At 40.6% G+C, this 72,089-nt stretch overlaps 1 protein-coding gene and 1 long non-coding RNA gene across 3 annotated transcripts; one reads left to right on the forward strand and one right to left on the reverse strand.

The window, feature by feature from the left end:
- Positions 1-527: 527 nt before the first annotated feature.
- On the reverse strand, positions 528-3,265 carry LOC137489364 (uncharacterized). The gene is made up of 5 exons (XM_068217542.2): positions 1,877-3,265; positions 1,380-1,549; positions 1,051-1,305; positions 734-970; positions 528-654 (listed from the first exon to the last, which is right to left on the reverse strand). Exons 1-5 carry the CDS (start codon positions 3,090-3,092, stop codon positions 556-558), a joined length of 1,977 nt encoding a protein of 658 aa, XP_068073643.2. The 5' UTR covers positions 3,093-3,265; the 3' UTR covers positions 528-555.
- Positions 3,266-15,679: 12,414 nt separating this feature from the next.
- Positions 15,680-21,026, forward strand: LOC137489401 (uncharacterized). Of its 2 annotated transcripts, none has more exons than XR_011008827.2 (7): positions 15,680-17,180; positions 17,457-17,512; positions 17,907-17,966; positions 18,070-18,180; positions 18,564-18,678; positions 19,333-19,444; positions 20,370-21,026. It is a non-coding gene; the product is annotated as an uncharacterized lncRNA (long non-coding RNA). The 2 variants fall into 2 exon arrangements; XR_012400438.1 differs by having other exon boundaries at positions 18,073-18,180; positions 20,370-20,608.
- The last annotated feature ends 51,063 nt before the right edge of the window (positions 21,027-72,089 follow it).

The following is a 72,089-nucleotide window of genomic DNA, read 5'->3' on the forward strand; positions in this document are numbered from 1 at the left end:
GCAGGTACGCGCATGTCCTCCATAAAGTTAACCTCCACTCCACAGCTGCCCTGTCCTGACCTATTCATGCATCTCTAAGGACCGAGCTGTCCCGGGAGAAGCTTGCTAATATACAGAATTGGACTCCAGGCCTTCTGGGCGTTCAAAGCATTTGCAGACCTGGACAGATTTGTCCAGCCCATCACGTCCTTGTGCTGCAAAAAGGATTCATTCTCCCTATGAGCTATCAACTAAGGCTGAACCTGGACGGGGGCGTCCCGCGAGTCACTTTTAACACACAAGGCAGGGATAGTTTGTCCCAATTGGAACGTAGCCAAGGCAGAACCTGGACGAGGGCATCCCACGTGACACTTTTAACACACAAGTTAGGGCTAATCTGTCCCAATCGGAACGTAACCAAGGCAGAACCTGGACGCAGCAGGCATACAGCGTTGAACTAAGAAGACAGGGCTCATTTTTGTGCCTACTGAATCTACTTTTACCACACAGATAATAAATAAAAGGAATAATGAAGACACTGAACACCATTTGACCGTTAAGTTGTACAATATTTATTCAGGACGATTCAGAGTCTTCTGTTTGTTCGAGCGGGCGAGCGCCCTGGCTTTTCCCCCTGGCAGGGCGCCATGGCAGCGTCCTCCTGCTGGTTCCCTCCTGGAAAAGAGACACATAAAGGGCAGTTAGCCAATGCCACACGTTCTGCTGTCCACGCCAAAGAGAATCTGATTTTTACCAGGGGAGAGACGGGAGTCTCTGTCCTCTTGCGCCCTTTCCGCGGGGGGCTTTCAGTGCCCGCTGCCTCCCCATCCTCCTCCTCCTCCTCCACCAGGACCCTTTCAAAGAGTCTGCGGCGCTCGCGTGCTTGGAGAGGTCCGAGGTGAAGTGCGTAGAACTTATCTGAGGTTGAAGTGTCATGGCACATGAATTGCGCCACCTTGCGGCGATCCTCTGAAGAGTGTGCATTCTTTGCCTGCGTCGGAGAGAGACAGAAGCTTGATTAGGATCGAAGCCGCCGCTGGTAGTTACAGGGGCGTCACAATGCCTACTCACATGGGTCGCGATCGCAGTCTGTACGTCAGTAAAGGTGGGTTTGCCTGGAAGGCCCATACTGACCCAAGCAGACTGAAAGTACTTGTTCAGGGTCCGACAAGGACTGGCTCTGGAAGTGAAAAAGAAATAGGTAGCCTGGCTCCCTCCGGGGAGACCAGCCCGCAGCGCCAAAAACCTGCAGAACCAGCTGTATTCCTCCCTGTTTAGGGACAGCTGCGCCGCCCCAAAGGCTCTGTTTGTTTTGTGAGTGGTAATCTGCCGTCAGAGAACAAGCAGTGAGTGAGAGAGCATGCTACTGGTGACACCCACCTTACTTGCGCCATACTCACGTTAATGACATAAGCAGACTCGTCGGGGCTTCTGGAGGCCTCTTCAACCTCCTGGATTGTGAGATTCTGGAAGACTCCACAGCGGTGCCCAGAGATGGAGGTTAGGTAGCCAGTCAGAAAGCCATAGAAGCGCCACTGTTGCCTAGTGCTTGGGTTGGATTCGAGGCTATCTGGTGAAGGACATTAGACAGATTAGACCACCGACGGTTCTATTTCCTCTCTGGGTCACCAACAGTTCTTGGCTGCTGGTGACCTGTTCTCCGGGGCGCCAGCAGCTCAACCAAGAGCTGCTGGTGGCGCGGAGAGGAAATTAAACCTAGGCCACCAGCAGCCCTTGGTTCACCCAGCCACGTCTGTCTGCTCCCCTTCCCCCCCGAATGAGTCCCATTCGCGGGGGAGAGGGGCAGACAGATGTGGCTGGGTGAACCAAGGGCTGTTGGTGCCCCGGAAGACCGAACAGGGGGGGAATCGCTGGAACGGCGGAAGGGCTTGCTTACCTAGCAGGGCGGGAATTTTCCTCCCAGCGGTCCGGTGACAGCGCACCAGGCTGGCCTTGCGGATCAGTCGGCTTTCCTTCGCCTGCTTGGTCCGTACCTCGTGCACGATGACATGCCGGCGTATGCCGCGAATGAGGGCTCTGACCTCCCGTCGAATCAGAACCAGAGCTGTGCTGGAGAGCCGACAGGCGGCCGGCGGCGTTTCCGATAAGTAGTCGAGGAATTGGGCCATGTTCTTCAGATAGTGCTGCCTGGTGGGCTTGGCCATCCGCGTCTGACCTAGCAGGGCGGCCCACGCTCTGATTCGGGCTGGTTGGTTGAGGAAAAGGAAGTTCCCTGGCTCCGCGGTGCCCCTGGCCATGTAACCAAGGAAGGCTTTGATTCTCCCCAGCTTCGAAGTGACGTTGTTCCGCAGGCGGGGGGTGGGCTCGCTGACTAGTTGGTACCCTTCGAACTCCCCCAAGAGAAGGTCTGTGGAACGAGCACAACCAAGAGTCAACTTCCCCGAAGACACACACCCAGCAGAGTGACAGTGACGTGCCTGAAATATACTCAACTCAGCGCTGGGACGTGATCCGGGAACGGCTAGGCAGTGGTTTCCAAAGCCTCCGGAGGCTCGGGGGGCGTCGGACCTCCGGCCGCCCCTCGCCCGGGAGTCGGTGGTGCAGGAGGCGACCTGGTTCTCCTGGCCCTCTTCCTCCTCCTTCTCCCCCCTTCGCCCTTTCTTAGCTCCCGGTAGAGGCGTGTGATCTGGAGCAGGGTGGACCGCATCTTGGTAACCTGTTTCCCCAGGTCCGTGAGCTGAGCCTGTATGCGCTCGGTGTCGCGCCTGCAGCCGCGGGCGGCGTACGGGCGGCCGGCCTCTGGGCCCTCCGAGTCCCGCTCCCCCTCGGAGGACGATGCTAGCTGGGACACGACGGGGATTGCAGGCTGGGTGGACCGCAGCCACTGCAACTCCCGAGCTACTTTCCGGCGTTTCGTCCTTCCCATAGCCTCTTTCCTTCCCGAGGTCGAGAGCTCTGCGTGCTGCCTCAAGTGCCTGTCTAGGCGGGCTGGCGTCCGGCGACAGCCCGGGACCGGGCACGGTGTCTTCCGCGTGTCCACGCGGCCGGCGGCCAGCGCGAGCAGCAGCCGCTTCTCGTCCGAGTTGGTCACCTTGTGAACGGCCGTCAGGTGAGGTGCAAGCCGGCTGTAGACGTTGAAGCATAGGGCACATTCAGCCATGACCGTGCTAGAGCCAATGCAGAGGGGGAAAGGGGCCCACACGCCATGTGCGGCGGTTGATAAGCGGCCGGAGGCGGCGTCCACTTCCGCGTCATGACGTTGGTGGACCCGTATTTCTTAAAGGGGAAGGACACCCCCACGCACCAGGAGGTGTAAGCCAATGCCCTACGGAGATCCATTCGGTTCAAGCCTTCTTTTGTTACGACTCTCAAGTAGGGGGGAGAGGGGTGTCCACCTCACTCCCTTCCCCCCTTTTCAAAGGAACCAGAGGGGGGGGTGTCCCGTTAAACAATGCACCCCACCGCCCCTTCATCGTTGCCCCGGTCAGCGGTTCGACACCTCTCTCTCTTGTTACGACTCGAGTTGGGGAAGGGGTGTCCCACCTCACTCCCTATCCCCCCTTCATTGCTGTTCTGGCCAGCGGGAGCTGTTCCACAGTCTTTCTCGTTCAATTTTTCCACCCCAAAATGGGGATTGTTTGAGCCCCATCGAACATGCGCCGTTTTTTGGGGGGGGGAACATCTCCACACGCACCAGCCGCGGGAGCTTTTGTGACCTGCTACAACCAACATGGATACGCACTAACCATCGAAAGGGGGCTCCAGACAGCCCGTAATCCCGGCACCACTGACCCTGGCACGTTTCACCTCGCCGGAGTCCACTAGCTCCCCCCCCCCAACCAACCACCCTCACTCCCCCCGGGAGCAGGGTAGGCGGGGTGGGGGTCAGCCGGGAGCCAGCAAGGATAAACCCAGGGGGTGGGCGGCATTGCGGGCGGACGGACGGGATGCAGACGCACACACTCGGGCGGGGGTAGAATCGAAGCCTGGGGGCTCGATTCACCATGCCGGGTGACTCGACCGAACCCACCGAACATCCCCCAGCCCTCGCAGGGCGAGGGGCGGGGGCACGGGCTGAGTATCGGCGCGGGGGAAACAGAGTCCAGGGGGGCGGGCTGGCGGGCGGGCTGAGCAGCAGACAAGCTCTGGGTCATTTAGCCAGACGGGCCATCTGGGTCCTTACCCACAGATCGGGGCGGGAAGGGGGGGTGCTGTGTGCGGAGGGACACCCCCACGCCTCCCTGATAGAGCGCCCAGGACGGGGAGGATCTGCCACACCCATATAGGCCGACCCCATTGGTGCTTTGGGGGGCCTGGGTGGGGGCCTAGCCCCTGGGGCGCCACACTAGCTCCTATCGATCAGTCACCGTGGGGTCTGGCGACTGGACTGTCAGAGACTAAGTCCATAAATCTTCGCCTTCCCCGAAACCCTGATGGCAGGTCAGAGATTGTGGGTGTCGGGCAAAAACCTCCAGGCGCGGGACGTCCCGACAAGTAGGCCGGGAAGGGTGGTCTCCCGTCGGGCATGGTTTGGTGGGCTCGGGTCTGGGTCTAACCAACGCCCCGGTGAGCGCCAGGCATAACGTTTTCCTGTTGGACCTTTGCGCTAGATGCGTAAAGATGTGCCGCTGGTGAACCATTGATGGAGCCGCTGGTGAACCATTGATGGGGCCTCTGACATCCAGCGGTGGGGGGGGCCTGTACACTGCGCGCACTGCCCGAGGTACACACACCCTCCTTGGGGGACGAGCCCAGCTCCTCTCCCTGGCCTGGGGCCTCTGACATCCAGCGGTGGGGGGGGCCTGTGCCCTGCGCGCACTGCCCGAGGTACACACACCCTCCTTGGGGGGCGAGCCCAGCTCCTCTCCCTGGCCTGGGGCCTCTGGCATCCAGCGGTGGGGGGGGCTGTGCCCGGCGCGCAATGCCCGAGGTACACACACTCTCCGGGGGCAAGCGCTGGTTCCAAAGGACCCTCTAGATTTGCACCTAATCACCAGCAGTGCCCGGGCACCCCACTATTAAGCCCGGGGACACTAACTCCTCCAAACCGCACGGATAAGACAGACGTGCTGCTGGTGACCCAACTGGCCAAGACGTACCGCTGGTGGCCCAATCGGTCTTCGGGTTTGTGAATGGGTCACCACCGGCCTTGGGCTCGTGTATGGGGCACCAGCCGCACGTCGTTCTAGCCTCCGTCAGCGATGGGGTCTTATGTTTGCTGCGGGGTGACGGACGCTGGGAGACAGGTTAGCAGCTCAGCCATAGACCCTTGACTCCCGTGGACCCCCTGACTCCCATGGTGTTCAGCCCACTGGCCTTGCCCGTGTTTGAACGCTTGTTTTAGGGCAGCTTTGCTGGCCAATGAGGCCTGAGTCCTTGGTAGGACCAGGGCAGCAGCGCCCACTTGGTTTGCCCGGGTTTGAACGCTTGTTTTGGGGCAGCTTTGCTGGCCAATGAGGCCTGGGTCCTTGGTAGGACCAGGGCAGCAGCGCGCACTTGGTTTGCCCGGGTTTGAACGCTTGTTTTGGGGCAGCTTTGCTGGCCATTGAGGCCTGGGTCCTTGGTAGGACCAGGGCAGCAGCGCGCACTTGGTTTGCCCGGATTTGAACGCTTGTTTTGGGCAGCTTTGCTGGCCATTGAGGCCTGGGTCCTTGGTAGGACCAGGGCAGCAGCGCGCACTTGGTTTGCCCGGGTTTGAACGCTTGTTTTGGGGCAGCTTTGCTGGCCAATGAGGCCTGGGTCCTTGGTAGGACCAGGGCAGCAGCGCCCACTTGGTTTGCCCAGGTTTGAACGCTTGTTTTGGGGCAGTTTTGCTGGCCATTGAGGCCTGGGTCCTTGGTAGGACCAGGGCAGCAGCGCGCACTTGGTTTGCCCGGATTTGAACGCTTGTTTTGGGGCAGCTTTGCTGGCCAATGAGGCCTGGGTTCTTGGTAGGACCAGGGCAGCAGCGCCCACTTGGTTTGCCCGGGTTTGAACGCTTGTTTTGGGGCAGCTTTGCTGGCCAATGAGGCCTGGGTCCTTGGTAGGACCAGGGCAGCAGCGCGCACTTGGTTTGCCCGGATTTGAACGCTTGTTTTGGGGCAGCTTTGCTGGCCAATGAGGCCTGGGTCCTTGGTAGGACCAGGGCAGCAGCGCGCACTTGGTTTGCCCGGATTTGAACGCTTGTTTTGGGGCAGCTTTGCTGGCCAATGAGGCCTGGGTCCTTGGTAGGACCAGGGCAGCAGCGCGCACTTGGTTTGCCCGGATTTGAACGCTTGTTTTGGGGCAGCTTTGCTGGCCAATGAGGCCTGGGTCCTTGGTAGGACCAGGGCAGCAGCGCCCACTTGGTTTGCCCGGGTTTGAACGCTTGTTTTGGGGCAGCTTTGCTGGCCATTGAGGCCTGGGTCCTTGGTAGGACCAGGGCAGCAGTGCCCACTTGGTTTGCCCGGGTTTGAACGCTTGTTTTGGGGCAACGGGCCCCTCTTTAGACCCCTGGTTCGTTCAACCGCTAATTCGAAAATTGCACTAAGTCCTTCATATGTGTCTGTTATCGAAAACTCGACGGCAGGTCAGCGAAACCCAGGGGTGCGCTACCCCCCCTCCAGGCGCGGGTCATGCCGGGGAGAGTGGTCTCTATCCGGGCATGGCTTGGTGGGCTCTCCCCCTGGTCTAACCAACGCCCCCGGTGAGCGCACTTAGGTCTCAGCTGGTGCGTAAATGGTGCCGCTGGTGAACCATTGGCCTCCGAGGCTTCATGTCACGTGTTCTCTGCCCAATACACCCTCACTTATCCCGGGCAAGCACTGATCACCAAAGACCCCCCCCTTGTCTCTCTCTGACCCATCGCTTACCGTTGGTGACCCAAATAGGCCTTTGCGCGCGGTGGCCTGCCATGGACCCCTGACTCCCATGGTGTTCAGCCCACTGGCCTTGCCCGTGTTTGAACGCTTGTTTTGGGGCAGCTTTGCTGGCCAATGAGGCCTGGGTCCTTGGTAGGACCAGGGCAGCAGCGCCCACTTGGTTTGCCCGGGTTTGAACGCTTGTTTTGGGGCAGCTTTGCTGGCCATTGAGGCCTGGGTCCTTGGTAGGACCAGGGCAGCAGCGCGCACTTGGTTTGCCCGGGTTTGAACGCTTGTTTTAGGGCAGCTTTGCTGGCCAATGAGGCCTGGGTCCTTGGTAGGACCAGGGCAGCAGCGCGCACTTGGTTTGCCCGGGTTTGAACGCTTGTTTTGGGGCAGCTTTGCTGGCCATTGAGGCCTGGGTCCTTGGTAGGACCAGGGCAGCAGCGCGCACTTGGTTTGCCCGGATTTGAACGCTTGTTTTGGGGCAGCTTTGCTGGCCATTGAGGCCTGGGTCCTTGGTAGGACCAGGGCAGCAGCGCCCACTTGGTTTGCTGGGATTTGAACGCTTGTTTTGGGGCAGCTTTGCTGGCCAATGAGGCCTGGGTCCTTGGTAGGACCAGGGCAGCAGCGTCCACTTGGTTTGCCCGGGTTTGAACGCTTGTTTTGGGGCAACGGGCCCCTCTTTAGACCCCTGGTTCGTTCAACCACTAAATCGAAAATTGCACTAAGTCCTTCATATGTGTCTGTTATCGAAAACTCGACGGCAGGTCAGCGAAACCCAGCGACGCGCTACCCCCCCTCCAGGCGCGGGTCATGCCGGGGAGAGTGGTCTCTATCCGGGCATGGCTTGGTGGGCTCTCCCCCCTGGTCTAACCAACGCCCCCGGTGAGCTCATCCATAGCGTTTGCCAGCGGTCGTTCCAAAGACCCCCCCTCCTAGAGACCCACCATCCCCCAAATGAGTGTTAGTTATTTCAAACAGCAAAAAAATTAAACCAATGCATTTCGTTTTCAAAATGAATTTTTTTTACTTTCTCTTATTGTGTCAAACATACCTCCATTTGTTTTCGATGCATGCATTGCAAAAGAATTATCTTCTTTTGGCAAATTAGTTTCACCGATCAGGAAAATAGCTCTTGGGTGTAAATCACCCATGCTTAAACATGTGATGTCTTTTAGAAGACAAGTTTATATGATTCTGAAAGACAACAATGACGAATTAAACCTATCGTTTAATGTCAAAGTAGATGGGTTCAATAACACCATTTACGCAACATCCGAGAGCATAATGAAGTGCTTCGGGTGCGGAAAAATTGGGCATTTAATTCGATCATGTACAAGTGGTGGTGAGACAGGTCAGGGAGACGTACAAGGCGAGTCTTCTGCGGCTGCGTCTGTCGCGATGGATGCCGCTGCACCTGCGGCTGATGCTGCGGTCTCTGAGGGGAGAGGCGGGGGAGGTGCGGTGGCTCCTACTATGGCAGAGGTAGTAGCAGGTTCGTCTGCTGTTCAAACCTCAATTAATTCTAAGGATGACACAAGTAGCCAAAAGGCAACTTTTTCCACAGCTGGGACAGCTAAGGAAAGTACAGGTGAAGGGATAGTGGAAATGGAAATTGAACCAGAGCAAATCTTTAAAGTTCCTCATAAAAGAAAAAAAGTCAGTGAAAACAAAATGATCAAACAAGCAAAAAAAGACAAGAGTAAGGCTGATTATATAATATCAGATAACGATGCTGATTCTTCTGATTCCAGTTCTTCAGTTTATTCCTTTTCAAGGAATCAAGGGAATCAAGAAATTTCTGAGGGAAACAAAATTTTTACCAAACGTGGAGGCTGAGGATTATTTTGAAGATATTTCTGCTTTCGTGAAAGATGTAAAGATTCTGACTAGAGAAGGTGCATTCATAGACACAGAGGTTTATCGTCTAAGGAAATTAGTGGGTAAAGTAAAGAAAAAAAAACCTCCTTAATGATGAAAAACCAGAGTTGGTGTAATTTGTTCTTGGTTAAGGTTGCAGTATTTCTGATTGTTTCTTTTATTTTTAAAACATCATTTACAATGAGAGTGTTTAACATTGGAACTCTCAATTTAAATGGTGCTAGAGACAGTCAGAAAAGAATGTGTTTATTTGAATTCATAAAAATGAAACGCCTAGATGTCACGTTTATTCAAGAATCACATAGTGACAATCTTAATGAAATAAACTGGAAGAAAGATTGGGATGGTCAGATTTTTATGAGTCATTTGGCTTACAACAGTGGAGGAGTGGCTGTTTTGTTTTCTAAGACAGTTACTCCACTGTCTGTTGAAACAGAAGAAATAGTTAAAGGCCGTTTTTTGAAAGTCAAAGTCAAGTTTGAACATGCAACAATGGTGTTTTTAAATATTTATGCTCCTAATAAAGGAGCTGAAAGAATATTTTTTTTAAAGAAGTTTTGTGATGTTATCAATAATGTAGATTCAGAAGATTTATTGTTTTTAGGTGGAGATTTTAATTGCACAGAAAATGATAAAATGGATAGAAATCATTTAGAACCACATAATGCTTCGCAGAAAGAAATGAAGAATTTAGTACAAGTTTGTGATTTATGTGATGTGTGGAGAAATGTACATTTAAATGATAGACAATATACTTGGGTACATAGCAAAGATAACCAAATTTCTATGGCAAGACTTGACAGGTTCTATATGTTTAAGTTTCAAATAAATTATGTCAAAGATTGTCGTATAATTCCGGTTGGGTTTTCTGACCACTGTTCGGTTATTTGTAAGATTTTTGTCAATTCTGTGAAAGTAAAAAGTGCATACTGGCACTTTAATACATCACTTTTAAATGATGAAAATTTTAAAGAATTTTTTTCTGTTTTTTGGGAAAATTTTAAAAAACAAAAACAAATGTATTCTTCACTGCAACAATGGTGGGATTGCGGGAAAATACAAATTAAAGAGTTATGTAAAGAGTACACTTTTAATGTTACTAAAGAAACAATGCGAGCAATGAAAGAGTTAGAAAAAAATATAACAGAACTTTTAAATACAACAGCTTCTACAAATAATAGCACTGATTTTGAAGAAAGTAAAACTAAAAAAGATTTACTTGCAGATTTATTGAATGTAAAAGCAAAGGGTGCTTTAATTCGTTCTCGGTTTCAAAATATTTCAGAAATGGATGCACCTTCAAAATTTTTCTTCAATTTGGAAAAAAAGAATGGAAAAAGCCGATTAATACATTCATTAAAGTCTGAAACAGGAGAAGATATTACAGATTCTAGTAAGATTCGCAAATATGCAGTTAATTTTTATTCATCTTTATATAAATGTGAAGTATTACAGAGGGATGTTGAAAACTCAGTTTTTTTTGAAAATCTCTCTAAAGTTGATGATGAATCCAATGCAATGCTTGAGCTGCCTATATCACAAGATGAATTATATACAGTAAGGATGAGCATGGAAAATGGCAAATCGCCTGGCATTGATGGAATTCCTGTTGATTTTTATAAAGTTTTATGGCCAGTGATTGGTGAAGATTTGTTTCTAGTTTTAAATGTCAGTTTAAATAAAGGATCATTGCCTTTGAGTTGTAGAAGAGCAGTTATTACTCTTTTACCCAAAAAAGGAGATCTTCAAAAATTAGGTAACTGGAGACCTGTGTCACTTTTGTGTTCAGATTATAAAATTTTATCAAAGGCTTTAGCTGTAAGACTAAGTAAAGAACTGGACCAAATTATACAGCCTAATCAAAATTACTCTATACCAAATAGATCAATTTTTGATAATATTTTTTTAATTAGGGATGCGTTAGAAGTTGCTAAATTATTTGGTATTAATTGTGGATTGATCTCATTAGATCAAGAGAAAGCTTTTGATCGTGTTGAACATGAGTATTTGAAAAAAGTTTTAAAGGTTTTTGGTTTTAGTACTCATTTTATAAAAATGATTGAGGTAATGTATAGTAACATTCAAAGTGTACTCAAAATCAATGGTGGTTTAAGCGCTCCTTTTGATGTACAGAGAGGTGTTAGACAGGGTTGTGCTATGTCAGGAATGTTATATTCCATTGCCATTGAACCTCTTCTACACAGAATAAGAGCGGAATTAAAAGGTTTTTCTATACCCCACTGTAATGCTCAAGTGCAACTTTCAGCATATGCAGATGATGTTATTGTTTTTATAACTAACACTGATGATGTAAGAAGACTGGAATGTATTATTAACAATTTTAAAAAGATTTCTTCTGCCAAAGTTAATTGGGAAAAAAGTGAAGCACTTCTCATAGGTGACTGGAAAAGAGACCCTCCCTTATTACCTGGAGGATTAAAATGGAAGAGGGTTTTTTTTTAAATACCTTGGAGTTTACCTAGGTAAAAGTGACTTTGTTCAACAAAACTGGAACGGATTGCTTGAAAAAATTCAAAGTCGTTTACAGAAGTGGAAATGGTTGCTTCCACAACTTTCTTACAGAGGACGAACACTCATTATTAACAATTTGGTGAGTTCCTCTATGTGGCATAAACTTGCTTGTGTTGATCCACCTGCTGGACTCTTACCAAAAATTCAAGGAGAACTGGTCAACTTCTTTAGGGACAATTTGCACTGGACACCTCAAAGTGTTCTGTTTCTACCAAGAGATGAAGGTGGCCAAGGGTTGGTGAATCTTGTGAGCAGGGGAGCCACATATAGATTACAATTCGTTCAGAAGTTGTTGTATGGGCCTGAAAATCTCGTGTGGAGGCCTTTAGCTCAATGCATCCTACGTGGAATAAATGGCTTGAATCTTCATGCGTCACTTTTTTTGACAGATAATGTGCATCTAGATCTGACTGGAATACCTTCTTTCTACAAAAGTATTTTTAAAGTATGGGGACTTTTTAAACATTTGCGGGCAGATTCAACAACATCTCTTTTCTGGCTGCTTGAAGAACCAGTACTTCTTGGCAGTCGCCTTGATGTAACAAAAGATGATACCCCAGGACTAAAAGAATTGCTTATTTCCAACAAAATGACCAAACTAAGAGACATTGTTGACAAGGCGGGTTTTGGACTAAGAGATGCAGAAAATGTTGCTTTATATATGGGAATTAGATCGGTGAGGTTTGTTACAAAATTTTTGAATGTTTTGAAAAGTTTTTTTAAATGAAAAAGAAAAAATTTTAATTGAAGGTTACAGTCAAGGTATTATTTTCCCTAATGATCAAGATTGTTTCCCAGACATTAGACTTACACCTAAGATTGAAAATTCTGGGATTAATAGTCCATTGTTATGTTTTAAGGAAAATGGGAATGTTGATTTTAGTACAGTTAAAGGGAAAGTGCTTTATAAAAATATTGTGAAACTAAATAATAAATATACTTTAAAAGAGAGATCTGACACTGTATGGAGCAATAAACTGTGTTTAGCAGAAGAAGAAAAACCAGAATGGAGAATCTTGTATAAACCACCATTGAATAAAAGATCGGGGGATTTGCAGTGGAGAATTTTACACGGTGCTATAGCTGTTAATGCATTTGTGACTAAAATAAATTCTAGTGTGAGTGATCAATGTCCGTTTTGTTTAGAAAGGGAAACAATTTTTCACTGTTTTTTGTATTGTAAAAGACTTGCTCCTCTGTTTGATCTTTTAAATATTTTAGTTTCTTTACTTGGTTTTTTTATTTACGAAACAATGTTTTATATTAGGTTTTAAATATAAAAGACAAAACAAATATAAATGTCAATTATTGAATTTTATTTTTGGTCAAGCGAAATCAGCTATTTATATTACAAGAAAAAATGAAATAGAAAAGAGGAATGGTAAAAACATTGTAGTAGTTTTTAAAAACCTAGTAAAATCAAGAATTATTGTTGATTTTAATTACTATAAAATGATGAAAGCAATTAATGTGTTTAAAATTGAATGGTGTTGCGACGATGGCTTGTGTTCTGTCATTAATGAAGAGCTGTTTTTTATAAATGAATTGATTTGAGCTGTAAATCAATTGTTAAATAATTGCTTGTTAATAAAAGGATTTGTAAAATCAAATCTCTCTCTCTCTCTCTCTCTCTCTCTCTCTCTCTCTCTCTCTCTCTCTATATATATATATATATATATATATATATATATATATATATATATATATATACAACAATTCTGTCTGGTTCTTGAATCTGATTGGCTGATAGCCGTGATATATTTAAGTAATATCAGCACCCGTACAGCCTCTTTACCCTTTGTCAATTACTCCGCCCACATACAGCCAGCAGAAAGCAGACACTACAGATCTAAAGTTTAAAAGATGCTTGCTCAGCTGTTTAACTGTCAGCTTATGATTTGAATCCAATGCGGAAGAAAGTAGTTCCTCATACTAAAGGGTTTTTGAGAACCATATTTGATTTAGTTTTTATATCCACAATTATGCCATCGAACTGTTGTATAAACGCAATATCACACTCGTAGCACTGCGATATGGCTGTATATCAGCACTGATGGGGACACTAACGCACGCCTCCCACCAGTGCCGATATACAGCCATATCGCACTGCTACTCGTGTGATATTGCTCATATATATATATATATATATATATATATATATATATATATATATATATATATATATATATATATATATATATATATATATATATATACACACACACACACACGCAGTTGAAATAAAGTCAGAATTATTAGCCCCCTTTTGATTTTTTTTCTTTTTTAAATATTTCCCAAATGATGTTTAACAGAGCAAGGAAATTTTCACAGTATGTCTGATAATATTTTTTCTTATGGAAAAAGTCTTATTTGTTTTATTTCGGCTAGAATTAAAGCAGTTTTAATTTTTTTAAAATCATTTTTGGGACAAGATTGTTAGCCCCTTTAAGCTATTTTTTTTCTGATTGTCTGCAGAACAAACCATTGATATACAATAACTTGCCTAAGTACCCTAACCTGCCTAGTTCACCTTATTAACCTAGTTAAGCCTTTAAATGTCACTTTAAGCTGTATAGAAGTGTCTTGAAAAATATCAAGTAAAATATTATTTACTGTCATCATGGCAAATATTAAATAAATCAGTTATTAGAAATATGTTTTTAAAACTATTTGGCTTAGAAATGTGCTGAAACAATCTTCCCTCTATTAAACAGAAATTGGGGAAAAAATAAACGGGTGCTAATAATTCAGGGGGGCTAACAATTCTGACTTCAACTATATATATATATATATATATATATATATATATATATATATATATATATATATATATATATATATATATATAAATAGAGAGAGAGAGAGAGAGAGAGAGAGAGAGAGAGAGAGTTGAAGTCTGAATTATTAGGCCCCGTTTATTTTTTTCCACAATTTCTGTTTAATGGAGAGAAGATTTTATCAACACATTTCTTACCAAAATAGATTTAATAACTCTATTTATCTTTCCCATGATAACAGTACATAATATTTTACTAGATATTTTTCAAGACACTTCTATACAGCTTAAAGTGACATTTAAAAGCTGAACTAGGTTAATTAGGGTTACTAGGCAGGTTAGGGTAATTAGGCAAGTAATTGTGTAACGATGGTTTGTTCTGTAGATGGTTTGTTCTGTAAAAAAATATATAGCTTTAAGGGGCTAATAATTTTGACCTTAAAATGGATTTCAAAAATTCAAAACTGCTTTTATTCTAGCCAAAATAAAACAAATAAGACTTTCTCCAGAAGAAAAAAAATATTATTAGACATACTGTGAATATTTCCTGAATCTGTTAAAACATCATTTTCAAACAAAATTCAAAGGGGGGCTAAAAATTCTGACCTTAATTGTATACACACACACTGGTAGAGCTGACTGATGTCATGTATAAGCCTTCCAAGAATCCCTTGTTTGTGTTTCCTACCCAACCAATAAGTCCATTCTATATATATTAGATGGTTTTTCAGCGACTTTTCTGTCCGGTTTGCACGCAGTCTCCATACTTCCCTTTTGTAGTTTGCCCATGCCTTTTCAATGTATTGTGTATGTACTCGTGATGATGGAATCCTCTCTGAAAAACTTGAGTATGCACGCCATTCATCACTATGAATGATGCTGTCTTTCTTGAAATGTTTTGCTATGATTGGTATAAGGGTCTTCTTGTCCCGTTTGTCCACCAGCTGCAAAACAGGTTTTCGGGAAGGCAAAATTTCAACCATTCCAAATACCCAGCATTTCCTTTTCCACGGACCTCCAAAACGCCCTCTGCCATACTGAAAAAAAAAGAAATTTAAGTTAAACCTTTTCAAAAACTCTGAATAGTCAAAAGCCATGCAGCCTTAAAATAAAGTCAAATATTGTGAGTCTATAAAAATACTTGTGGCAATTTAATTTATTAGAGCAATGGAGCAATGTTCATTTTTTTATCTACATGTATAAACACTACACAAATTCCATTAAAAAAAATTGCATCCTTTTCTGAATCAAATTTTCAGACTTTTCTAGGGATTTTTCACTCTGTAATTAACTTAAAAAAAAATGCTGCATTATGAGTTAGAATCTCTTGGCTAAATTCTTGTAGTTATACTATAGCTCATTTACCACCAAGTTTAAGTTCAAAGCACACCATTTTGTTAAACTGCAATGCTAAAATGGTGCAAATTCATTCATTCTTGTCATGACAATTTTAATTATGAAACTTTAAACCCTAAAAAAACAGAAGGGATGTTTATGTACAAATTACTAGGCAACAGATTTAAATTCCTCTCACTTGCATTCACTGACTGTTAGCACTCGCAAACTGTTTAATAAATATTTATTAATAAAAGTTTTAACTTACGTATTAAAATAAAGCATTTTGTTATCATGTTTAAAAACATTACATATATTACGATATTACATCATTTACTTACCCACATTAAGTTGAAAACTCAAAGGCTTTTGTTCATCCTAAATTTTAAAATAACTACACTGTAAACGATTTCTGTTGTTTTCACAGTATTTTACTGCATTTCTCAACAGTTTTTTACTGTATAAGCTGTGCACAGTTTGTTACTGTATATATTGTTGTTTTCACAGTATAATAATGTATTTTCAACTTTTCTATACTGTGAACGTGGTTAACAGTATGTTACTGTAGATTTTACAATGAATTTTGGGGAAAAATCAGTTACTGTGCATCTAAATACAGTACTGCAAATGACCAAGATCAACTCCACACACACTATATATTATGATTATTATGTTTATTTATTTTTAGACAAATTATTTTGTGAAGTAAATAACCTAACCAGTTTCTTTAGACTGTTCAGTGCATTAAATGTCCCCTGGTTTTCCATTTTTGGGTGCACTGCACCTTCATTTTATAAGGTAACATGGAAATATTAAATAATATTTAATAAACATAACTTTGTGCTAAACCAAAACTTAAATTGGAACAAAAATAATTGATTCACATAACCAAAGACTGTTAAACACACAAAATGATTTCAAAGTCAGCTTAAATGTCAGAGTGACCAACCTGCTTTCGGATTCAAGAATATTGGGCACCCACTGTAGAGGTCACATATCTCCGCATTTTCAAAACAACATTTTAAAATACGCACTATATTAATAAAAAAAACCACAGACTTGAGTTTAAAACAACTACATTCTCGCATGAAAAACGGTTAAAAGTTTATTTCATAACACATTTATTATCGAGCCATCGAAGACAGGGGCATGTCTCAATAATGTCTAAGCCGATTAAAGCATTAGGTTTGCCGGATACATGAGTGATGGAGCTCCGTCAACCCCTGGAGGTCAGAATATCCCCTATCGGCAAAGCACACTTAAAATTAGACATGATATCTATAAACAAACCACAGATTTGAGTTTGGAAGAACTACATTCTCGCATGAAAAACTGATAAAACTTCATTTCGTGACATATTAAACGTAATATTTATGATATGATCTGGCTTTTCTCATCCGCCATTACTATTTGCTTGTTGGTGTAAAATGAACTCTGGGAGAAAAAAATATTAATTCTCAAAACACTTCAAGCGAACCTTATTCTTATTGTTAAAGTCAGATATATGTAATATTTTTGCTGGTAAAGTGAAAAAAAAACAATATTACTATTTTATCAATATCACGTTTGCACTGGTTCGGTTTAGCACTCAAACGAAACCGAATCGGATTGAACCGTTTGCTCGGGAATTATTTTATCACACGTGTTCACAAGCACATTCAGCAATGTGTATAAATGCGTGTGGCCGAGCAGTATAACGAAATAGTAATGAGTCATTGTTGTGTCTTACAATAATATACAAAAAGGAATCGGTTTTAGGCGGATTCGACTCTTTACTGCTCTAAGGAGCCAATTCATAGAACCGAGCCGACTCGATTCGACCTTCACCAGGCAAGCAACGGCTCTCCTAATTTGAAATCCACCTGTCGCCTTTTCTTCCAGTGAATTCATCCTCGGTAAGTGTTTAAAAGTCAAAGTCTGTTCGTTAAAGGATTGTTTTGTGTATATTTCCGTGTAGTGTGTGTGTAATTTAAAATAATTAACCAAGTACTTAAGTTGTAGGTTCTTATGTCACGTTATTCGACGCCAGACCGTGTTTGTAGTGTTTGCGAGGTATTAGATAATGTACAGTGAGTTTATCTTGAGTGAGTTTTTGACCATAGTAACGTTACCTGAAAAAAAAACGTAACTTCTACTTCGTGTTAACTGCATTAATGAATTCTCTATTTCAGCACAACACTGAGATGAAGGCAAAGTCACCATGAAAAGTTAAACGTTTAACGTTAAGGTAAGCTCTGGTCTTCATGTGGTCATTTTGACTAAGTTATCATTATGGTTAAATTTGTTAACTGTAAGTTAACTTAGTTATTCAAAATAAACTCACAATGAAACAAGTCTAAACTGTTTTATTAAATTGAGCTGATAATAAAATTCAGTTGATGTCTTTTAAGCTAACCTTAATATTAACATAATTCATATTAATTGTCTATTTCTCACTGGTTAATGAGCTTATTGTATAGTGTGTCATTAATTGTACATTTTATTTTTGGTGTTTAGGTGTAGGGAATGATTTGTATACAAATTTATTTGAACCCCATACAGATTGGTATGGTTGTACCATAGATTTAGATTATTAAATGTTAAGTCTTATTTTACTTTTATTATATTTATCTTTTTTGCAGCTACAGCAATTGATGTTGAAAAACTGATGCTACCAATCTCTCCTCACTTGATTATTCAAGGTAATGTTGATGTCTTCCTCATTTTGATTAGATTTTGAAATGTCAAGTTGTTCACAGATTTGTTGTGAGGAGTTTCATGTACAACCTCTTTTTCTTCTTCCAGTAGCGACGCAGTGGCACAGTAGGTAGTGCAGCAAGAAGGTTGCTGGTTCGAGCCTCGGCTGGGTCAGTTGGCTGAATACAATGGCAAAATGATTCTGCTTGCTCACAGGAGGTACTTCATTTAGTTTTCCTCAAGCGATACATCAGTTTTTATGAGTAATGCGTGACACTTGAATTGAAGGGACAGTTCACCCAAAAATGAAAATAATAGCATCTTTGGCATCCTCCACTTGTTTCAAAATAGTTCGATTTTTTTTTTTTGTTCCATTGAACACAAACTCGTATATTTTTTTTAAGAATTTTGGTTCAAATATGGATGTCAATAGTTACAGGTTTCTAACATTCTTCAAAATATCTGCTTTAGTGTTCAACAGAAATTCAAATGGATTTAAAACACATGGAGTAATGGTGGCAGAAAAGTAAACTATCCTTTTAAATATTTTATTCTGAGACTTATTTATATGTGTCTTGTCTTTTGCCATATTGTCTTTCTAGCTCAGATTGTGATGGACCTGGAATGCGACACCAGTTACTCTTAAGTCAAGAACCAAATAAAGCACAGATGTGGAGGGATCTGCAACTAAACTAACTGGAGGAAAGGAACCTTTAGGTAAAAACACCTGCTTTATTTAGATCTGAAGTATTTTATTTGGCATAGAGTATTGCTTTTTATTCTTATTCTAATTTTATGTTATGTATATACTGAATATAAGTCATTTAAATTTCACAAATGACTGAATATAAAATATCATCTAGATGTCTTATTTTTCATTGTCTTAAACAGGGGTGCTCAACCCTGTTCCTGGAGATCGACCTTTCTGCAGAGTTTAGCTCCAACCCTGATCAAACGCAACTAAACAAACTAAATAGTATCTGAAGGAGCACTTGGTAAATAAAGACAGGTGTTCTTGATCAAGGTTGCAGGTGAGCTCTGTGGAAAGGTAGATCTCCAGGAACAGGGTTGAGCACCCCTGATCTAAATGCTCAAAAATGCTGTTTCCGAGGCGAGGTTGGATGTAGTTCAGAAATAGATTCATTAGAATCAATGCTTAAAATAAATGTTTACTTCTCTCTGTAGACCAAACATGCTTAGTATCCCACACATTTTAATAAATTATTTATTTTGGTTACTTTTACATCTATATATGGGTAAGCAAGTATTTAATAAATAAAATGATTTTAAACCACTTGACTTAACCAAATGACTCTATTACCCTAGCTGCTGGGGAAAAAACATGTAAAATAACAGATTTTTTTTTTACAGTGTGGGTGAACATACTACCTTGATGTCCAACAAAGGCTGCACAAGAGCTCATTTGATGGCACATATTCTGTCCTGTCTACATCTCTGACAACCTAGAAGTGCTTCGACATCAGTGAGTAATAAATCTTCATATTATCATGCATTCAGGATTTCTGTAAGCCTTATTTAATGTTAGTTTGTAATCAGCAGTGACTGTTTTAAAAAATTTGGTATTTAAATTATACAGTAACATCATAATAATTTAATTTGAGGAAATTTCACTGGTGAGGTGTAATAATATTTATTTGTCTCATTGACATGCCATCACTGCATATTGAAATACAGTTATACGAACTGACCGCAGAATATTACCCAAAACATTTCATGAAGTAGACTGTTTGACTACTCTTCAGTTCTCTGCTCAACTTTAACACATTTGATCGTGTTGCTGCGCCTCTCGGCAGATTTTGACAAAAAAGAATGCTTAATGATTACTTTGTTTTATGCGAACCAAATGTCAGAAACTTATCATTAGCATTATTTTTTTTTAAATCACCCACGGCTTTTATGTTCTCTAACGTAATCTTGTCTGTAAGTTAGAAGTAGATTTTCACATGTTAAAAGCTTAAAAGTACTTGATTAACATTAGTCACGTTAAATTAGATTATTTTATTTATTTATTTATTTTTAATATGTAGCCTCTTAAGGTCAGAATGAACTGTGTTCACCCCTCTTAAATCCGTGGAAGCACTAGTAGTGTGGTCATGGAATTAGATATTTAAGCTATACAGAGTCAGACATAAAGTTAAGGAGAGACTTTATTTTTTACATACCTGTGTGGACTCTTTGACTAGTGTTAACTTGACTGATCTTTTCCCCATTAATGTTAGTGTAATTGTAAATAGACAACAATCTGTATTTTGCCAACAAAAACGATAAAGAACAGTTTTTTATATATATAAAACAGCAGTGCGGTATTTGGTTTCTAAGTGAATTAAATAATTTGAGGCATGATTAGTTTTTACTTTAGTGATTGATTTTGCTTGTCATTTTTGCAGGATCATCAGAAGTGCCCCTGCCCTTTTTCATTGTCCCTTTTCCACAACATCATTTGGCCTTCATCATTTCCTGTCTTGTAGCAGTATTTTCACCTGTTTTTAAAATTTTAATACTTTTTGATGCATTAATTGTTGACTGGTTTTAATGATCAATTGTTCATTAGTGTTGTTGCTTTGTTATATTGAATAATTGCTACTGTTTCAGTAGGGTTTACACAATAAACTTTTATTGTGAAGTTAAAGTTTTAGTTTCTTTATTTTTCTTGTATTTCTTGAACAATTAAAATAACATTTGTGCAATTTTTGAACATTTTTTGCTCATTATAAAGTAGCACTATTAAATACAATAAAATAACATTTAATAACTGTAAAATACTATACAGTAATAATGAAAGTAACGTTAAAATACCGTAGTTCTGTATGGTAAAAATGTACAGTAAAATACTGTTTTCAGTTTTGCAGTATGTGTATCACTACTGTAATTGGTGTTACAGTAAAAAAAGAAAACAGTAAAATGATGTATTACATTTTACAGTAAATGTAATACTAAAGTAATTAGTATTACAGTAATGTTACTGTTTTATGAAATACAGCAGCTACTGGATAATTGTTGCCAGTAACTTACTGTTAATTTAACAAGAAATCGTTTACAGTGTATGGTATATTTTAGGCACTTCTCTAATACTTCATAACAAAAATATTTTATGTGTTCATAAGATTAATTAATTTACCAAAAATGGGTTGCAGCTGGAAGGGCTTCTGCTGCGTAAAAACATGCTAGATAAGTTGGCGGTTTATTCCGCTGTGGCGACCCCGGATTAATAAAGGGACTAAGCCGAAAAGAAAATGAATTAATGAAATAATTTCTTTTAGATTTAGAATGAGATTAGGGGTAAGTAACAGTTACCTCAAAAATTTAAATCGTCTTTAAGCTGCTATTACTATAATATACAGTAATATGAAGTATTAAATACATTTCAGTAGTTCAGTACTTTCTCCTTGTGTCATTCCATTGTTATTACCCTTACAACTTATGTAACTAATATATATGTAAATATATATTGATTCATTCATTCATTTTCGTCACCTATATACACAGTTAAAGTCAGAAATATTAGCCCCGTTTATTTTTTTTCACCAATTTCTGTTTAACAGAGAGAATATTTTATCTACACATTTCTAGACATAATAGTTTTAATAACTTATTTTTTTAATAACTGATTTATTTTATCTTTGCAATGATGACAGTAAATAACAAATTACTAGATATTTTTCAAGACACTTCTTACAGCTTAAAGTGACATTTAAAGGCTTAATTAGGTAAATTGGGTTAACTAGGCAGGTTAGGGCAATTAGGAAGTTATTGTATAATGATGGTTTGTTCTGTAGACTATCAAAAAAAAAATACATATATAGCTTAAAGGGGCTAATAATTTTGCCAATAAACTGTTTTTTTTTTAAACATTAAAATCTGCTTTTATTCTAGTGGAAATAAAATGAATAAGACTTTCTACAGAAGAAAAAAATATCAGATATACTGTAAAAATGTCCTTGCTCCGTTAATATTTAAAAAAAAAAAATTCAAAGGAGGGGGGGGGGCAACAATTCTGACATCAACAGTATACATATTTATATTATGTATATACACACAATGGTAACATCATATCCACTTGTCGTATATGGAGACCTTGTGAAATCTAAATAATGCAATGTTATATTACAGTAAAAAAACTGAATGAAAAAAATGAATATGTAGAATACTAGAGAACAGGCTACTAGAGATCATAGAAAATATGCTGTAGAGATCATATGAAAACTTGCCTGTAAATACACTTCATCCAACTGAAATGACTTGCATGGGAATGGAAAAATATAGACTTCGTCCTTACACTTCCAAATTCGTCTACATGACTTCTTGCACTGCCTGCAAATAAGTAGTAAAGTTGTTCATAAACATGTATTAGCTTTGGCAATGAAAACAAACAAACAAACAAACACACAAACAAATAAATAGACAAGTTAAAATAATCTCAGTCTCATTTATAGTCATCTTATTTTAAGTTTGAGGACTGCTTCTATGTTAAATAAAACAATAGTTTAAAATTTTTTTAAGGTAATTTAAATTTAAAAGGTTTCAAACATTTACAGTACTATAAGAGGGTGAAACTTGTAAGTGCTTAAAATAATTGTTAAACTTGAAGCAAATGCTATAATAGCCCAATAATAACTTACTTTTATTGATGTTATTTTTTGAATAGGATATGGATAAAATAAATATAATATACTTACCAGATGTAGCCGTCTTTACAAGATGTCACCATTTTCATGCTTTTCGTTGTCTTTTTCTTTGCATTCACAGTATTAATTTCAGACGTGACTTGTTTCACTAATATAAACTGTCTCAAAGTGATCTTAAAAATGTGCTCATCTACACATCTGATTAAACCTATTATTTTTACTAATTTACATTCGCGAAAATACATTACCTAAACTGCTACAACACGAACTCATGAATAGATGCAGCATAATGCTCTGTTGGCGCGGAAAAGACAAATCCGGAAATGGGCGGGACTTGGCGGCCAGATATTTAAAGTTATTTTGTTCTTTGCGGTTTGAATTTATAATATTACTCTAATGATACATCTTCGTAAAGTTTATTATTTTTATTATAATAATATCGGCTTTTAAAGTCATTGGTCCTAACTGTTCAGGGTACTAACTTATGTCGATGTCACAGGGTACCTGTTGCATTTCTAAGCGCTGTCATCACATAGTCATTTCCGATTATTCAAAAACTTTATTTCATAATTTTTTTAAATGTTAGCTGGACCATTTTGATTTGTACATGATATAGCTAGATGTAATATAACTCGTTTTTATAAAATATGAGTGTTTTTAATCTTTCCCATAAGACTCGACTTCAAATTATGTACAGCTAAGCGCCCTCTACAGGAAAACTACTTAAAAGGCGCTTAAAAAGGATTGCCGCCTAAAAGAAGCTCCCTTATGCCTGGTTCACACTAAAGGATTTTAAGCCTGATTTGAGCCCGATTTGGAAGTTAACGAGCTCGCCAACAGATCGGGCTGTGATCGGGAAGAAATCTGCGGGTGCTCGCCGCTCGCCGCTCTTTATGTGTGAACTACTGAGCAACGCATCAACGAGGCTCGCTGACGCGTCGCCGACACCTCGCAGACGGAAATCCAACATTCAGCGTGCTAAATATTCCAGAGCAGTCGGCCGACTCAACCCCACGTGTGGTCAGATGTAGTAACGAGCTGCCGCCAATGAGAGAGCAGATCAGCATGAGCTGAATGCCTGTGTGTTCAGGAGCTCAGCAGAAACATCTGTGATTGGTCAGAATGGGCATCAGTGCACTCGCTTCATTCTGCGTTAGCACAGACATGAGAGTAGGATATATTAACAGTGGAACTAGAACTCTGTAACTATTAGAATTACCATACTGCTCATTCTGACCGTTCTCATATAAAACGCCATACTGTCACAACATATTTACATTCAAAGCTATTATTGAGATATTAAAATTAAGCTTTGAATGTTTGGCATCATATTTAATGACACTATTACCCCTAAAATAATATTTTTTTGGTAATACAGCCTATAAATATGTAGTTAAAATACTAAAACACTTAAAGGTCTTGGCTTTCATTTTCACTTTCAAACAGGAGCTATTTAACAGCACAGAATATGCTGTTTTGAAAGATATCTGAAGTAAATTGATGTTTTTGCCATCAGAAAGTTTTGTTTATGTTACCAGGCAAGAAAATGCACACACATTTAAAGTCACAGCGAAAAGTATCAGACATGCATGCAGTCATTTTGACCAATATGGTAATTTAAGGCAGAAATGCTCAGTTCTTTACTGTTTTGTAATAAAAAAAATAACAATGTCAGAAAGAAATACACTGATAGTTAGAAAGTGGCAGGGTGTTATAAATATGTTAGTTTTATTTCAAAGAGTTAAAAAATTACAAAAATTAAAAACTCTCTGTATATCTATCCACTGGAACCTTGCAAATGAGTGATTAATGCGCTGGTAAATCAGCTGATTTGACGATGTTTTTAAATGCTTTCTCCAAAGCTTGAAACGCTGTCAGTGATGTCATCAGCACACAAGCAGCCAATAGTGTTCAGCTTTTTCTGACGACTCCTCCCTCAAATTTTCATTGGCTGTGGTTTGGTAGCTTGAATGAGCTGATGGGGGATGAGTTGTTGTCAGATCATGTAGTGTGTGACCCCCTCTTGTGGATCGTTCACGGAGTGTTGCATAGTGTGAACATTAAAAGACACAAAGTCAAGTCATGTAGTGTGAACAGCACAGCGATCTGCTGATGTTTAAAATCCTGTAGTGTGAACTAGGCTTTAACGACAGGAACGCTAATTTGTTCTCCGTGATCAACCCAAATGCAACTACCGTGGAAGAAAAGGTACGTGTAAAGTTTTGACCAAATGTTACTTGTGATTTTACTGTGTTACTGTTTCAAGTAGGCCCAATGGAAAGTGATCAGCTCGCATCAACACAGTTTCTTAGATCCATTTCAACTTAGCCTATATAACGTTTGTAGTTAGTTGTTATAAAACTAGATTTAAAAAGCATTAATAATTCTGTTTTCAAGTTCAGACGGAGTGATAAAGGCAAAAACAATTTACTTGGCCACTTAATCACCATCTGTCATGAAAACTTGTATAAACTTCAAGTAATTTTGCATGTTTTAATAATGTGTCTTTAGACTGGGTGTGTATTACATGATTAATAATCAATTTTTAGACTGTGTGTGTGTGTGAAGGCCTATTATTATTTAAAATAAAATTTAAAAATAAAAATGATTATATTATATAAAAATATTCTTTATAATTTTTTTTTTAATTAAATAAATAAAACCAAAAAGTAAATAACTGTTTGGTCTGACAAGTTTTCAGGACATAGCAAATTTCAGCACAACACTAACTAACTAGTCTCACTCATACACGCACACACTTGTACACACTCTCACTAATATGTACATGCTCACTCTTGTACATGCTCTCTCTCACACACACCTACATTCTATCTCAATTCAAGTCAGAATTACTTTTTTAGCATGACTAAATGATACAATGTTGCCAACACAAACACATAGACATCTCACAGACACATGTACATGCTCTCTCTCACACACACACTTCTACATGCTCTCTCATAAACATGTACTGGCTTTCTCTCTGTTACACACCCTAGCACATGCTGTCTTACACACACACATACACACACACAAACAAATGTGCATGTTAATGATACTTATTTCTATAATTTTACGTGCTCATTAGGCTTACAATAGGTGGTTGCATTGTGATTATTTGGTCATGAAGGTATTAATGTTTTAAATTGTTTTTCAGCTGTTCGTGATGTCATACATTGCTACAAAAGGCTTTTGAAGTGGACAAGACGAAACACTGGACCAAGATGGCGACCTGACCACACTTTATTTACGGAACGCTTGCTCCAAAACTATAATATCAAAAAAAGAAGACACGGTAAAGAACCTGGGTAGACTCTAACTATTATTAAATAGTCATCTATCATCCACATGTCATCACGGGAAAAGAAGAGAACGATGAAGGCTGCTAAACAAGCTGCCGCGACAGATTTAATTAACCCCCTCATGTCTAACGTTAACTGCCATGACTACGCTAACACAGTCGGTCACCTGTCTCTGATGCTTTCAGAAGAGGAATTTCCATCATATCCAGCAACACCGTGCAAACCTCCTGCATCTAAAAAAGCTCTCCTTAAAGAAGATTGTGCAGTTTCCCCGTCTAACGTAGACATTGTCGATACTCTCTCGACTTTAATTAACACAAGATCAGATGCCATTGAAAAGATGGTAGGTGAAAACTCCATGAAAATAGAAGGCTTAAAGCTGACAATCGATTTTGCATGTAACGAAATAAAGGATGCGAAGACACGGATTGAGAAAGTGGAGAGGAGATTAAAGAATGAAGAGGAGACGGTTACTCAGCTAAAAAACAGAATAACGGAGTTGGAAAATTACTCGAGAAGATGGAATTTGAAAATGCACGGGTTACCGGAATCAGTCGAAGATGTTAAATCTGAAATCATCAAAATATGCCAGACCATTCTGCCTCAAGAACAAAGCAAATCAACAGAGGTGATTGATGTCGTACATCGTCTGGGAAAGAAGAAGCCGGGAGTCGCTAGACCAAGAGGAATCATACTTCGCTTTCTGTCAAGAACACATCGGGATGCGATATGGACTGCAGCGAAGAACAACTCGTTTCTACGAGAAAAAGGCCTGAGATTTGCGGAAGATCTTCCTCAATCTGTCAAGGATGCTAGAGCCAAGTTTTGGCCTACAATCCAAAAGGCACGTAGCGAGGGCAAATCTGCCTACTTTGTCGGGGCGCGAGCTTTCATTGGGGGCGTTGAGCTTCGTCTTCATCAGATTGAGGATGGTTCGCAGAATGATAAAGAAAACGGAGATAAAATGACTTAAACTTGTTGCTGCTTATCACATGCCTTTTTTTACGTTTCTAACGTTACTCAATGCTTAGGCGGTGACTGCAAGACTTCTTTTTGCTCAGTTCTTTATATTTAATTAGTTTATATTTTTTATTGTCTTTACGTACCTCTATTCGTAATATGGTGCTTCGTTCGGTTATTGAATGAACATTTTTTTTCTCAAGTGACATTCGGCTCAATATTATTATTCTTTCAAGTTGACTGTTTATGTCTTTTTCTATACTATCTTTAAATGCCAGGGGGTTGCGTTTCAACTTAAAACGTAAAGCACTGTTCTTGTTTGTGAAACAATTTAAAACAGATTTTTGTTTTTTTTCAAGAATCACACTCTGTACCAGAAGACTCTAATTATTGGCGTTCCCAATGGGGAAATGATGTATGGTTTTCCAACTGTTCCGAGCGTTCTGCTGGTATTATGACTGCTTTAAACCGTTTTAATGGCAACATTTTGCACTCAGAAGGTGATAGCAATGGCCACTTCCTCATTCATATAATTTCTATTGTTAACCTAACGTTTTTAATTATTAATATTTACGGATATAATTCCAATGCACAGAATATCCAGTTGCTTGATTTATTAGATAATAAAATTAAACATTGGTTGACTAAATTTCCTAATGCACATATCATAATTGGAGGAGATTTTAATATCACTCTTAATAGTCAAATAGACCGCTGGCCACCTGGCAAAGATTCCTCCGCGACTACAAAAATAAAACTATTAATGGATAGATACGAAATGATCGATACATGGAGACAAAAATTTCCTGATGATCCGGGATTTACTTGGTCTACTAAAAATCTTAGTAATTATTCACGCATTGATTACTGGCTAGTATCAAAGGACCTAAACCAAATGGACATTTCTTTATCTACTCATCCCACCCCGCTGATAGATCATAAAGCATTTGCAATACAGATTAATATATGTACGTCTGAAAACGTAAATGGGAGAACATCTTATTGGAAGCTTAATAGCTCGTGTCTAAAGAACAAACAAGTTATTATGGAAATTAACCGTTTACTTAAATATTTTTTAAATAAAGCAACCGCAGAACAATCTTTCGGTAAAAACTGGGAATTGTTTAAATATGAATCTGCAAAATACTTAAGATCATTTAGCAATATGTGTGTACGGACTAGAAGGGCTGAGGAAAAAGATATCATAGCCCAAATCTCTTCCATTATAGAGAAAGGGGTGGATAATTTATCTGATGATGACCAACTTGATTTAATAGAATTACAGAACAAATTAGATGAGATTTATAAGAAAAAAGCCGAGGGTGCATTTATTCGTTCTAGGAAAAAGTGGCTTGAAGAGGGGGAGCAGAATTCCGCGTATTTTTTTCGATTAGAAAAGCAGCGTGCAAATCACAATACTATAAACAAGCTTAATATTAATGGAACAGTTACCTCTGACTCTAAATTAATATCTAAATATTGCTCTATGTTTTACAGTAAATTATACACTTCCAACTACTCAGAACAATTAACATCCTCATTTTTATCATCCTTAAAAAATCCTACAAATATCTCATTAGAAGATAGGATTTTTTGTGACAAGCCCATAACTAGTAAAGAAATACTGGATGCAATCAACCATTTAAAAAATAATAAATCCCCTGGAACAGATGGGATGGTATCAGAGTTTTATAAAACTTTTGCCCAACAGATGGCGCCTTTCTTATTGCATGTATTTAATGAGAGTATTTCTGTAACGCCGGGGAGTAACACCACAACAGAAGGTAGGATCCAATGTGCAGGTTTATTCACAGTCAGACAAGCAGTGGTCAATACGGGAGCAAACAGGTATGTGAGGACAATCCAGAATCGTAGTCAGTTAACAAGCAAGAGGTCGAAAGGCAGGCGGCAGACAAGGAAAACTAAATAAACAAGGCTAGGTTCAAAACACAGAGAAACAAGACCAGGATAACGCGTTGTAATGTCACCTTACAGATAAACAAGACTCGGCAACATGTGTGTGGAACAAAGGGGTATAAATAGTCCAAACAATAATTGTGTGAGTGGCTTCAGCTGTGAGAGTGCAATCAGTGTTGATCTGGAACCGGTTGTGTGTGTGTGTGGCATGACTGGGTGTTGTAGTCAATAACATGGCAGATATGTAGTTCAATGAGTGTGAATGTTTGTGTGTGAATGTTTACCAGCGACATCTGGTGGTTGTTCGCTGGTGAACATGACAGAGCCCCCCCTCTAAGGAGTGGCTTCCAGACACTCCTAATACAGTTCAGGCGGGAGGTGGAGCGGAGGCGGAACAGGGGGAGGGATGGGGGGCCAGGACCATGCAGCTGGGGCGTACCTGGGGCGTGGAGCTGAGGCGGGCCTGGAGCGTGGAGCTGCGGAGGGCCTGGAGCGTGGAGCTGCGGAGGGCCTGGAGCGTGGAGCTGCGGAGGGCCTGGAGCGTGGAGCTGCGGAGGGCCTGGAGCGTGGAGCTGCGGAGGGCCTGGAGCGTGGAGCTGCGGAGGGCCTGGAGCGTGGAGCTGCGGAGGGCCTGGAGCGTGGAGCTGCGGAGGGCCTGGAGCGTGGAGCTGCGGAGGGCCTGGAGCGTGGAGCTGCAGTGGCCCTGGATCATGAGGCTGCGACCATTGAGGAAGCTTAGGCGGCGGCGGCCATTCAGGAAGCTCAGGCGGCGGCGGCCATTCAGGAAGCTCAGGCGGCGGCGGCCATTCAGGAAGCTCAGGCGGCGGCGGCCATTCAGGAAGCTCAGGCGGCGGCGGCCATTCAGGAAGCTCAGGCGGCGGCGGCCATTCAGGAAGCTCAGGCGGCGGCGGCCATTCAGGAAGCTCAGGCGGCGGCGGCCATTCAGGAAGCTCAGGCGGCGGCGGCCATTCAGGAAGCTCAGGCGGCGGCGGCCATTCAGGAAGCTCAGGCGGCGGCGGCCATTCAGGAAGCTCAGGAGGCGGCGGCCATTCAGGGAGCTCAGGAGGCGGCGGCCATTCAGGGAGCTCAGGAGGCGGCGGCCATTCAGGGAGCTCAGGAGGCGGCGGCCATTCAGGGAGCTCAGGAGGCGGCGGCCATTCAGGGAGCTCAGGAGGCGGCGGCCATTCAGGAAGCTCAGGAGGCGGCGGCCATTCAGGGAGCTCAGGAGGCGGCGGCCATTCAGGGAGCTCAGGAGGCGGCGGCCATTCAGGAAGCTCAGGAGGCGGCGGCCATTCAGAGAGCTCAGGAGGCGGCGGCCATTCAGGGAGCTCAGGAGGCGGCGGCCATTCAGGAGGTTCAGGTGGCAGCAGCTCTGGAGGGTCTGGCAGCTCTGGAGGGTCTGGCAGCTCTGGAGGGTCTGGCAGCTCTGGAGGGTCTGGCAGCTCTGGAGGGTCTGGCAGCTCTGGAGGGTCTGGCAGCTCTGGAGGGTCTGGCAGCTCTGGAGGGTCTGGCAGCTCTGGAGGGTCTGGCAGCTCTGGAGGGTCTGGCAGCTCTGGAGGGTCTGGCAGCTCTGGAGGGTCTGGCAGCTCTGGAGGGTCTGGCAGCTCTGGAGGGTCTGGCAGCTCTGGAGGGTCTGGCAGCTCTGGAGGGTCTGGCAGCACTGGAGGGTCTGGCAGCACTGGAGGTGGCGGTGGCAGCTCTGGAGGGTCTGACAGCACTGGATGGTCTGGCAGCACTGGAGGGTCTGGCAGCACTGGAGGGTCTGGCAGCACTGGAGGTGGCAGTGGCAGCTCTGGAGGTGGCAGTGGCAGCTCTGGCAGTAACAGCTCTGGTGGTGGCAGCTCTAGCAGTAACAGCTCTGGTGGTGGCATCAGCTCTTGTAACTCAGGTGGTGGTGGCCATTCTGGTGGCTCAGGTGATGGTATTTTAGGAACTGAAACAGGAACTATGGCAGGAACGGACAAGGAACAGGAAACCATCTTGTGAGCAGGTGGCAGATTGGCGCTTACCACATTGTGAGCTGGAGGGCTGGTTGTGACCACATTGTGAGCTGGAGGACTGGAGTCGGCCATCTTGTGAGCTGGAGGACTGGAGTCTGCCATCTTGTGAGCTGGAGGACTGGAGTCGGCCATCTTGTGAGCTGGAGGACTGGAGTCGGCCATCTTGTGAGCTGGAGGACTGGAGTCGGCCATCTTGTGAGCTGGAGGACTGGAGTCGGCCATCTTGTGAGCTGGAGGACTGGAGTCGGCCATCTTGTGAGCTGGAGGACTAGAGTCGGCCATCTTGTGAGCTGGAGGACTGGAGTCGGCCATCTTGTGAGCTGGAGGACTGGAGTCGGCCATCTTGTGAGCTGGAGGACTGGAGTCGGCCATCTTGTGAGCTGGAGGACTGGAGTCGGCCATCTTGTGAGCTGGAGGACTGGAGTCGGCCATCTTGTGAGCTGGAGGACTGGAGTCGGCCATCTTGTGAGCTGGAGGACTGGAGTCGGCCATCTTGTGAGCTGGAAGTGTGGTGATGGAATGAGCAACAAGCCCCGTTGCCAGCGGGTCTTGCTGTCCTTTGCCCCCCCCAAAAAATATTTAGGGGTGTCCTCCACCTCTCCTACAGTGAAGGGGGACCCACTCATTTGAAGTGCAAGATCAATATAACCTTCTAGAGTCCCGTGGGGGTCATGCAAAGGCATTGTGGAATATAGGGGCTCAGAAAGTCCTCCACAAAAGAAAATCATTAGGCATAAGTCATCCAAAGATGTTAAATGGGCTACCTGGATGAAGTCCTCCACGTATTCCTCTATAGACCGGGCTTCCTGACGCAGACACATGATCTTGATACCCGCTGAATCCATTGTGTGGCCGAGTCTTCTGTAACGCCGGGGAGTAACACCACAACAGAAGGTAGGATCCAATGTGCAGGTTTATTCACAGTCAGGCAAGCAGTGGTCAATACGGGAGCAAACAGGTATGTGAGGACAATCCAGAATCGTAGTCAGTTAACAAGCAAGAGGTCGAAAGGCAGGCGGCAGACAAGGAAAACTAAATAAACAAGGCTAGGTTCAAAACACAGAGAAACAAGACCAGGATAACGCGTTGTAATGTCACCTTACAGATAAACAAGACTCGGCAACATGTGTGTGGAACAAAGGGGTATAAATAGTCCAAACAATAATTGTGTAAGTGGCTTCAGCTGTGAGAGTGCAATCAGTGTTGATCTGGAACCGGTTGTGTGTGTGTGTGGCATGACTGGGTGTTGTAGTCAATAACATGGCAGATATGTAGTTCAATGAGTGTGAATGTTTGTGTGTGAATGTTTACCAGCGACATCTGGTGGTTGTTCGCTGGTGAACATGACAATTTCCAATAGCAAATTGCCACCAACTATGAATCAAGGTCTTATCACACTTGTCCCAAAGTCAAATAAAGATCTCTTGTTTATTGATAATTGGCGACCAATATGTCTATTAAATAATGATTATAAAATATTTGCAGCAATTCTTGCTGAAAGATTTAAAGATATATTAGACTCAGTTATTGATCAAACCCAATCAGGATTTATGAAGAATAGACATATTGCTAACAATATCAGACTAGTTTTGGACATTCTCGATTACTCCCACTTGATTTCAGAGAAAAGTTATATATTATTTTTAGACTTCTATAAAGCTTTTGATACCCTTGAACATAATTTTATTTTTCTCAGTCTTAAAAGGTTTGGGTTTGGTCCATTTTTTTGTAACGCAATTCAAACTCTTTATAGTAATGCTAACAGCTCAATTAAAATGAAAAATGGGACTTCAACTAGATTTGATGTTAAAAGGGGCATACGCCAAGGATGTCCCATTTCTCCTTATTTATTTCTACTGGCTGCACAATTATTAGCAGATCATATTAAGCAAAGTGATCTTCTAGGCATCAATATAGCAGAAAGGGAAGTGATTGTCAGTCAGTTAGCGGATGACACTACTCTCTTTTTAAAAAATAGTGATCAAGTTGCCATAGCTTTAGGAGTAATAAATACATTTTCAGAAGCATCTGGTTTACACCTGAATATTGCCAAATGTGAATTATTATCTGTGAAAGATTGTGATGCTCCCTCTATTTGCAATATCCCGATTAAAGAAAAAGTAGTTTATTTAGGAATTGTTATAACCAAAAATGAATCCATACGCTGTAGTGAAAATTTTACTCCAATTATAGAAAAAACTCATAAAAAACTTAATCAGTGGCTTCAAAGAAATATCTCTTTAAATGGAAGAGTGCTACTTACTAAAGGTGAAGGTCTATCCAGATTAATCTATGCCGCTTTGGTCTTGCAATTAGAAAACAAAATTTGTAAAACAATAGACAAGTTATTATTTAACTTTGTTTGGAGAAATCGTACACATTACATTAAGAAAACAGTTGTTATGAACACCTATGAAAACGGAGGACTAAATTTTTTAGATTTTAATACATTAAATTGCACCTTTAAAGTTAACTGGATGAAACAATTTTTAAAGTGCCCCACATCGATTTGGAATTATATCCCTAATTATATTTTTTCACAGCTGGGTGGCTTGAACTTTCTCTCCCTGTGTCATTATAATATTGAGAAGTTACCTGTAAAGCTCTCGGCATTTCACAAGCAAATGCTTCTTGCTTGGTCTCTTATCTATAAACACAACTTTTCTCCACACTCTTTTTTTGTTTGGAATAACCGCAATATACTCTACAAAAACAAATCCTTATTTCTTCAGAGTTGGTATGATAAAAAAATTATTTTAGTTCATGATCTCTTTAATGAAAATGGCTTTTTGCTATCATATTATGAGTTCTTACAGAAGTTCAATTTTCCTGTCTCACCAAAAGAATTTGCCATTGTATTTGATGCTGTTCCTGCAGGAATTATTTCACTGTTTAAAGGCTTGAACAGAACTCTATGTATCACACCATCTCTCTGTGATCCATTTGAAACAACAGTGGGCAAAGCTTGTCTTGTTCCAAACTCAACTAACAAATCAATCCGTATTTTATTTCAGAAAGAAGTTGTTGCAAAATCTTATGTTATTACTTACTGGAGCAATTTTACAAATATTTCAAACTGGAGAAAAGTTTGGCTTTTGCCACACAAATATCTTATTGTGAACAAAGTCAGAGAAGTGTCTTTTAAATTAATTCACAGATTCTACCCAGTGAGTAGCTATTTAAAAAGATTTAAATTAAATATTAACACAATGTGCACTTTCTGTAATTCAAAAGAAGAAACAACTGTACATTTATTTTGGTATTGTTCCTACACAAAAACATTTTGGGGTAACTTTTGCAAATTTGTAATTGAGTTTATATATTCCAATTTTTCTTTGCTTTGGGAAAATGTATTATTTGGTTTTATTGATACAGACAGTAGTACAGAAAAAGTGTTCTACTTCATAAATCTTTTACTTTTACTTGCTAAATATCATATCCATAAATGCAAATTCTCCAATAATAAACCGCTTTTTAAGGTATTCATAAAAGAACTGAAACAATACTTTGAAACACTTTCCGGTTCAGGAAACACTAAGGCTAGGAAAACATTATCTTGTCATGCCCTATTTAAAATTCCCCTGTAAAAAGTGGTACTTTGTTTTGATTTACTTACACTATTAATATTGTATTTTTATTTCAAGCTTTACGTTATATGTATCTATTATTCAATTTATTGTATTTTTTCCCCTTCTTTACTGTTTTATCCCCCTGGCATCTTTTATGTTCCGACCCGCAAAGTACCGCGTAAGTACAGTGAAATTACAGTGTACTTTTCTGTACGTACTGTGTAAGTATAATGAACGTATGTGTAGGTATAAGGGAACAAACCGTAATGCTTGGGTAATAAGGGGGTAACAACCAGATATTCAGCATGAAAGGTACCGCGTAAGTACAGTGAAATAACGTTGTACTTTTCTTTAAATTGCAAAAGAACAAACCATAATGTTCGCGTAAAAGGGGAGTAACAATAAGATATCCATCACGCAAAGAAGTATATTAAGTTTACGATGTACATTTCTTCAAGTATTGTATACATATAAAGAATTATGCAAGGATGGTGACAACCTATTGCTATCTGCAAATGTACTGTATATGCACCTGCGTGAGTACATTAGTACTCTTATTCAGTGCTTGGGTTTTATATGGGGTGTTTAATGAATAAAAGGTTTACAACCTGTGAAATTATGAACCCTTATTGTATACTGTATGTATTTTAAATCTGCAATTCAATATAAAATATATTTCCATACACTACTTACCTTATGTTTACTCGTCGATCTCACCAAAGCCATCAATGTCTCCATAACTCACTATCAACAAATAACTTTGCATGACATAGGCCTACCGTCAGGGTTCAATGCAGATTAAAACAGCCTCGCATCTTTACTGCTGTTGCACAGGGGGGCTAACTGTTGCATTTCAGTAAATGTATAGCTGATGCTTTATAGAAAAATCTAGTAATTTGGTCTTCAATCAATAAAAACTGCTGCTGTAGTTTACTCTGTTCTTAGTGTTCAAGTATACACTAGTATGTTAAAGTTCAGCTTCTTCCCTCTTTGTTCCCTGTAGTTAAAGGGTAAATACAGTATTTGTTCCCTCCTTGTTCCCTGTACTTACAGGGTAAATACCACATTTGAGGGTTGTAAATTAAAGTGAAGCTTTGTTCCTCCCTTGTTCCCTGTACTTACAGGGTAAATACCACATTTGAGGGTTGTAAATTAAAGTGAAGCTTTGTTCCTCCCTTGTTACCTCCTTGTTCCCTGTACTTACAGGGTAAATACCACATTTGAGGGTTGTAAATTAAAGTGAAGCTTTGTTCCTCCCTTGTTACCTCCTTGTTCCCTGTACTTACAGGGTAAATACCACATTTGAGGGTTGTAAATTAAAGTGAAGCTTTGTTCCTCCCTTGTTTCCTGTACTTACAGGGTAAATACCACATTTGAGGGTTGTAAATTAAAGTGAAGCTTTGTTCCTCTCTTGTTACCTGTAGTTAAAGGGTAAATACAACATTTGTTTCCCCCTTGTTCCCTTCAGTTTGCAATGTAAAATCTTGAAGGCAGTGAAATAAATATACAAACACACAATATATTTCTTCTTTACTTTGTAACCTTTATTTTAATAAATAAGCATTTTAATAGACTTCATATTAATCAAACATTGTCTTGTCTATCATTGCCTATACTCATTCATTTTCTCTTCGGCTTTGTCCTTTTGTTAATCTGGGGTCGCCACAGTGGAATAAACCACCATCTTATCCAGCATATGTTTTACGCAGTGGATGCCCTTCCAGCTGCAACCCATCTCTGGGAAACATCCATACACACCCACTCACGCGCATTCACTACGGACAATTTAGTCTCCCCAATTCACCTGTACCGCATGTCTTTGGACTGTGAGGGAAACCGGAGCACCCGGAGGAAACCCACGCGAACGCAGGGAGAACTCCATGCAGAAACCTTCTTGATGTGAGGAAACAGCACTACCTACTGTGCCACCGTGTTGCCACCCAGCTGCAACCCATCACTGGGAAACATCCATACACACTCATTCACACACATACACTACGGACAATTTTAGCTTACCCAATGTCACCACATATTTTTGGACTTGTGGGAGCACCCGGAGGAAACCCACGCTAACATGGGGAGAACATGCAAACTCCACACAGAAATGCCAACTGACCCAGCCGAGGCTCAAACCAGCGACCTTCTTGCTGTGAGGCGATTGTGCTACCCACTGCGCCTGCCTATACTCAAACAGCAAAATAACACATTATTTCCTTCCCCCTTTTTTCTGGCATCTCTTGCTTGGCTTCCTCTTCTGCTCTTCTCAGTTTCCACTGAGGACTCTGATGGTGAGTGGCTGATGAAATCCCATGGGTCTTGCTGCTCTGCATTTATATAAAATATATGAACAGACAAAAAGGTTTTTAGTAAGCTATAGACATGTTTATTTTCCTGTTTAATGTGTGTGTAGTGGTTGTCCAACAATTTCACACACTAAACATTTACAGATACCATACAGACACTATACATTACTATCAAGCAGAAGTACTATCATCAGATCATATGGAAGATTGTGATCATTTATAGTGATAATAATTAAACCGCAGAGGGGAAAAGGCTTAAATATATGTGCAGGCAGTATATACTTTGAAGTAAAGATCATTTGCAGTTCAGTGTACATATTTAAATTCTGTGTCACTCATTAAATGGTAAGTAAATGTAACGTTTGGGTTAACTACCCCTAAGGTTAGTTTTTGATTAAAGTACATGTCTTAACCCATCATTAGTCCTAAATAAAGTGAAAGATAACATAATATGGTTGATGTACTGTTATGGACCCTTTTTACATTTCAGCGCAGTGAATGGGAAAGTACAACACATTTTTTTACAATCTTCTTTGCTCAAATAAAATGAAAACTTTACGATGGTGTTGTCTCGACAAATAGAAAAATAAAAAAATAGTGTGAAACTGATAACGCCAGCAAGAAGAGAGAATAACTTCTAATTTACTCATGACCATAGACACTGTTTGAAACACCTCTCATATGTAATCATATTATATAATACATACGTAAATACAAATAAATGTTATTTTATTAAAAAAAATCATATAAAAAACTCAAGGATTTTAGATCCTGATGATCGTTAAACGCGTCATAACAGTGTTGTGAAAAGGGTGTAATTGTTAAAAATAGGTACAAACATCAGATAGAAACAAAAACCTTAACAAACACTTCTATGTACATAACGTCATAAAAATACTTGTTTTATTTACCTCGCGCTGCCGTCCTTGTACTGCCGTGAACAGGAAATTCTGGGAATGGAGGACGGACAGTTGAATCGATTCGTCTTCAACAAACCGATCAGTGTGACATCAAAACATCGCGAGAACAACAGACAGCTCCGTGTGCATTTGAATCCATCCCGCGATATTGTATCACTTCAGGTACGCGTCTACTGATTCGTTGATTCAAACGAGTTGTGAATCAAGAAGCCTCTAAAGATCCGAATCAAACTGCAGCAGCACGCCACGAGGTTTTGCTCAGACTTTTGGGACGTTTGGAATTGCTCCGTCTTGTCACCATGTAACACATGTGAGTAAATCGTTGTTAGTAAATAAGGCTATTGTTACGATTAGAAATTGTGCATTAACCAGATTATATTTATTTTGTTTCATTTGTTTTTAGCGTAACATTAACGTTAGTTCATGGCCGAATCTAAACGGCCAGCAGCGAATATTTACCAATGTTTACTGTCGTTTACTTTGCACATCTTAGAGATGTTGCCAAAGTTCCTCTGGATTTAGTTTCTTCATGTCATTCCAGACAGACTGGATGATGATCAGGTCAGATCTTTGTGGCTGTTGTCATACTGACTGTGCAGACGATTTTCTCCCTGTATACGTTAATTACAGCAAAGTTAATGACAAAATTAATGTTTGGAAATGTAAATTGATATTTTCTGTAGCATACCAGTTTGATATATCAATACCCCCCCCCCCACCCAATTACTAGTAACGTTTGCCTAGGACTTTAGCACAGTAGCCTACTATATAAGCCTTTTCCCCTCTGCGGTTTAATTATTATCACTATAAATGATCACAATCTTCCATATGATCTGATGATAGTACTTCTGCTTGATAGTAATGTATAGTGTCTGTATGGTATCTGTAAATGTTTAGTGTGTGAAATTGTTGGACAACCACTACACACACATTAAACAGGAAAATAAACATGTCTATAGCTTACTAAAAACCTTTTTGTCTGTTCATATATTTTATATAAATGCAGAGCAGCAAGACCAAGTGTGCCGCAAGCCTACGTTTGAGTGAAGGTTTCGGCCGTTAGATCGCCCCCTGGGGGCTGGCTGCAGTACAAGTCATAAAGCCCGCCTCCTCCGTGCTAATGAAGGAGACTTGAGCCCAAATAAAAAAAAAAATTACACTTGCAATAAAATGTCCCGAAAGATAGTTCTGGTCGATTAAGGCACTGGTTATTGTGCTGAAATAGGTGCAGATCTTCATTTTTGTAAACAGTTTGTTTTTAGCAGTAATTTAATGCTGGGCGTGTCATCGTGATTGACAGCTGTGATTGACAGTTTCTCAAAGCGCGGCGTCTGAGCTTCGGCAGGAGACTGAAGTAGACTGAAATGTTATTATTCGATTTCTGTGTTATTTTACCATGACAAAATGAGTTCAGCAGTAAACTATGGTTTCTGACATACATGATCCTGGTGGAACACTGTTTTTTCGCTAAGTTCAGGGCTTTTTTCGGGCTTTATTAGTTTGCTGATACACGCCTAGCCACCCAGATAGCAAAACACAGTTCCGGCTAGATTCTTGCCTGCCGGAGACTTATCTCTTAGAGCTCAGACTGACTAATGTTACCTCTGCTGGACCTACTCCAGATGCCTGAACTCACTACCCAATTCCAGCCTGAGTCAATCGAGCCAGATGCGGCGGCCGAGCGAGCAGGCGCTGCTGCATGCGAGCCGGAATCAGCCCGCGACGCCGCGAGTAAGTTATGCGCTGCGGCCCGGAGCTGGCGCGATTGAATATATAAAACCCTCATATTTGTTAACGTTATTACATCCATTTGTGTTGATATGACAGCAAACGCATGCTGAGAAGTTCGGGGGGCGTAGTTGATTTTACATAAAGCGTTTGATTGGAAGCTCGACTCTGCTCATTTTCGCGGCTCCTCCTCTGGCTCCATCAGACAGTCCTTCTGCGCATGTCTGGCTCCAATTTCAGCAGTCTTTTGCGACAGTTTGTGCCCGTCAAGCAGGCGTTTTGCCCTCAAGGCGTTCAATGGGAAAAAGGGCTGTCGCGTCGTCCATATTTTTTACAGTCATTGAGCAAGACCCATGGGATTTCATCAGCCACTCACCATCAGAGTCCTCAGTGGAAACTGAGAAGAGCAGAAGAGGAAGCCAAGCAAGAGATGCCAGAAAAAAGGGGGAAGGAAATAATGTGTTATTTTGCTGTTTGAGTATAGGCAGGCGCAGTGGGTAGCACAATCGCCTCACAGCAAGAAGGTCGCTGGTTTGAGCCTCGGCTGGGTCAGTTGGCATTTCTGTGTGGAGTTTGCATGTTCTCCCCATGTTAGCGTGGGTTTCCTCCGGGTGCTCCCACAAGTCCAAAAATATGTGGTGACATTGGGTAAGCTAAAATTGTCCGTAGTGTATGTGTGTGAATGAGTGTGTTTGGATGTTTCCCAGTGATGGGTTGCAGCTGGGTGGCAACACGGTGGCACAGTAGGTAGTGCTGTTTCCTCACATCAAGAAGGTTTCTGCATGGAGTTCTCCCTGCGTTCGCGTGGGTTTCCTCCGGGTGCTCCGGTTTCCCTCACAGTCCAAAGACATGCGGTACAGGTGAATTGGGGAGACTAAATTGTCCGTAGTGAATGCGCGTGAGTGGGTGTGTATGGATGTTTCCCAGAGATGGGTTGCAGCTGGAAGGGCATCCACTGCGTAAAACATATGCTGGATAAGATGGTGGTTTATTCCACTGTGGCGACCCCAGATTAACAAAAGGACAAAGCCGAAGAGAAAATGAATGAGTATAGGCAATGATAGACAAGACAATGTTTGATTAATATGAAGTCTATTAAAATGCTTATTTATTAAAATAAAGGTTACAAAGTAAAGAAGAAATATATTGTGTGTTTGTATATTTATTTCACTGCCTTCAAGATTTTACATTGCAAACTGAAGGGAACAAGGGGGAAACAAATGTTGTATTTACCCTTTAACTACAGGTAACAAGAGAGGAACAAAGCTTCACTTTAATTTACAACCCTCAAATGTGGTATTTACCCTGTAAGTACAGGAAACAAGGGAGGAACAAAGCTTCACTTTAATTTACAACCCTCAAATGTGGTATTTACCCTGTAAGTACAGGGAACAAGAAGGTAACAAGGGAGGAACAAAGCTTCACTTTAATTTACAACCCTCAAATGTGGTATTTACCCTGTAAGTACAGGGAACAAGGAGGTAACAAGGGAGGAACAAAGCTTCACTTTAATTTACAACCCTCAAATGTGGTATTTACCCTGTAAGTACAGGGAACAAGGGAGGAACAAAGCTTCACTTTAATTTACAACCCTCAAATGTGGTATTTACCCTGTAAGTACAGGGAACAAGGAGGGAACAAATACTGTATTTACCCTTTAACTACAGGGAACAAAGAGGGAAGAAGCTGAACTTTAACATACTAGTGTATACTTGAACACTAAGAACAGAGTAAACTACAGCAGCAGTTTTTATTGATTGAAGACCAAATTACTAGATTTTTCTATAAAGCATCAGCTATACATTTACTGAAATGCAACAGTTAGCCCCCCTGTGCAACAGCAGTAAAGATGCGAGGCTGTTTTAATCTGCATTGAACCCTGACGGTAGGCCTATGTCATGCAAAGTTATTTGTTGATAGTGAGTTATGGAGACATTGATGGCTTTGGTGAGATCGACGAGTAAACATAAGGTAAGTAGTGTATGGAAATATATTTTATATTGAATTGCAGATTTAAAATACATACAGTATACAATAAGGGTTCATAATTTCACAGGTTGTAAACCTTTTATTCATTAAACACCCCATATAAAACCCAAGCACTGAATAAGAGTACTAATGTACTCACGCAGGTGCATATACAGTACATTTGCAGATAGCAATAGGTTGTCACCATCCTTGCATAATTCTTTATATGTATACAATACTTGAAGAAATGTACATCGTAAACTTAATATACTTCTTTGCGTGATGGATATCTTATTGTTACTCCCCTTTTACGCGAACATTATGGTTTGTTCTTTTGCAATTTAAAGAAAAGTACAACGTTATTTCACTGTACTTACGCGGAACCTTTCATGCTGAATATCTGGTTGTTACCCCCAAATTACCCAAGCAATACAGTTTGTTCCCTTATACTTACGTAAACGTTATTTATACTTACACTATAGGTACAGAAAAGTACACCGTTATTTCACTGTACTTACGCGGTACCTTTCATGCTGAATATCTGGTTGTTACCCCCTTATTACCCAAGCAATACAGTTTGTTCCCTTATACTTACGTAAACGTTATTTATACTTACACTATAGGTACAGAAAAGTACACCGTTATTTCACTGTACTTACGCGGTAATTTTCGTGATGAACATCTGGTTGTTACCCCCTTTTTACCCAAGCATTACGGTTTGTTCCCTTATACCTACAAATATGTTCATTATACTTACACAGTACGTACAGAAAAGTACACTGTAATTTCACTGTACTTACGCGGTACTTTGCGGGTTGTAAAAGAAAGCGTTACCGTATGTAGTTCCTAATGTTTCATTATACTGTAATAATTTACGCAATTAAATGCAGTGGCTCAGCTTGCTGCAATTGCAGAGCTGTACTATGCTAACAGGGAGCAATTTAACAGCATCAGCTTCACCCCAGGAAAATTAACAGTTCGCTCAAAAGTGTAGAGAGCTCATTTTGGGAGATTTTTGCATAAAGGTTGTATCAATAAAAAGGAAGGGTTCACTTTTGTCTTTTTATCTGAATAAGTGATTAGAGTAGATTTGCTATGTCACTTATTGTTAAGGCCATTTTTATTGTATGTTTCTTTGTTCAATAATGCTCCTGTTTACTGTTGGTAAAATGTAGAAGCAAAAACTTACAGCAAAATAAGCTTAGCTTATAATGGAAAAAAAAATAAAATAAAAATAAAATAAAATATATATATATATATATATATATATATATATATATATATATATATATATATATATATATATATATATATAAATCAGATGCAAAAACTATTAAATTCCGACTAAATTAATTAATTTTCTTTTTACCTTAGTCCCTTTATTAATCTAGGGTTGCCACAATGGAATGAACCATTCCATGTTTTACACAAGTGTGCCGCAAGCCTGCGTTTGAGTGAAGGTCTCGGCCGTTAGATCGGCCCCTGGGGGCTGGCTGCAGTACATAAGGCCATAAAGCCCGCCTCCTCCGTGTTAACGAAGGAGACTTGAGCCCAAATAAAAAAATTAATTACACTTGCAATAAAATGTCCCGAAAGATGGTTTTGGTCGATTAAGGCACTGATTATTGTGCTGAAATAGATGCAGATCCTCATTTTTGTAAACAGTTTGTTTTTAGCAGTAATTTAATGCTGGGCGTGTCATCGTGATTGACAGCGGTGATTGACAGTTTCTCAAAGTAGACCGTCTAAGCTTCGGCAGAAGACTGAAGTGTTATTACTCAATTTCTGTGATATTTTACTATGACAAAATGAGTTCAGCAGTAAACTACAGTTTCTGACATACATGATCTAGTGGAACACTGTTTATTCGCTAAGGTCAGAGCTTTTTTCGGACTTTATTAGTTTGCTAACGCCTAGCCACCCAGATAGCAAAATACACTGGGGCCAGTTCTTGCCTGCCGGAGACTTACCCCTCAGACTGACTACCTCTGCTGGACCTACTCCGGATGCCTGGACTCACTGTCCGATTCCAGCCTGAGTCAATTGAGCCAGATGCGGCGGCCGAGCGAGCAGGCGCTACCGCATGCGAGCCGGAATCAGCCCGCGACGCCGCGAGTAGGTTATGTGCGCTGCTGCCCGGAGCTGGCGCGATTGAATCTTCATTATATAAAACCCTCACATTTGTTAACGTTATTACAACCATTTTTGTTGATATGAAAACAAACGCATGCTACTATGTGAATGCAAAGTGTATCACTGAGTTTAACCTTTGAATAAAGATGCAAACAGCATACATAGCAATTATTTAAATAAAGGACAAAATAAATAACAATAAACCTGTATCGATTGCACAAGTATTAAATAATAATACAATTGAATACATTTTGTAGTGCACAAGAATTAAGAAATACGAAAATGACAATAAAATTGCACAATAAAATAAACCCATTTAAGTACGGGGAAAATACAGGAGATCGTTAGCAGTAATTCTCTTTGTGTCTAAATAATAATCTCCACGTTGATCTCCTGTAAGGTTATTTGAACTTGCTTTACAGGACATCTCTGCATTTTAAGTTTTGGCATGTTATTAAGTGATCTACTGAATTTGCTGTTATAAATCATTATAAGGTTCTTTGAAATCGAATCTTATATAACCTAATAGAGCTGTAAATGTTAGATATTATTTATTTACATCATTTACTGTTGGCATTTTATTTGAACACTCCAGCTAACATTAAAATGAATGTAAATTCCTCGTTGCCAGATATAATGAAGGCATCGAATAAACCAAATGAAAACGGAGGCAAAAAAATTAAATAAATAAACAATTCAAGCGAAAATAAATAAACAATATACTAGTGATGTTGCAGCAGATAGACATTGTATTAATAGTGCAAAGTTTTTTTTGCACAAATTGCAGGGTTGGGATGTGTAAATATCCTGTTGATATTTAGTAATCTTGCTGTATTTATCTTCTAAACGCACAATTGTTCCCGCATGGTAAATTGTTATGGTGTGTAGGCTATATTTTGGGTTCTGTTGATGGCTAATTAAAAATAAAAATCTTTCTAAAAATGTATGTGTTGTTTATATGTTATTGTTCATATTTTACAAGTGTTATTTCTACCCCTATGAAGATAACAAATACCAACAACAAATATAACAACAAGAGAATATATTATTTGTGCTCATATTCAGGCTAGAGTGTATAAAAGATCGTTTATTTCTGCAGTCCAGCATGTATTGCTTTTATTAAAGTTTAACAGCTTACATCACACCGTTTTTAAACCGTATATTATTGTGTTTTTTTAATGTAAGTGCTTCTATTTACATCAGTGAGCGTTTGTTATAGTGCAGACACCGGCAGTCGAGTGAGAAGTCGAGGGGGCGTGGTTGATTTTACATAAAGCGTTTGGTTGGAAGCTCGATTCTGCTCATTATCGCGGCTCCTCCTCTGGCTCCATCAGACAGTCCTTCTGCGCATGTCAAGGCTCCAATTTCAGCAGTCTTTTGCGACAGTTTGTGCCCGTCAAGCAGGCGTTTTGCCCTCAAGGCGTTCAATGGGAAAAGGGGCTGTCGCGTCGTCCATATTTTTTACAGTCATTGGTTTTACACAGCAGATGCCCTTCAAGCTGCAATGTGTCACTGGGAAACATCCAAACACACACACACATATTTGAGCCTACTCAATTTACCTGTACCGCATGTCTGTGGACTTGTGGAGGAACCAGAGCATCCGGAGGACACCCACGCGAACACAGGGAGAACATGCAAACTTCACACAGAAATGCCACCTGACCTAGCTGAGGCTCGAACCAACGACCTTCTTACTGTGAGGCAAACATTTTACCCTCTGCGCCACCACATTGCCCGCCATTTAAATTGTTTTTCTAAAAAAAAATTTTTTTCAGCCTACTATGTTAAAGATAATGAAAAAAATATTTGCCACAAAAAAAGTTAAATTGCAGAACTGAGACTTAAAAAAATATACATTTTAGAAAAAAATGTATGTGGTGCCTGCATGGTGGTGCAGTGTGTAGCATGTTTGGCTCACAGCAAGAAGGTCACTGGTTCGAGCCTCGGCTGGGTCAGTTGGTGTTTCTGTGTGGAGTTTGCATGTTCTCCCCATGTTCGCGTGGGTTTCCTCTGGGTGCTCTGGTTTCCCTGACAAGTCCAAAAACATGTGATACAGGGGAATTGGGTAGGCTAATTTGTATGTAGTGAATGAGTGTGTGAATGAGTGTGGATGGTTGTTTTCCAGTGATGGCTGGATGGGCATCCGCTGCATAAATAGCAAAAGATTCAAAGTAGATCGGCACACTGCCACTTTAGCTCTCAAAAAATTTTATTAGTCAAAATTACAAAAACACTACGTTTCGACCGACATGGTCTTCATCAGGTAAAGCGTTGCAAATGGAAGTCCTCCAGAAATAGACAAACAGCTCTACACAGCACCTGCAGTCAATTATCACAATCAGCTAACAAGCCGGTAAACAGGAACATTTGCATACAATAATATACATCTTAAACAATGTGAAAAACATGAATACAATTACAAACAGACATTTAAAATACAAATACAAATTCTCACTATAGATTTCCTCGGAGACAGTATTCTATAGGCTAGATAGATATAGCACATCAAACCTGCACAAAATCACATCACTCAAACAAAGCCAGTAGACCTAGGGGCAAAAAACATTATGTACATATTTAGTATACAACAATTCATTCATTCATTTTCTTGTCAGCTTAGTCCCTTTACCAATCCGGGGTCGCCACAACAGAATGAACCGCCAACTAATCCAGCAAGTCTCTACGCAGCGGATGCCCTTCCAGCCGCAACCCATCTCTGGGAAAAGTATACAACAATATAGAATGCAAAAACACTTACAAAAAAGATTTTAAATCAAAATCTAAATTCAAACCTCTCGGGGATAAAGTGTTTAGTGTGTAAATGTAAAACGCTTCCCTCTGTAATAAAAGTCTGTCAACATCGCCTCCCCTTCTCGGCACCTTCACTTGTTCAATGCCAATATATCGCAAAGTCGCAAGGTTATGTTTCAATGCATTAAAATGAACGGCGATAGGATTTCGTTGATCGTTTAATCGTATATTACTTCTGTGTTCAGCAATTCGTGTTTTTAAACACCGTCTTGTTTTACCTATATAGGCTAAACCACAAGGACATTTAATCATATAGATCACATTTTTTGTGTTGCATGAAATCACACCTTTAATCTTTAATTGCTTACCTGAATGTGGATGACTAAAAAACTGACATTTGGTTGTAAAATTACACTGTGCGCATTGACCACATCTATAGTTACCTTCAGGGACTGAGAAAGGATTATCCGACCGATCGGAACCTTGATCTGCTCTCACTATCATTTGTCGCACATTAGGAGCTCGTTTAAAAACAATTCGTGGAGGATCTTTACAACAGTGTCTCATAACAGGGTCTGAATTTAATATATGCCAATGTCTACGTACTATATTTGCAAACTCATTACTTAAAGCCGAATATTGAATAATACAAGAAATCCGTGTGTTAGTAGGTTTTAGTGTTTTTCGAACCAAGGCTTCTTTTTGATCCATATTTTCGAAACGGGCCGCAGCTTCCTTAATCCATTTTGTAGAATAACCTCTATCAATTCAATTCAATTCAGCTTTATTTGTATAGCGCTTTTACAATGTAGATTGTGTCAAAGCAGCTTCACATAAATGGTCATAAAAACGTTGACATAATTCCTTACGTTGTTTTTCAAACGTTTCCGTATTACTACAGATCCGTCGAATTCTTTTAAACTGACTAATTGGCAAGCTTTTCTTTAATTTAGTGGGATGGAAACTCAGACCATGTAAAAATGTATTTTTATCATTAGGCTTTCTATATAAATCTGTCACCAATTTACTCCCATCTTTTATTATCAGCAAGTCTAAAAAACTCACTTGTGAGGGGTTGAACTCAATAGTAAATTTTAGATGTTCACTAGTGTGGTTTAAAAATTGCTGAAAAACAAGCAAATCATTTTCTGAGCCACACCAAATCATGAAAATATCATCAATATATCGCCGCCACAGAAGAATATTAGACAAATATGAATTAACTGTTGGATTAAACACATATTCATGTTCAAAAAAGCCCATATACAAATTCGCATAATTAGGAGCCATAGTGCTTCCCATTGCAGTACCTTTAATTTGTAGAAAATAGTCATCTTTGTACATGAAATAGTTTTTTGTAAGCACTAATTTAGTTAATTCTTTAAGACATTCGATAGTAGGTTTCTTATCACTTAAGAACTCGCGTAGAAAAAAATCAATAGCTTGTATACCGCCATCATGTGAAATGTTGGTATATAACGATTCCACATCTAAGGTCACCAGTAATGTTGGATTTTGCGGAAGTGAGACAGACTGTAATATTTTAATCATATCCTGTGAGTCCTGTACAAAAGAGGGAAGACTTTGAACATGAGGTTTTAAAAATGAATCAACAAAGACTGAAATTTTCTCAATTAGAGAGCCCATACCAGCAATAATGGGTCTTCCAGGAGGTTTAGCCAAATTTTTATGTATTTTAGGTAGAATATATATTACCGGTGTGATTGGATAATCAACTTTTAAAAACTCAAATTCTTTGTTGGTCATATCTCCTCTTAGAAGAAAAGTTTGTAAAGAGTCATAAATATCTTTTTTAAAATTATTCGTAGGAGCACCTCTTAGTTTAGTATAGAAAGATTGATTTTGAAGTTGTCGATAAATTTCTTGATCGTAATATTGAGTACCCATCACCACAATTGAGCCCCTCTTATCCGCCAGTATAATAACCACAGATTTATCATTCTTTATATCGTGCAAAGCATTCCTTTGAGCTACAGGCATATTGTTAAAAACAGTATATTCGCGTTTTTTGTTGAGAACTTGTCCCACATCTCTTTCAACCAATCTGCAATACGTCTCAACAGAAAAGTTTTTGTTTTTAGGTGGCATAAAAGTCGATTTTTTATGAAAAGCCCCAGGATCTATTGCTAGATTATTGACGGGAGGGAAATTAGTATTATGCTGTGTGGGAGGACACAAATTGAGTCTACTATCATAAGAACTTGAAAAGTAACTTATGGTCAACAGACAATCTAAAGGGGGACCATCAAAATAAAGTGTTACCGCAACTTGCTTTAACATGTTTAACAGTGCATGAAATGTTGTCTAAAACAAAAAGAATAATGCATTTTAGTAGCTGGATCTGGTTTTATCACATTTTGTATTGGACGTTGAAAATGAGCTTTACTCAGCCAGCAGAGATCAAAATAAGCAGTAATGCAAACTCAGTCAGAGACATAGATTTTCACTTGCAACTTTCTTAAACATATTTAACAGTGCATGAAATGTTGTCTAAAACAAAAAGAAAATGCTTTTTAGTGGCTGGATCTGGTTTTATCACATTCTGAATTGAACGTTGAAAATGAGCTTTTCACAGCCAGCAGAGGTCAAAATAAGCAGTAATGCAAACTCAGTCATAGACATAGATTTTCACTTGAAACTTGCTTTAACATGTTTAACAGTGCATGAAATGTTGTCTAAAACAAAAAGAATGATGCATTTTAGTCGCTCGATCTGGTTTTATCACATTCTGAATTGAACGTTGAAAAAGAGCTTTTCTCAGCCAGCAGAGGTCAAAATAAGCAGTAATGCAAACTCAGTCAGAGACATAGATTTTCACTTGCAACTTGCTTTAACATGTTTACCAGTGCATGAAATGTTGTCTAAAACAAAAAGAATGATGCATTTTAGTCGCTCGATCTGGTTTTATCACATTCTGAATTGAACGTTGAAAATGAGCTTTTCTCAGCCAGCAGAGGTCAAAATAAGAAGTAATGCAAACTCAGTCAGAGACATAGATTTTCACTTGCAACTTGCTTTAACATGTTTAACAGTGCATGAAATGTTGTCTAAAACAAAAAGAATGATGCATTTTAGTAGCTGGATCTGGTTTTATCACATTTTGTATTGGACGTTGAAAATGAGCTTTATTCAGCCAGCAGAGATCAAAATAAGCAGTAATGCAAACTCAGTCAGAGACATAGATTTTCACTTGCAACTTTCTTAAACATATTTAACAGTCCATGAAATGTTGTCTAAAACAAAAAGAAAATGCTTTTTAGTGGCTGGATCTGGTTTTATCACATTCTGAATTGAACGTTGAAAATGAGCTTTTCTCAGCCAGCAGAGGTCAAAATAAGCAGTAATGCAAACTCAGTCAGAGACATAGATTTTCACTTGCAACTTGCTTTAACATGTTTAACAGTGCATTAAATGTTGTCTAAAACAAAAAGAATGATGCATTTTAGTGGCTGGATCTGGTTTTATCACATTCTGAATTGAACGTTGAAAATGAGCTTTTCTCAGCCAGCAGAGGTCAAAATAAGCAGTAATGCAAACTCAGTCAGAGACATAGATTTTCACTTGCAACTTGCTTTAACATGTTTAACAGTGCATGAAATGTTGTCTAAAACCAAAAGAATGCTGCATTTTAGTGGCTGGATCTGGTTTTATCACATTCTGAATTGAATAAGCAGTAATGCAAACTCAGTCAGAGACATAGATTTTCACTTGCAACTTGCTTTAACATGTTTAACAGTGCATGAAATGTTGTCTAAAACAAAAAGCATGATGCATTTTAGTGGCTGGATCTGGTTTTATCACATTCTGAATTAAACGTTGAAAATGAGCTTTTCACAGCCAGCAGAGGTCAAAATAAGCAGTATTGCAAACTCAGTCATAGACATAGATTTTCACTTGCAACTTGCTTAAACATGTTTAAGAGTGCATGAAATGTTGTCTAAAACAAAAAGAAAATACTTTTTAGTGGCTGGATTTGTTTTTATCACTTTCTGAATAGAACGTTGAAAATGAGCTTTTCTCAGCCAGCAGAGGTCAAAATAAGCAGAAAAGCAAACGTTCGAGGTTACAGAAGTAACCCTTCGTTCCCCGAGGAGGGGAACAGAAGTGCCATAAGTGGATGAAATCCACGATGGGAGGATTCGGATCAGAAGCCGCTTGTCTGGAGAGTATTGAACGGGCCAATGAATGAAATTCATTGGCAGCGTAAGCTTGCGCAGGTGTGCGCCATCTGCAAGGTGTGCGCCATCTGCAATTATCTCAGCATATAAGCACACCTGAAGCCAGCAGACGCCATCCTTTTAAGCTGAAGAGACTTTCAAACAGCTAAGGGACAGTCATTATGGCGACGGAGTATGGCACTTCCGTTCCCCTCCTCGGGGAACGAAGGGTTACTTCTGTAACCTCGAACGTTCCCCTTCGGTTGGGGAACTTCAGTGCCATAAGTGGATGAAATCCACGATGGGAGAAGTATGGAAAGCGCCATAATGACTGCACCTTACCAACACCCCCGATGAGGAGATAGTCAAGCAAGCGTGACGCACCCACATCATGGGGGGCGCGGTCCTCCAACGTGTCCCTGGCCCTAATTTATCCTACTTCAACAGAAGTTTTACGGATTTAGATATATTTTTTGGGAAGTCGTGAGCATCTAGATAATTCTAGGAAATACGACAGTACGTTGGGAAGCGTGCAATCCCGATAGGGAGGATGCTGCGGAGGCCATCCGTTACCCAAGGGGGGGATAGATGGCAGAATTTACATATGGACTAGCCCTAAAAAGGGGGAGTACTCATAGCAAAAGCATGGTTAGCTGAGAGGGAAGACACGGGTCCGCCCAGGGGGGGGACTTAACCGTGGCGGAATGAGCATATGGGATCGCCTAGTGGGGATCACGCATAGCAGGCACCTATACCCAAAACGCGGGCTGACCAGCGGGGAGACCTACAACGTAGTGGGCCAGCAAGTGACTCCTCCGCTGAGTCAGTGCTGGGGGCCACGGAGGAATCTGCAGGGCTCACCTGACGGGGAACTTTACTGACAGATAAAAAGGCGCACGTACCTCCGTGTTAGGGAGAATGGCACAGCAAGCGTGTTTCAACACCCTACCGAGTTATCTCCTCAACCACCAAAGGGTTACCTAATACCCTTGAGGAAACCGGCTCCACTCGCAGATTGTAAAACCTTGCAAATGTGTTGGGTGTCGCCCAGCCCGCAGCTCTACAGATGTCTGTTAGAGAGGCGCCGCGTGCACGCGCCCAAGAGGATGCAACACTCCGAGTGGAGTGTGCACGTACTCCCGGGGGACACGGCTGACCTCGACTCGAATAAGCGAGTGAAATGGCATCCACAATCCAGTGGGATAATCTTTGTTTCGATACGGCACTTCCCTGCTGCCGACCGCCATAACAGACAAAGAGCTGCTCAGATGATCTAAAATTCTGAGTACGGTCCACATAAATGCGCAGAGCGCGAACTGGACAAAGTAAAGAAAGGGCTGGGTCTGCCTCCTCCGGGGGCAGCGCTTGCAGGTTCACTACCTGATCTCTAAAGGGGGTGGTAGGAACCTTGGGCACATAACCGGGGCGGGGTCTCAGGATGACGTGAGAGTAATCCTGCCCGAATTCCAGGCACGAGTCACTGACCGAAAATGCCTCCAGGTCCCCGACCCTCCTGATGGAGGCCAACGCAACCAGCAGAGCTGTCTTCAGGGACAGAAATCTTAGAGATACTGATTCGAGTGGCTCAAAGGGATCGGATCGCAGACTCGTGAGAACGAGGGCGAGATCCCAAGAGGGCATGAGAGGGGGGCGAGATGGATTAATTCGCCTAGCACCCCTAAGGAACTGGATGACCAGGTTATGCTTTCCCACGGTGCCGCCAGCTACCGCGCTATGATAAGCGGAGATGGCGGCCACGTAAACCTTGAGAGTGGAGGGCGACAGCCTGCTGTCCAACTTCTCTTGAAGGAAAGAGAGCACAACACTAATCTGGCAATTTCGGGGGTCTTCTCTGCGAGAGACGCACCATTCAGTGAATAGACTCCACTTCAGGGCGTAGGCGCGCCTCGTGGAGGGGGCTCTAGCCTGAGTGATGGTATTAACCACCGCAGTCGGTAGGTTACCTAAGTCTTCCTCGCATCTAGGGACCACACGTGGAGGTTCCAAAGATCGGGGCGAGGGTGCCAGATGGTGCCCTGTCCCTGAGAGAGTAGGTCCTCTCTCAAAGGGATCCGCCAGGGGAGGGCCGTCGCGAGGAGTGAGAGCTCTGATATCCAGGTCCGGTTGGGCCAAAGGGGCGCAACTAGCAGAACCTGTTCCTCGTCCTCCCTGACCTTGCACAGAAACTGCGCGAGCAGGCTCACTGGGGGAAACGCATACTTGCGCATGCCCCGAGGCCAGCTGTGGGCCAGTGCATCCGTGCCGAGAGAGCCCTCGGTCAGGGAAAAAAACAACTGGCAGTGAGCGTTCTCGGGGGAAGCAAACAGATCGATCTGGGCCTCCCCGAATCGCGCCCATATCAGCTGAACAGACTCGGGGTGGAGTCTCCATTCTCCAGGGCGTAACAGCTGTCGTGAGAGCGCATCGGCTGCACGATTGAGCGTGCCTGGAACGTGAATGGCGCGCAGCGATTTCAGCCGCGGGTGACTCCAGAGGAGCAGACGGCGGCCGAGCTGAGACATGCGGCGAGAGCGCATACCCCCCATGCGGTTGATATACGCCGCCGCCGCCATACTGTCCGTCCTGACCAGCACGTGTTGCCACTCCAGCACAGGTAAAAAGCGGTGGAGAGCGAGGAACACTGCCAACAGCTCTAGGCAATTGATATGCCAATGCAGCTGGGCACCCTTCCACAGGCCCGCAGCCGCATGCCTGCGACACACGGCCCCCCAACCCGTGTTGGAAGCGTCTGTTGAAACAACAACATGGCTGGACGCCTGTCCTAGAGGCACACCGGCCTGTAGGAACGAGGGGTCGTTCCAAGGGCTGAGGGCGCGGCGACACAGCGCAGTAACCGAGACCAGGTGTGTGCCCGCGTGCCATGCGCGTCTGGGGACCCGATCGTGAAGCCAGTGCTGAAGTGGTCTCATATGGAGCAACCCGAGCGGCGTGACGGCGGCTGCGGATGCCATATGCCCCAGGAGCCTCTGAAAGTACTTCAGTGGGACCACTAGTTTGCTGTCGAGCTCCCTCAGACAGTTCAGCAACAGGCGAGCGCGTTCCTCGGAGAGGTGCGCTACCATGGTGATCGAGTCCAGCTCCATCCCGAGAAAAGAAATCCTCTGCACGGGGGCGAGTTTGCTCTTTTCTCGGTTGACCTGAAGCCCCAGTAGGCGGAGATGCCGAAGCACCTTGTCCCTGTGCATAATCAATTGCTCCCGCGAGTGGGCTAAAATCAGCCAGTCGTCGAGATAATTGAGTATGCGAATGCCCGCGAGCCGAAGGGGCGCTAGGGCACCCTCCGCGAGTTTGGTGAAGACCCGCGGAGACAGAGAGAGCCCGAAGGGGAGGACCTTGTACTGCCACGCTCGACCCTCGAACGCAAACCGCAGAAATTGGCGGTGGCGTGGAAGAATGGAGACATGGAAATACGCGTCTTTCAGGTCTATGGCTGCAAACCAATCCTGAGGACGAACGCATTGGAGAATGCGCCTCTGCGTGAGCATTCTGAACGGCAGCCTGTGCAGACAGCGGTTCAAAACGCGCAGATCTAGGATTGGCCGTGACCCACCGCTCTTTTTGGGTACGATGAAGTATGGGCTGTAAAACCCACTCTCCATCTCGGCTGGAGGAACCGGCTCGATTGCACCCTTCGCCAGGAGGGCAGCAATCTCCTCTCGCAAGACAGGGGCGGACAGGGGGTTGACCCTGGAGAAATACACGCCCGTAAACTTGGGGGGCCGTTTCGCGAACTGAATCGCGTAACCGAGTCTGATTGTGCGTATGAGCCACCGCGAGGGGCTGGCCCGCGCTAACCAGGCAGGCAGAGCCCTCGCTAATGGAGTCATCGCTACAATCGCTGACGTACCAGCGGTGGGGCAGCGTGGAGTGGGTGTGCTGATCCGGGAAGCACGAGGGTCTGGAGCTGGAGGAGAGCGATTCGCTCTGGCTCTGCACCCTGACTCCGGAGAGGGGGCTGGAGGGCTGAGGGAGACCGTCCCCCCAGCGCTCGTGAGCCACTGGCGAAGCACGTAGAGTCTGCGAGCCGGAAGGCAGCGCGTCCCGGACTGGCAGAACTCGTGCAGTCACATCCGGGGAAGGGAAAAAGTGCTCTTTTTCTGATGTTTTGGTGGCACTGAAAAGTACCGTTGGTATCGGGGCCCCGCCCTCCAGCGGGGAAAGAGCAAGTTTCCTCTTCTCCGGATGGCCTGTCTCAGGGACGCTTCGAGGTCCGTTTACCGGACTTAACGGCGCCCTGGGCAGGAGGGGCTGCCTGCTTTCGAGGTGTACGCCGCGCCCGCTTGGCCGGAGGCGCAGGCGGGGGCGGGGCAGCACTCGTTGGCGGGCGCCCTCGGCGAGGAACAGCGGAGGTGGATGGCTCGGCGGGCGGAGCGGACTTACGGCCACGCCGATAGATGACATTGCCCATCGCATCCGACTGCTCTTTCACCGCCTTGAATTCCTGGGTGAATTCACCGACGGTGTCGCCGAACAGGCCAGCCTGGGATATGGGCGAGTCAAGAAAGCGAACTTTGTCAACATCGCGCATATCGGCCAGGTTTAGCCAGAGGTGGCGTTCCTGAACCACAAGTGTGGACATCGTCCTCCCAGCGCACACGCGGCGGACTTAGTAGTCCGAAGAGCATAGTCGGTCGCGGTGCGCAGCTCATGTAATAAGCTTGGGTTGGACCCGCCCTCGTGCAGCTCGGCCAGCGCCTGCGCTTGGTAGCGCTGGTAGGTGGCCATCGCGTGCAAAGCAGAAGCAGCCTGGCCCGCAGCCTTATAAGCTCTGGCTCCGAGGGAGGCAGACAACCTACAGGCTTTGGACGGGAGGCGGGGCAAACCCCGCCACGTAGAGGCGCCGCGCGGACAAAGATTGACCGCGATAGCGCGCTCCACTGACGGGATCGCCTCATACCCCCTGGCAGCTCCGCCGTCAAGGGCGGTGAGGGCGGAGGCACACGCAGCACGAGCAGAGAAAGGTGCCCTCCAAGACTGCGTGAGCCTACTGTGCACTTCCGGGAAGAAGGGGACGAGAGGCTTCGAAGGCTTCGCCTTCTGGTCCTCTACTTAGCACCCATCTAGTCGGTCCGGCCGCGGAGCTGGGGGATAAACCATCTCCAACCCCACGACCGAAGCAGCCCGGGAAAGCACGGCTAACATGTCCGCTTCAGGATCCGATTTGACAGCGCTCACCTGCCCGGAGGGGGCGAGCGGGTCCGGATCTTCGTCGGACAGTGAAAGCCCACCCTCCGATGCCGCGGAGGACATCTGATCTCCGGTGTCAGCGAGTGTGAGAGCTACCATCTGGTTAGACGGATCACTCCCACTACCCGAAGCTTGGATGGAGCGCCGTGAGGAGCGAGAGGTCCGCGAGCCCGCGGGCGGCGGAGTATCTCCCGCTGAAACCCTCAGATCTGCCCGAGCGCCCGCTGCTTTTTTAGAACAGGAGGCAACTGGGGTGGCTCGCTCTCTTGCGAAAGTTAGCCGCGATCTTAGCTGTGCAACGGTCATGGCATCGCAATGTTGACATGAACCGCCCGCGAGCACCGCATTAATATGCTGGACCCCCAAACATGCAATGCAGTGATCGTGTCCATCATCCGGAGCCAGGAAACCCCCGCATCCAGAAACGCACAGTCGGAGCGCCATCCTGAAAAGGACGTGCTGCACGACTGTGTTGCTCTTTCGGAAAGTTTGCAACAATACGCACCGCTCTGGAGGACCGGACCCAAAGAACCGCAGGCAAGGGAGAAACCCAGCTCGACCGTCTGCCACCGCGAAGACCCACTCTGGACCGGGAGACACATTCGTTCGCTCTGAAGTGCTGATCAGCAAGAGGAACCCTCATCGACTCACTCAGAAAGGATCTGAAGCGAAAAGGATGGCGTCTGCTGGCTTCAGGTGTGCTTATATGCTGAGATAATTGCAGATGCCGCACACCTGCGCAAGCTTACGCTGCCAATTAATTTCATTCATTGGCCCGTTCAATACTCTCCAGACAAGCGGCTTCTGATCCGAATCCTCCCATCGTGGATTTCATCCGCTTATGGCACTGAAGTTCCCCAACCGAAGGGGAACTCAGTCAGAGACATAGATTTTCACTTGCAACTTGCTTTAACATGTTTAACAGTGCATGAAATGTTGTCTAAAACAAAAAGCATGATGCATTTTAGTGGCTGGATCTGGTTTTATCACATTCTGTATTGAACGTTGAAAATGAGCTTTTCGCAGCCGGCAGAGGTCAAAATAAGCAGTAATGCAAACTCAGTCAGAGACATAGAATTTCACTTGCAACTTGCTTTAACATGTTTAACAGTGCATGAAATGTTGTCTTAAACAAAAAGAATGCTGCATTTTAGTGGCTGGATCTGGTTTTATCACATTCTGAATTGAATAAGCAGTAATGCAAACTCAGTCGGAGACATAGATTTTCACTTGCAACTTGCCTTAACATGTTTAACAGTGCATGAAATGTTGTCTAAAACAAAAAGAATGATGCATTTTAGTCCCTGGATCTGGTTTTATCACATTCTGAGTTGAACGTTGAAAATGAGCTTTTCTCAGCCAGCAGAGGTCAAAATAAGCAGTAATGCAAACTCAGTCATATACATAGATTTTCACTTGCAACTTGCTTTAACATGTTTAACAGTGCATGAAATGTTGTCTAAAACAAAAAGAATGATGCATTTTAGTGGCTGGATCTGGTTTTATCACATTCTGAATTGAATAAGCAGTAATGCAAACTCAGTCGGAGACATAGATTTTCACTTGCAACTTGCTTTAACATGTTAAACAGTGCTTGAAATGTTGTATAAAATAAAAAGAATGATGCATTTAAGTGGTTGGATCTGGTTTTATTACATTCTGAATTGAACGTTGAAAATGAGCTTTTCTCAGCCAGCAGAGGTCAAAATAAGCAGCATTGCAAACTCAGTCAGAGACATAGATTTCACTTGCAACTTGCTTAAACATGTTTAAGAGTGCATGAAATGTTGTCTAAAACAAAAAGAAAATACTTTTTAGTGGCTGGATCTGGTTTTATCACTTTTTGAATTGAACGTTGAAAATGAGCTTTTCTCAGCCAGCAGAGGTCAAAATAAGCAGTAATGCAAACTCAGTCAGAGACATAGATTTTCACTTGCAACTTGCTTTAACATGTTTAACAGTGCATGAAATGTTGTCTAAAACAAAAAGCATGATGCATTTTAGTCACTGGATCTGGTTTTATCACATTCTGAATTGAACGTTGAAAATTAGCTTTTCTCATTCAGCAGAGGTCAATATAAGCAGTAATGCAAACTCAGTCAGAGACATAGATTTTCACTTGCAACTTGCTTTAACATGTTTAACAGTGCATGAATTGTTGTCTAAAACAAGAAGCATGATGCATTTTAGTGGCTGGATCTGGTTTTATCACATGCTGAATTGAATAAGCAGTAACGCAAACTCAGTCAGAGACATAGATTTTCACTTGCAACTTGCTTTAACATGTTTAACAGTGCATGAAATGTTGTCTAAAACAAAAAGAATGATGTATTTTAGTAGCTGGATCTCAATTTATCACATTCTGAATTGAACGTTGAAAATGAGCTTTACTCAGCCAGCAGAGGTCAAAATAAGCAGTAATGCAAACTCAGTCAGAGACATAGATTTTCACTTGCAACTTTCTTAAACATATTTAACAGTGCATGAAATGTTGTCTAAAACAAAAAGAAAATGCTTTTTAGTGGCTGGATCTGGTTTTATCACATTCTGAATTGAACGTTGAAAATGAGCTTTTCTCAGCCAGCAGAGGTCAAAATAAGCAGTAATGCAAACTCAGTCAGAGACATAGATTTTCACTTGCAACTTTCTTAAACATGTTTAACAGTGCTTGAAATGTTGTCTAAAACAAAAAGAATTATGCATTTTAGTGGCTGGATCTGGTTTTATTACATTCTGAATTGAACGTTGAAAATGAGCTTTTCTCAGCCAGCAGAGGTCAAAATAAGCAGTAATGCAAACTCAGTCAGAGCCATAGATTTTCACTTGCAACTTGCTTTAACATGTTTAACAGTGCATGAAATGTTGTCTAAAACAAAAAGAATGATGCATTTTAGTAGCTGGATCTGGTTTTATCACATTCTGAATTTAACGTTGAAAATGAGCTTTACTCAGCCAGCAGAGGTCAAAAAAAGCAGTAATGCAAACTCAGTCATAGACATAGATTTTCACTTGCAACTTTCTTAAACATATTTAACAGTGCATGAAATGTTGTCTAAAACAAAAAGAAAATGCTTTTTAGTGGCTGGATCTGGTTTTATCACATTCTGAATTGAACGTTGAAAATGAGCTTTTCAGAGCCAGCAGAGGTCAAAATAAGCAGTAATGCAAACTCAGTCATAGAAATAGATTTTCACTTGCAACTTGCTTAAACATGTTTAAGAGTGCATGAAATGTTGTCTAAAACAAAAAGAAAATACTTTTTAGTGGCTGGATCAGTTTTTTACACTTTCTGAATTGAACGTTGAAAATGAGCTTTTCTCAGCCAGCAGAGGTCAAAATAAGCAGAAAAGCAAACTCAGTCAGAGACATAGATTTTCACTTGCAACTTTCTTAAACATATTTAACAGTGCATGAAATGTTGTCTAAAACAAAAAGAAAATGCTTTTTAGTGGCTGGATTTGGTTTTAACACATTCTGAATTGAACGTTGAAAATGAGCTTTTCAGAGCCAGCAGAGGTCAAAATAAGAAGTAATGCAAACTCAGTCATAGACATAGATTTTCACTTGCAACTTGCTTAAACATGTTTAACAGTGCACAAAATGTTGTATAAAACTAAAAAAGAATGCTGCCTTTTAGTGGCTGGATCTGGTTTTATCACATTCTGAATTGAATAAGCAGTAATGCAAACTCAGTCAGAGACATAGATTTTCACTTGCAACTTGCTTTAACATGTTTAACAGTGCTTGAAATGTTGTCTAAAACAAAAAGAATGATGCATTTTAGTGGCTGGATCTGGTTTTATTACATTTTGAATTGAACGTTGAAAATGAGCTTTTCTCAGCCAGCAGAGGTCAAAATAAGCAGTAATGCAAACTCAGTCAGAGACATAGATTTTCACTTGCAACTTGCTTTAACATGTTTAACAGTGCATGAAATGTTGTCTAAAATAAAAAGAATGATGCATTTTAGTAGCTGGATCTGGTTTTATCACATTTTGTATTGGACGTTGAAAAAGAGGTTTACTCAGCCAGCAGAGATCAAAATAAGCATTAATGCAAACTCAGTCAGAGACATAGATTTTCACTTGCAACTTTCTTAAACATATTTACCAGTCTATGAAATGTTGTCTAAAACAAAAAGAAAAGGCTTTTTAGTGAATGGATCTGGTTTTATCACATTCTGAATTGAACGTTGAAAATGAGCTTTTCACAGCCAGCAGAGGTCAAAATAAGCAGTAATGCAAACTCAGTCATAGACATAGATTTTCACTTGCAACTTTCTTAAACATATTTAACAGTGCATGAAATGTTGTCTGAAACAAAAAGAAAATACTTTTTAGTGGCTGGATCTGTTTTTATCACTTTCTGAATTGAACGTTAAAAATGAGCTTTTCTTAGCCAGCAGAGGTCAAAATAAGCAGTAATGCAAACTCAGTCAGAGACATAGATTTTCACTTGCAACTTGCTTTAACATGTTTAACAGTGCTTGAAATGTTGTCTAAAACAAAAAGAATGATGCATTTTAGTGGCTGGATCTGGTTTTATTACATTCTGAATTGAACGTTGAAAATGAGCTTTTCTCAGCCAGCAGAGGTCAAAATAAGCAGTAATGCAAACTCAGTCAGAGACATAGATTTTCACTTGCAACTTGCTTTAACATGTTTAACAGTGCATGAAATGTTGTCTAAAACAAAAAGAATGATGCATTTTAGTAGCTGGATCTGGTTTTTTCACATTCTGTATTGGACGTTGAAAATAATCTTTACTCAGCCAGCAGAGGTCAAAATAAGCAGTAATGCAAACTCAGTCAGAGACATAGATTTTCACTTGCAACTTTCTTAAACATATTTAACAGTGCATGAAATGTTGTCTAAAACAAAAAGAAAATGCATTTTAGTGGCTGGATCTGGTTTTATCACATTCTGAATTGAACGTTGAAAATGAGCTTTTCACAGCCAGCAGAGGTCAAATTAGGCTGTAATGCAAACTCAGTCATAGACATAGATTTTCACTTGCAACTTGCTTTAACATGTTTAACAGTGCATGAAATGTTGTCTAAAACAAAAAGCATGATGCATTTTAGTGGCTGGATCTGGTTTTATCACATTCTGTATTGAACGTTGAAAATGAGCTTTTCTCAGCCAGCAGAGGTCAAAATAAGCAGTAATGCAAACTCAGTCAGAGACATAGATTTTCACTTGCAACTTGCTTTAACATGTTTAACAGTGCATGAAATGTTGTCTAAAACCAAAAGAATGCTGCATTTTAGTGGCTGGATCTGGTTTTATCACATTCTGAATTGAATAAGCAGTAATGCAAACTCAGTCAGAGACATAGATTTTCACTTGCAACTTGCTTTAACATGTTTAACAGTGCATGAAATGTTGTCTAAAACCAAAAGAATGCTGCATTTTAGTGGCTGGATCTGGTTTTATCACATTCTGAATTGAATAAGCAGTAATGCAAACTCAGTCAGAGACATAAATTTTCATTTGCAACTTGCTTTAACATGTTTAACAGTGCTTGAAATGTTGTCTAAAACAAAAAGAATGATGCAATTTAGTGGCTGGATCTGGTTTTATTACATTCTGAATTGAACGTTGAAAATGAGCTTTTCTCAGCCAGCAGAGGTCAAAATAAGCAGTAATGCAAACTTAGTCAGAGACATAGATTTTCACTTGCAACTTGCTTTAACATGTTTAACAGTGCATGAAATGTTGTCTAAAACAAAAAGCATGATGCATTTTAGTGGCTGGATCTGGTTTTATCACATTCTGAATTGAACGTTGAAAATGAGCTTTTCTCAGCCAGCAGAGGTCAAAATAAGCAGTAATGCAAACTCAGTCAGAGACATAGATTTTCACTTGCAACTTGCTTTAACATGTTTAACAGTGCATGAAATGTTGTTTAAAACAAAAAGAATGATGTATTTTAGTCGCTTGATCTGGTTTTATCACATTCTGAATTGAACGTTGAAAATGAACTTTTCTCAGCCAGCAGAGGTCAAAATAAGCAGTATTGCAAACTCAGTCAGAGACATAGATTTTCACTTGCAACTTTCTTAAACATATTTAACAGTGCATGAAATGTTGTCTAAAACAAAAAGAAAATACTTTTTAGTGGCTGGATCTGGTTTTATTACGTTCTGAATTGAACGTTGAAAATGAGCTTTTCTCAGCCAGCAGAGGTCAAAATAAGCAGTAATGCAAACTCAGTCAGAGACATAGATTTTCACTTGCAACTTGCTTTAACATGTTTAACAGTGCATGAAATGTTGTCTAAAACAAAAAGAATGATGCATTTTAGTAGCTGGATCTGGTTTTATCACATTCCGTATTGGACGTTGAAAATGAGCTTTACTCAGCCAGCAGAGGTCAAAATAAGCAGAAATGCAAACTCAGTCAGAGACATAGTATTTCACTTGCAACTTTCTTAAACATATTTAACAGTGCATGAAATGTTGTCTAAAACAAAAAGAAAATGCATTTTAGTGGCTGGATCTGGTTTTATCACAGTCTGAATTGAACGTTGAAAATGAGCTTTTCACAGCCAGCAGAGGTCAAATTAGGCTGTAATGCAAACTCAGTCATAGACATAGATTTTCACTTGCAACTTGCTTTAACATGTTTAACAGTGCATGAAATGTTGTCTAAAACAAAAAGAATGATGCATTTTAGTGGCTGGATCTGGTTTTATCACATTCTGAATTGAACGTTGAAAATGAGCTTTTCTCAGCCAGCAGAGGTCAAAATAAGCAGTAATGCAAACTCAGTCAGAGACATAGATTTTCACTTGCAACTTGCTTTAACATGTTTAACAGTGCATGAAATGTTGTCTAAAACAAAAAGAATGATGCATTTTAGTGGCTGGATCTGGTTTTATCACATTCTGAATTGAACGTTGAAAATGAGCTTTTCACATCCAGCAGAGGTCAAAATAAGCAGTATTGCAAACTCAGTCATAGACATAGGTTTTCACTTGCAACTTGCTTAAACATGTTTAAGAGTGCATGAAATGTTGTCTAAAACAAAAAGAAAATACTTTTAGTGGCTGGATCTGTTTTTATCACTTTCTGTATTGAACGTTGAAAATGAGCTTTTCTCAGCCAGCAGAGGTCAAAATAAGCAGAAATGCAAACTCAGTCAGAGACATAGATTTTCACTTGCAACTTTCTTAAACATATTTAACAGTGCATGAAATGTTGTCTAAAACAAAAAGAAAATGCTTTTTAGTGGCTGGATCTGGTTTTAACACATTCTGAATTGAACGTTGAAAATGAGCTTTTCAGAGCCAGCAGAGGTCAAAATAAGAAGTAATGCAAACTCAGTCATAGACATAGATTTTCACTTGCAACTTGCTTTAACATGTTTAACAGTGCACAAAATGTTGTATAAAACTAAAAAAGAATGATGCATTTTAGTCACTGGATCTGGTTTTATCACATTCTGAATTGAACGTTGAAAATGAGCTTTTCTCAGCCAGCAGAGGTCAAAATAAGCAGTAATGCAAAGTCAGTCAGAGACATAGATTTTCACTTGCAACTTGCTTTAACATGTTTAACCATGCATGAAATGTTGTCTAAAACAAAAAGAATGATGCATTTTAGTGGCAGGATCTGGTTTTATTACATTCTGATTTGAACGTTGAAAATGAGCTTTTCTCTGCCAGCAGAGGTCAAAATAAGCAGTAATGCAAACTTAGTCAGAGACATAGATTTTCACTTGCAACTTGCTTTAACATGTTTAACAGTGCATGAAATTTTGTCTAAAACAAAAAGCATGATGCATTTTAGTGGCTGGATCTGGTTTTATCACATTCTGAATTGAACGTTGAAAATGAGCTTTTCACAGCCAGCAGAGGTCAAAAAAAGCAGTATTGCAAACTCAGTCAGAGACATAGATTTTCACTTGCAACTTGCTTAAACATGTTTAAGAGTGCATGAAATGTTGTCTAAAACAAAAAGAAAATACTTTTTAGTGGCTGGATCAGTTTTTTACACTTTCTGAATTGAACGTTGAAAATGAGCTTTTCTCAGCCAGCAGAGGTCAAAATAAGCAGAAAAGCAAACTCAGTCAGAGACATAGATTTTCACTTGCAACTTGCTTTAACATGTTTAACAGTGCTTGAAATGTTGTCTAAAACAAAAAGAATGATGCATTTTGGTAGCTGGATCTGGTTTTATCACATTCTGAATTGAACGTTGAAAATGAGCTTTTCTCAGCCAGCAGAGGTCAAAATAAGCAGTAATGCAAAGTCAGTCAGAGACATAGATTTTCACTTGCAACTTGCTTTAACATGTTTAACAGTGCATGAAATGTTGTCTAAAACAAAAAGAATGATGCATTTTAGTGGCAGGATCTGGTTTTATTACATTCTGATTTGAACGTTGAAAATGAGCTTTTCTCAGCCAGCAGAGGTCAAAATAAGCAGTAATGCAAACTCAGTCAGAGACATAGATTTTCACTTGCAACTTGCTTTAACATGTTTAACAGTGCATGAAATGTTGTCTAAAACAAAAAGCATGATGCATTTTAGTGGCTGGATCTGGTTTTATCACATTCTGAATTGAACGTTGAAAATGAGCTTTTCACAGCCAGCAGAGGTCAAAAAAAGCAGTATTGCAAACTCAGTCAGAGACATAGATTTTCACTTGCAACTTGCTTAAACATGTTTAAGAGTGCATGAAATGTTGTCTAAAACAAAAAGAAAATACTTTTTAGTGGCTGGATCAGTTTTTATCACTTTCTGAATTGAACGTTGAAAATGAGCTTTTCTCAGCCAGCAGAGGTCAAAATAAGCAGAAAAGCAAACTCAGTCAGAGACATAGATTTTCACTTGCAACTTGCTTTAACATGTTTAACAGTGCTTGAAATGTTGTCTAAAACAAAAAGAATGATGCATTTTAGTAGCTGGATCTGGTTTTATTACATTCTGAATAGAACGTTGAAAATGAGCTTTTCTCAGCCAGCAGAGGTCAAAATAAGCAGTATTGCAAACTCAGTCAGAGACATAGATTTTCACTTGCAACTTGCTTTAACATGTTTAACAGTGCATGAAATGTTGTCTAAAACAAAAAGAAAATGCATTTTAGTGGCTGGATCTGGTTTTATTACGTTCTGAATTGAACGTTGAAAATGAGCTTTTCTCAGCCAGCAGAGGTCAAAATAAGCAGTAATGCAAACTCAGTCAGAGACTTAGATTTTCACTTGCAACTTGCTTTAACATGTTTAACAGTGCATGAAATGTTGTCTAAAACAAAAAGAATGATGCATTTTAGTGGCAGGATCTGGTTTTATTACATTCTGATTTGAACGTTGAAAATGAGCTTTTCTCAGCCAGCAGAGGTCAAATTAGGCTGTAATGCAAACTTAGTCAGAGACATAGATTTTCACTTGCAACTTGCTTTAACATGTTTAACAGTGCATGAAATGTTGTCTAAAACAAAAAGAATGATGCATTTTAGTGGCTGGATCTGGTTTTATTACATTCTGAATTGAACGTTAAAAATGAGCTTTTCTCAGCCAGCAGAGGTCAAAATAAGCAGTAATGCAAACTCAGTCAGAGACATAGATTTTCACTTGCAACTTGCTTTAACATGTTTAACAGTGCATGAAATGTTGTCTAAAACAAAAAGAATGATGCATTTTAGTGGCTGGATCTGGTTTTATCACATTCTGAATTGAACGTTGAAAATGAGCTTTTCACAGCCAGCAGAGGTCAAAATATGCAGTATTGCAAACTCAGTCATAGACATAGGTTTTCACTTGCAACTTGCTTAAACATGTTTAACAGTGCATGAAATGTTGTCTAAAACAAAAAGAAAATACTTTTAGTGGCTGGATCTGTTTTTATCACTTTCTGAATTGAACGTTAAAAAATGAGCTTTTCTCAGCCAGCAGAGGTCAAAATAAGCAGAAATGCAAACTCAGTCAGAGACATAGATTTTCACTTGCAACTTGCTTTAACATGTTTAACAGTGCATGAAATGTTGTCTAAAACAAAAAGAATAATGCATTTTAGTGGCTGGATCTGAATTTATCACATTCTGCATTGGACGTTGAAAATGAGCTTTACTCAGCCAGCAGAGCTCAAAATAAAAAGTAATGCAAACTCAGTCAGAGACATAGATTTTCACTTGCAACTTTCTTAAACATATTTACCAGTGCATGAAATGTTGTCTAAAACAAAAAGAAAATGCTTTTTAGTGGCTGGATCTGGTTTTAACACATTCTGAATTGAACGTTGAAAATGAGCTTTTCAGAGCCAGCAGAGGTCAAAATAAGAAGTAATGCAAACTCAGTCATAGACATAGATTTTCACTTGCAACTTGCTTTAACATGTTTAACAGTGCACAAAATGTTGTATAAAACTAAAAAAGAATGATGCATTTTAGTCACTGGATCTGGTTTTATCACATTCTGAATTGAACGTTGAAAATGAGCTTTTCTCAGCCAGCAGAGGTCAAAATAAGCAGTAATGCAAAGTCAGTCAGAGACATAGATTTTCACTTGCAACTTGCTTTAACATGTTTAACAGTGCATGAAATGTTGTCTAAAACAAAAAGAAAATGCTTTTTAGTGGCTGGATCTGGTTTTAACACATTCTGAATTGAACGTTGAAAATGAGCTTTTCAGAGCCAGCAGAGGTCAAAATAAGAAGTAATGCAAACTCAGTCATAGACATAGATTTTCACTTGCAACTTGCTTTAACATGTTTAACAGTGCACAAAATGTTGTATAAAACTAAAAAAGAATGATGCATTTTAGTCACTGGATCTGGTTTTATCACATTCTGAATTGAACGTTGAAAATGAGCTTTTCTCAGCCAGCAGAGGTCAAAATAAGCAGTAATGCAAAGTCAGTCAGAGACATAGATTTTCACTTTCAACTTGCTTTAACATGTTTAACAGTGCATGAAATGTTGTCTAAAACAAAAAGAATGATGCATTTTAGTGGCAGGATCTGGTTTTATTACATTCTGATTTGAACGTTGAAAATGAGCTTTTCTCAGCCAGCAGAGGTCAAAAAAAGCAGTAATGCAAACTCAGTCAGAGACATAGATTTTCACTTGCAACTTGCTTTAACATGTTTAACAGTGCATGAAATTTTGTCTAAAACAAAAAGCATGATGCATTTTAGTAGCTGGATCTGGTTTTATCACATTCTGTATTGAACGTTGAAAATGAGCTTTTCACAGCCAGCAGAGGTCAAATTAGGCTGTAATGCAAACTCAGTCATAGACATAGATTTTCACTTGCAACTTGCTTTAACATGTTTAACAGTGCATGAAATGTTGTCTAAAACAAAAAGAATGATGCATTTTAGTGGCTGGATCTGGTTTTATCACATTCTGAATTGAACGTTAAAAATGAGCTTTTCACAGCCAGCAGAGGTCAAAATAAGCAGTATTGCAAACTCAGTCATAGACATAGGTTTTCACTTGCAACTTGCTTAAACATGTTTAACAGTGCATGAAATGTTGTCTAAAACAAAAAGAAAATACTTTTAGTGGCTGGATCTGTTTTTATCACTTTCTGAATTGAACGTTGAAAATGAGCTTTTCTCAGCCAGCAGAGGTCAAAATAAGCAGAAATGCAAACTCAGTCAGAGACATAGATTTTCACTTGCAACTTGCTTTAACATGTTTAACAGCGCTTGAAATGTTGTCTAAAACAAAAAGAATGATGCATTTTAGTAGCTGGATCTGGTTTTATTACATTCTGAATTGAACGTTGAAAATGAGCTTTTCTCAGCCAGCAGAGGTCAAAATAAGCAGTAATGCAAAGTCAGTCAGAGACATAGATTTTCACTTGCAACTTGCTTTAACATGTTTAACAGTGCATGAAATGTTGTCTAAAACCAAAAGAATGATGCATTTTAGTGGCAGGATCTGGTTTTATTACATTCTCATTTGAACGTTGAAAATGAGCTTTTCTCAGCCAGCAGAGGTCAAAATAAGCAGTAATGCAAACTCAGTCAGAGACATAGATTTTCACTTGCAACTTGCTTTAACATGTTTAACAGTGCATGAAATGTTGTCTAAAACAAAAAGCATGATGCATTTTAGTGGCTGGATCTGGTTTTATCACATTCTGAATTGAACGTTGAAAATTAGCTTTTCACAGCCAGCAGAGGTCAAAAAAAGCAGTATTGCAAACTCAGTCAGAGACATAGATTTTCACTTGCAACTTGCTTAAACATGTTTAAGAGTGCATGAAATGTTGTCTAAAACAAAAAGAAAATACTCATTAGTGGCTGGATCAGTTTTTATCACTTTCTGAATTGAACGTTGAAAATGAGCTTTTCTCAGCCAGCAGAGGTCAAAATAAGCAGAAAAGCAAACTCAGTCAGAGACATAGATTTTCACTTGCAACTTGCTTTAACATGTTTAACAGTGCTTGAAATGTTGTCTAAAACAAAAAGAATGATGCATTTTAGTAGCTGGATCTGGTTTTATTACATTCTGAATAGAACGTTGAAAATGAGCTTTTCTCAGCCAGCAGAGGTCAAAATAAGCAGTAATGCAAACTCAGTCAGAGACATAGATTTTCACTTGCAACTTGCTTTAACATGTTTAACAGTGCATGAAATGTTGTCTAAAACAAAAAGAAAATGCATTTTAGTGGCTGGATCTGGTTTTATTACGTTCTGAATTGAACGTTGAAAATGAGCTTTTCTCAGCCAGCAGAGGTCAAAATAAGCAGTAATGCAAACTCAGTCAGAGACTTAGATTTTCACTTGCAACTTGCTTTAACATGTTTAACAGTGCATGAAATGTTGTCTAAAACAAAAAGAATGATGCATTTTAGTAGCTGGATCTGGTTTTATCACATTCTGTATTGAACGTTGAAAATGAGCTTTTCACAGCCAGCAGAGGTCAAATTAGGCTGTAATGCAAACTCAGTCATAGACATAGATTTTCACTTGCAACTTGCTTTAACATGTTTAACAGTGCATGAAATGTTGTCTAAAACAAAAAGAATGATGCATTTTAGTGGCTGGATCTGGTTTTATCACATTCTGAATTGAACGTTGAAAATGAGCTTTTCACAGCCAGCAGAGGTCAAAATAAGCAGTATTGCAAACTCAGTCATAGACATAGGTTTTCACTTGCAACTTGCTTAAACATGTTTAACAGTGCATGAAATGTTGTCTAAAACAAAAAGAAAATACTTTTAGTGGCTGGATCTGTTTTTATCACTTTCTGAATTGAACGTTGAAAATGAGCTTTTCTCAGCCAGCAGAGGTCAAAATAAGCAGAAATGCAAACTCAGTCAGAGACATAGATTTTCACTTGCAACTTGCTTTAACATGTTTAACAGTGCATGAAATGTTGTCTAAAACAAAAAGAATAATGCATTTTAGTGGCTGGATCTGAATTTATCACATTCTGCATTGGACGTTGAAAATGAGCTTTACTCAGCCAGCAGAGCTCAAAATAAAAAGTAATGCAAACTCAGTCAGAGACATAGATTTTCACTTGCAACTTTCTTAAACATATTTAACAGTGCATGAAATGTTGTCTAAAACAAAAAGAAAATGCTTTTTAGTGGCTGGATCTGGTTTTAACACATTCTGAATTGAACGTTGAAAAGGAGCTTTTCAGAGCCAGCAGAGGTCAAAATAAGAAGTAATGCAAACTCAGTCATAGACATAGATTTTCACTTGCAACTTCCTTTAACATGTTTAACAGTGCACAAAATGTTGTATAAAACTAAAAAAGAATGATGCATTTTAGTCACTGGATCTGGTTTTATCACATTCTGAATTGAACGTTGAAAATGAGCTTTTCTCAGCCAGCAGAGGTCAAAATAAGCAGTAATGCAAACTCAGTCAGAGACATAGATTTTCACTTGCAACTTGCTTTAACATGTTTAACAGTGCATGAAATGTTGTCTAAAACAAAAAGAAAATGCATTTTAGTGGCTGGATCTGGTTTTATCACATTCTGAATTGATTGTTGAAAATGAGCTTTTCACAGCCAGCAGAGGTCAAATTAGGCTGTAATGCAAACTCAGTCATAGACATAGATTTTCACGTGCAACTTGCTTTAACATGTTTAACAGTGCATGAAATGTTGTCTAAAACAAAAAGCATGATGCATTTTAGTGGCTGGATCTGGTTTTATCACATTCTGTATTGAACGTTGAAAATGAGCTTTTCTCAGCCAGCAGAGGTCAAAATAAGCAGTAATGCAAACTCAGTCAGAGACATAGATTTTCACTTGCAACTTGCTTTAACATGTTTAACAGTGCATGAAATGTTGTTTAAAACCAAAAGAATGCTGCATTTTAGTGGCTGGATCTGGTTTTATCACATTCTGAATTGAACGTTGAAAATGAGCTTTTCACAGCCAGCAGAGGTCAAAAAAAGCAGTATTGCAAACTCAGTCAGAGACATAGATTTTCACTTGCAACTTGCTTTAACATGTTTAAGAGTACATGAAATGTTGTCTAAAACAAAAAGAAAATACTATTTAGTGGCTGGATCAGTTTTTATCACTTTCTGAATTGAACGTTGAAAATGAGCTTTTCTCAGCCAGCAGAGGTCAAAATAAGCAGAAAAGCAAACTCAGTCAAAGACATAGATTTTCACTTGCAACTTGCTTTAACATGTTTAACAGTGCTTGAAATGTTGTCTAAAACAAAAAGAATGATGCATTTTAGTAGCTGGATCTGGTTTTATTACATTCTGAATAGAACGTTGAAAATGAGCTTTTCTCAGCCAACAGAGGTCAAAATAAGCAGTAATGCAAACTCGGTCAGAGACATAGATTTTCACTTGCAACTTGCTTTAACATGTTTAACAGTGCATGAAATGTTGTCTAAAACAAAAAGAAAATGCATTTTAGTGGCTGGATCTGGTTTTATCACATTCTGAATTGATTGTTGAAAATGAGCTTTTCACAGCCAGCAGAGGTCAAATTAGGCTGTAATGCAAACTCAGTCATATACATAGATTTTCACTTGCAACTTGCTTTAACATGTTTAACAGTGCACAAAATGTTGTATAAAACTAAAAAAGAATGATGCATTTTAGTCACTGGATCTGGTTTTATCACATTCTGAATTGAACGTTGAAAATGAGCTTTTCTCAGCCAGCAGAGGTCAAAATAAGCAGTAATGCAAAGTCAGTCAGAGACATAGATTTTCACTTGCAACTTGCTTTAACATGTTTAACAGTGCATGAAATGTTGTCTAAAACAAAAAGAATGATGCATTTTAGTAGCTGGATCTGGTTTTATTACATTCTGAATAGAACGTTGAAAATGAGCTTTTCTCAGCCAGCAGAGGTCAAAATAAGCAGTAATGCAAACTCAGTCAGAGACATAGATTTTCACTTGCAACTTGCTTTAACATGTTTAACAGTGCATGAAATGTTGTCTAAAACAAAAAGAAAATGCATTTTAGTGGCTGGATCTGGTTTTATTACGTTCTGAATTGAACGTTGAAAATGAGCTTTTTTCAGCCAGCAGAGGTCAAAATAAGCAGTAATGCAAACTCAGTCAGAGACTTAGATTTTCACTTGCAACTTGCTTTAACATGTTTAACAGTGCATGAAATGTTGTCTAAAACAAAAAGAATGATGCATTTTAGTAGCTGGATCTGGTTTTATCACATTCTGTATTGAACGTTGAAAATGAGCTTTTCACAGCCAGCAGAGGTCAAATTAGGCTGTAATGCAAACTCAGTCATAGACATAGATTTTCACTTGCAACTTGCTTTAACATGTTTAACAGTGCATGAAATGTTGTCTAAAACAAAAAGAATGATGCATTTTAGTGGCTGGATCTGGTTTTATCACATTCTGAATTGAACGTTAAAAATGAGCTTTTCTCAGCAAGCAGAGGTCAAAATAAGCAGTAATGCAAACTCAGTCAGAGACATAGATTTTCACTTGCAACTTGCTTTAACATGTTTAACAGTGCATGAAATGTTGTCTAAAACAAAAAGAATGATGCATTTTAGTGGCTGGATCTGGTTTTATCACATTCTGAATTGAACGTTGAAAATGAGCTTTTCACAGCCAGCAGAGGTCAAAATAAGCAGTATTGCAAACTCAGTCATAGACATAGGTTTTCACTTGCAACTTGCTTAAACATGTTTAACAGTGCATGAAATGTTGTCTAAAACAAAAAGAAAATACTTTTAGTGGCTGGATCTGTTTTTATCACTTTCTGAATTGAACGTTGAAAATGAGCTTTTCTCAGCCAGCAGAGGTCAAAATAAGCAGAAATGCAAACTCAGTCAGAGACATAGATTTTCACTTGCAACTTGCTTTAACATGTTTAACAGTGCATGAAATGTTGTCTAAAACAAAAAGAATAATGCATTTTAGTGGCTGGATCTGAATTTATCACATTCTGCATTGGACGTTGAAAATGAGCTTTACTCAGCCAGCAGAGCTCAAAATAAAAAGTAATGCAAACTCAGTCAGAGACATAGATTTTCACTTGCAACTTTCTTAAACATATTTAACAGTGCATGGAATGTTGTCTAAAACAAAAAGAAAATGCTTTTTAGTGGCTGGATCTGGTTTTAAC

Source organism: Danio rerio, chromosome 25 (genome assembly GCF_049306965.1).
Source record: "Danio rerio strain Tuebingen ecotype United States chromosome 25, GRCz12tu, whole genome shotgun sequence".
Lineage (NCBI taxonomy): Eukaryota > Metazoa > Chordata > Actinopteri > Cypriniformes > Danionidae > Danio > Danio rerio.

Coding starts and splice junctions, on each gene's coding strand:
- LOC137489364 (XM_068217542.2), bottom strand. CDS start 3,092: ATGTGCCCTATGCTTCAACGTCTACAGCCGGCTTGCACCTCACCTGAC. Junction 1,306..1,379: donor AGTCTGCTTATGTCATTAAC/GTGAGTATGGCG, acceptor CTCTGACGGCAG/ATTACCACTCACAAAACAAA. Junction 971..1,050: donor AGACTGCGATCGCGACCCAT/GTGAGTAGGCAT, acceptor TCTCCGACGCAG/GCAAAGAATGCACACTCTTC.